At 56.2% G+C, this 72,089-nt stretch overlaps 2 protein-coding genes across 3 annotated transcripts in view; both read right to left on the bottom strand.

Annotated features, from left to right (window-relative positions):
- Pwwp2b (PWWP domain containing 2B) overlaps positions 1–16,554 on the bottom strand; it is an 18,417-nt gene extending 1,863 nt beyond the window's left edge. Inside the window, exons 1-2 of one of the 2 annotated variants that reach the window (XM_077105391.1) lie at positions 16,411–16,554; positions 8,524–10,222 (exon numbers count right to left, since the gene is read on the bottom strand). In XM_077105391.1, the coding sequence (XP_076961506.1) occupies positions 8,542–10,222; positions 16,411–16,535 (1,806 nt within the window). In that variant the 5' untranslated portion in view covers positions 16,536–16,554 and the 3' untranslated portion in view covers positions 8,524–8,541. The remainder of the gene's footprint in view (positions 1–8,523; positions 10,223–16,410) is intronic. The other variant, XM_077105392.1, reaches the window with a different exon arrangement.
- A 13,095-nt stretch (positions 16,555–29,649) lies between these two features.
- Lrrc27 (leucine rich repeat containing 27) lies at positions 29,650–70,203 on the bottom strand. The gene is made up of 11 exons (XM_077105430.1): positions 70,095–70,203; positions 68,891–69,148; positions 65,900–66,030; positions 61,631–61,689; positions 60,791–60,943; positions 56,193–56,568; positions 41,186–41,347; positions 39,174–39,270; positions 33,768–33,883; positions 32,638–32,758; positions 29,650–29,931 (listed from the first exon to the last, which is right to left on the bottom strand). Exons 2-11 carry the CDS (start codon positions 69,098–69,100, stop codon positions 29,803–29,805), a joined length of 1,554 nt encoding a protein of 517 aa, XP_076961545.1. The 5' UTR covers positions 69,101–69,148; positions 70,095–70,203; the 3' UTR covers positions 29,650–29,802.
- Between the last annotated feature and the right edge of the window lie 1,886 nt (positions 70,204–72,089).

The following is a 72,089-nucleotide window of genomic DNA, read 5'->3' as shown; positions in this document are numbered from 1 at the left end:
AGCTGCCCAGGACCCCTATTCCCCTCTCCAGACAGGCCATAGGTGGGGGACTCACCACCCAAAAGAACCCTCTGCTGAAGACAGGCCTGGCCCTAGTGGGGCACCCTGCCTCCCCAGACCTTCCCACACAAGGCTGCACTGGCCACCAGACAGCCAGGCAGGAGTGCACGGTGCCTGCCCGGGTTCTAGGGCTCAGGTCAGGCCCTGGGCAGAGGAGTGAGGAAGACCATGGGAGCACTCAAGGCTGCACAGCAATCTCCAAGTCCAAGAGCTCCAGGAGGCTAAACCTGTGCCCACCAGGTCTACACAAGTCCAGACTCCGATCCTGAAGAGGTCCACCAGGCAGGGTCACAGCAGAATGGATGGCAAGGTCGGGTTAGACCCCTGCTTGGTGACATTCCTCAGTGTCCTGGGATAGGAGGTGCCCTGGCCACACTGGGCAGTCTTTGAGGCGTGCAGGACAGACCCCATTTCCTGCCTGCGGCCTCCTGTTGCCGCGAGCTGTGGTGACCACCCTTATCCAGAACAACTCCATCCCAGGCCCCTGTCCCAGGAAGCACCCAGCCTTGGTGAAGTGGGCCAGGCACTCTGGAAAGTGACACACGCTGACCTCACACCCCCCAGGCCCCCGGCGTGGTGATTCAGGGGCTGGACGCTCACCAAACACAGCCCTGTCAAGGGACTCAGCAACCTGAGGATGGGCTGCCTTGATGGCAGAGCTACCAGGGTGAGGCGGGCAAAGTCCCTTGCAGTGACCTCCAGGCAACAGTGGGCCACCTCTGTACTGGGGGCTTGGCGGGTGGGTAGGGCACACTGCAGGAGCTCGGGCTGGGCAGGGGTCAGCAGCATGGTTTCTAGGTCACCCTGCACTGTTTGCAAAGAGTGGAACCACAGAGGCCTCGGCCTGTGTGGAGACCCACTGCTGCCAGACTAGGCCCACCAACCACCACCCAGTGCCAGCACCCAACTTCTGCAGGGCCCAGAACAGGGGTGGATGCCTGGCCCAGCTGTGCTGCTTGTGATGACTGCAGGCCCCCTCCCCACGCCACTGCTGAGCAGGGTGGGGCACAGGCTTCAACTGTAAAGGGAAGCAGCCACCCACACGCTCCAGGAATTGGGGAGGCATCCAGCTCCACAGAGAGGGTGGCAATGGCCCGAGGACAGTAGGGGGGAGGGGGACAGGATGCCTCTAGGAAAGCTGGGAAGGCCAGGATAGTCCCTTGATCTGGAACACTGCTATAGGAAGTCCCTTCTTCTGAAGCCTGACCCGGCTTGAGATCGGACCTCTCTGGACCTGGGCCCGGCTTGTGCAGGCCTGACTCACAGCACCTACTGGACAGACTGAGCATCTGGAGAGGTGCCCAAGAGGCCAGGCCTCCACTGCTGGGTCAGATGGTTATATGGCCCATTCCCCAGTCCAGGCCTGACCACCCCCATCCCTGATCTCTCTACAGGGAGGGCAGGCTGTGTCCACACCAGAGCACAGACCTGTGGGAGGGCCCAGGCCTGAGCAAGGCCCCACACCCACCCCAAGGCCACCTTGGGCAGCAGCCCTGCCCTAGCCAGCTAAGGCCCTGACTTGGGGCCTGAGAGATCATCCCTTGCAAAATAGTCCTGCACTGCTGAGCCCTGGAGAGGTCACAGCACCCCACAACAGGTCTATTCTCAGTGTGATGGTCACACCCCTGGACTGAGCTGCTGCCCACGACACAGACCAGCAGGGCCTAGCACAGCCAGCACTCCTGGCCATGGCACCTGTGCCCTGCTTGCCTGCTCTGTGGTGCTGCGGGGGCTGATGGGCACATGCCCCACTGCTCCTGGGTTAGTCTCGGCCACCAGTCCACCCCACGGCCTGCAGCCAGGGTCCGCAGTGAGTCCCAGCATGCCTCCCTGCAGCCATGCCACCTGCTCACTGTTCCCCCCTTGGTCACTAACCAGCACTGTCCCCTGGGCATAGACACATCCCTCACGGGCAAGGGTGAGCCCCAGGAATCTGCAGACTCCTCCTAAATCCGTGACTGGTCGTGAGGCGGGTACAGTGGCCCCCGATCTGTGGACACCATTCCTGGCCTACCCTGCCCCACCCAGGCTGCAGCACATCTGAGGACAGTCACCCACCCTGGGCCAGGTGTCCAGCTTACAGGGTGTCCCTTCCAAACCCCTGTGAAGGGCCAGGGCTGCTGGCAAGGTCTGACCGCTGTAGGCTCTCTGTGGGCTCTGGGTAGGGACAGTCATACCTGGAAACTGCTCCGCCCACCCCTTCTTACTGGGGACTCTAGGATTTACAAGGGCCAAATCAGGGCAGCTATGCTTCACTGCAAAGAGACTGCACCGCATGTCCCCCGACAGCCACACTGCCTCTGAAAACGCCAGGTGTCCTTCAGCCGCCGTCCTCCTTAGGAAAGTGCAGGCCTTGAGAGGATGGCCCGGGCTCTCCCCCGACAGCGGCCTTCAGAAGGACCTGCCCGCTCCTGGCAAAAGGAGCAGAGTCCATGCCCACAGGCTGGACCCCAGCTGGGGCTGCAGAGCTGAGCGCAGCTGCCCAGGGGGCAGAGGGCTCTAGGCCTCCAGGACTTCACAGAACTGCTCTGGGGTAGATGCTCAGACCCACCCCATCCCTCCACACCAGGGCCTGGGCATCAGAAGCCAGCAGCTCCCTACCCAGGGAGCAGCTGTGGGCTACAGGCCAGTGCCCCTCCGAACCTGTTCTGCTGAAAGCTGAGGGACAAACTAGGATGCAGAGCCACGGGAGGGGACTGATTGGCCCAGGGCCACAGGACTGCCCACAGAAGCACAGAACACACTACATCTCCAGAACCCAGAAATCTTAGAGATGAAAACAGGATACAACCAACAAGTATAGCTGTGAGATGGTGAGATGTCTTCACTTGGGGGACAGGAAGGTCAGGCCCCAGCACAAAGGGCCTGCTGCAACCGCTAGGCTGCTCTCACCACCTCTGGCTGGCTTTGGAGGGGTCCTCCCCGGGTGCAGTATGACAGTATAATGCCACGCTGATAGACATTACTTAAAATAATTTCACAGGTGTAAAATCAATAATTGTGGGGAGGACCCAAGAAGCAACCAAGACACTTGGCATTAGGGCATCTCACTGGAGAGAGGGGAGGGGACAGGCAGGGGACACACCAAGACAACTGGGCCCCAGAAACCCAGCTCCTAGAGGAGCACCCCAGAACTGCCTGCCCCACCTGCCCACAGGAGCCCACCCGATGCCCAGAGGCGGCAGCAGGCACAGGCTGCTAAACGCTGGGGTGGGACAGATGGAGCCCCAACAGCAGGCTCAGAATCACAGGCCTTAGCTTCCTTCTGGAACAGAATGATTACAGCCTTCGAGGAGGGCCTGAATTCCCTGGAAGCAACGTGGAAGGCGGCTGACAGCCGTCCTCAGGAGGAGGAGGACATTTTATTTGGAGCTGGAAGAAAGAGGAGCTGGCTTGCAGCACTCAGCTCGAGGCGCTGTTCTCAGGACTCGCCGCAAGGGCACCCAGGAGAACCGGCTCCCAGCGCATGTTGGTCTAGGGTCACACCTGCCCCCACCAGCAGGTGCACCACCAGCACCTGCCGTACTCAACCAGTGGGTCCTGATCTACAGCCTCATTTCCCTGGGGGGATCGACCTTGGGGGGGCGGGAGTGGGGGTGCTCCCAGGACTGGTGCCAGCAGGTTTTCCCAGCCCCCGCATATCCTTCTGGAACCACGGTGTTCTACATCCTGCACAAACCCCTGCAGAACCTCCAGCGCAGGAGCTCCACCGCAGCCCAAGGCAGGTGCGGCACCTGACCTGAGGATGACGTGGACCTCCAGCACCCACAGATATTCACGCAGCACATGGGGAATTTAACTTGGAGAGGAGGAGTGAGGGGAGGGAGCCCTGTGTCAGTCCTCCCCCTTGCAAGGGTGCCACCTCCAGTGGTGCATCTTTGCAGGTGTCCTGAGGGTCTTGAGAGGCTAGATGATCCTAATTCTGCCAGGGAGCCCTAGATGCCACTGGGGGGCCTTCACAGAAGAGAGGAGGGAGATTCAGCGCTGAGGAGGGCCAGTGGCCACAGGTGGGGGAGGGCTGGAGCCCCAGTGCTGGGAGGCAGGAAGGACCCTCCTCAGAGTCTCCGAGGCTGGGCAGCCCTGACCACACCTTGGTGTTAGACTTGGTTTCCAGGAATGTGAGGCTGAGTGTCCCCTGTGTGGCAGTTTGTTACCGTGGCCACAGGAAGCTCATGCAAAGGAGCGGCTGATGGGAGCCCGCAGCCTGATGGACCGCAGTGCAAGAGCACCTGCCCGAGGGAGAGGGAGGCGTCCTGCCAGCCAGCCAGGGAGGGAGCTGGGCCTCTGAGAGGCTGGGCCTGGGACGGCCCTCCACCCACTCAGGGAGGAGCTGTGGCTTGCAGCCCACACCCCAGCCACAGCCACAGCCTAGTGCAGGGCCCTGGCCAGCGGCCCACTCTGCAGCTCTGCCCCAGGAAGGGTCTGGGCTCCCAGGACAGCACAGAAGGGTCCCCATTGGCTCCCACAGCTCCCAGAACACATGGGCAGGTGTGCTGTCTCTGGCCAATCCTTGGGAAGACCTTGGCTTCTCTGGGCTTGCCCTAGGTGACTGCCCACCCAGCACCCCAGCCCTCTGTGGTGCTGAGTGTGCAATGAGCAAGGTTCCCGTCCAATCCAGATCAGCCCCAAGGCTGTCCCTCCAGTCCTCTACTGGCCACCTCTCCCCAGGCTGGCCAGCACTGCCTGCTCTCTGCCAGACCCTCTTCCTGCCCCCAAACTGCCACTTACCCTCCTGTCACCTCCCCACTTCTCTTGCTTCAAAGGCCCTCCCCTCAAGCAGCCCTGGGTGGCGCTCCCCCTGCCCCTTTTCAGGTCTGTCCTTGTCCAGTTACCCCGGATGTGGGCCCACACCTTGCCCCAGCCCCAAGCACCGAGCTCTGAGCTCTCGGCTCTGAGATGCCGCAGCCAGACCCTGGACACCTCCCTCGCCAGCCAACTGCACCCACTCCAGTCTGGGTTGTCCTCATGGGCAAGGGGCTGGCACCCCCAGTTCCAGCAGCAAACACGGCACGTCCGCTGCTCCTCTCCAGGCCCAGCACTGGCCTGTCACACCCTGTGCTCAAAGCAGGGTGTCAGCACAAACAGGAGCTGCTCACTGGCCCTGTGCATTTCTCCAGGCAGAGCCTAAGACTGGGCCAGCAGGCCCAAGGGCCCCTGGAGTGGGGCCAACCCTCAGAATGTACCCTGGTGTTCCTCTGCCTTGTGCACCACCCACACCCTTTAAGCTCCCAACTGGCCCTCAATTTAGGTCTCAGTTCCTGTTGCCCCTCCAGGAAGCCTTCTTGATCCCAGTCCAGGCTAAGACTCCTCCTGCTGCTCTGCCTCAAGGCCCCTGCCTCCTCCTCTGCAGGTCTGTGTGTGACGGTGACCCCAGACTCCCCTCAAGGGAAGACCTCATGACTCTGCCACTCTCTAGCCCACTTCTGGCCTTGTTTGCCCTCAGGGGTGCGGACAGACTGGGCGGAGCCGGCAGACAGGAGTGAGGCTAGTGAGGACCAGGGCCAGGGCCTTGAGCACCCAGACCAATCCCTCCAGGCACAGCGGGTCCGGGAGGTGGGGTGGAGCAGGCTTGCACGAGGTCTCTGGGAGTCCCCATTCCTGTCTCGAGGCAAAGCCGGCCGGCCAGCTCCTGCAGGACCCCAAGCAGCACCAAGGGCAGGGGCATAGTGCCTGCCCGTCTACAGGGGTGTGCACCCTGCCCCCAGGCACAGGGACCCCCGAGAGCTGGTTTCCAGACTCCCATCCCCAGCACAGCCTCTGACCTCTCTCCCTGGTGCCAAGCCAGACGGGGTGCAGTGGTCACCTCAAGGGAGCTTGCCAGTGGTCACTCACAGCCCCGGGCCTGGCCATGACTGTCCATGGAGCATTGCACAGGGGCACTGCTCCTTCAGGCCTGAGGCAGGAGCTGCTGTCACCCCCACGACACAGGGGGCTGCAGCCTCTGTGCCTCCACCCGAGGTTGTGGCCTCACGGGCCTGGGCCAGGGCTCACCAGGAGCAGCACCAGACGACCCAGCAAGGACACTGCCTTCTGGTGGTCCCCACTGAGGCCAGGAGCCTGCCCCCGGGCCCAGCCTGGCAAGGGTCTCTCAGGGATGGGTGTGGTGCTGTGCCCTGGGAGGGTGGAGACCTTGTTCTTCTGCTGTCACTCTCCTGACACGCCTGTGCCACCCCCGAACCTCTGGGAGCTTGTGCCCCAGCCACCACCATCTTCAGGCAGCTGCAGTGGACCTTCCCAGCAGGCTTCCCTGCCCTCCCTCCTCTTCCCAAGAGGTGCCAAGGTGCCCAGATGCCAGCAACCATGCCCCTCCCCGGGGTCCCATCAATCTCTGCTCAGGGAAGGGATCCCCAGGTTCCCTTCCAAAGAGCAGGACGAGGGTTGCCCCCAGCAGTACTGCTGACACTTCAAGCAAACGTCTGCCAGCGGACCACCAACCCACACCAAGCAGGAGGCCCGGGGCTGTGGGCACCAGCTCTGGTCAGGGCTGAGCATGTGAAGGGCCGGGGTGATGGGGACCTTGCTCCCAGCCTGATCCCTAGGGGACAACAGCAAAACACAGATTGGCGACCACGGCTGAGCAGCTCCACACTGGAGGGCCAAGCCCCCCACAGGCCCAGAGCACTCAGGCTGCTGGGCCACACGTCGGGCCCAGGGCGGCCTCAGGAGAAGAGCCGTGTGGCAGGCAAACCAGTCGGGTGAGATTTTTCCTTTGCTTCCGGATAAACACAGGCAGCCCTGAACCTACAGGGCTGGACTCTCTGACCCAGAGCCCCCCCTTACTGGGCTTCCCAGAGCCCACCAGTCCACTGGACGAGCCTGCGGGTGGCTGAGTCCCCTGTAACTGAGTCCCCACAGCCAGTGTGACTGGAAGCTGGAGGGCGTGTGGTGAGGGCTGAGCTGGGCTCCACCCTCCTCTGGAGCTGGCTGATGGCACCCAGAAGGGGCATGTCTGAGAGGAGCCAGCAGCCTCCATGCTGACTCCAGACTAGTTCAGAGCAAAGACCCGTGTGGAGTTAGGGGCTAGGACTGGGTAGAGGGCGAGGCAAGAACAGGTGCTGCAGGTCAGCCGCCAGGCCAGGCTTCGGCAGGGACACCAGGGAAGTGTCACCTGGCCTTCCTCTTTCCCCTCTCCACGGGCGCTCATGGCTCAGGACAAGCGCCCTAGACATGTGCAGGCGTGCAGAGGCTACCGCCCACACCCACACACCTGTGCACCCGCCAGGCTCCCACAAAGTGCCCAGAACTGACGGGAGATGGGCCTGATTTATGTCTGGACTCCTGGGAAGGAGGCAGGGGCACCCCACTGTCCAGGTGGGGAGGACAAGGCCAGGGCAGAGCCTGCACAGCCAGGCAGCCTTAGAACCAGCCCCTATGACAGGCCCTCATCACCATCTCCTGTCCCAGGACCCCGATGCATAAGGCAGAGCAGTGACAGGGCTTGAAGCCCACCGGACCCTTCTCTAGCCAATCATCAGTCAGCCCTGCTATGACCTGAAGGATGGCCACCCACAAGGCCAGGACTCCAGGCGGGTGGCAGAGGCAGATGTGGTCACTGAGGGTCACCAAGACAGGGCAGAGGCGCAGCGGGGACAGTAGATGGACAGCTCCTGTCCGGTGTTTATCTGGAAGCTCTTCCTGGCTAAGTCTCTGGGCCCATGGGGATGAGCATTAGGTGGTCCTCAGTCATGAAGACAAGCCTAGAGGGTGCCAGCAGGAGTGGGGGCAGTCAGGGACATGCCCAGAAACAAGTGCAGGGTAGGCTGCACCCTCCGTGCCTTCCAGATGCCTTATATAGGGGCACAGACTTCCACCCTGACTCCCCAACTCCGTGGGGTGATGTCCCCCACATGGTGACACCCTCTGCCCCTCCCGTGTGGTGAGCTCCCGAGTGGCACAGGCTCCCTTTAGGAACCGCTGTTGACTCTGACGTGGTCCTCCTGGGGGTGGGCAGGGAGGATGAGACCCTGACTCCAGGAACAGGCAGAGCACCTCCTAGGACCCAGAGCACCTGGCCACCACGGGTCCCCAACCAAGAGCCACTACACCTGGCTGTCCCGGGGAGGAAGACCAGACAGGAAGGGCACCTGGCCTCCTTCCTCTGTCCAGCCAGGGCGGCACAGTGTGGGGCAGCAGGAGCGCCAGGCCCTGCTCCAGGCTTTGGGAAGGGGTGCAGGCGATTCCCCAGGGTGCTTCCCGCTCAGTTCGGCAGCACCCCTGCCTCCAGTCCCTCAGAAGCATACAGAAACCCTTCACGGGGCTTCTTTTGGAAAACGGCTGCAAGACTCAACCTCGCTCTGAAGTAGCAGCTACGAAACTGGCCTACTCCAAAGCACCTCTCCAGTAAAGCTTGGCCCTCAGGTGACAGAGCCAGGGTGGCTCCCCTCAGAGCAGCAAGCCATGGGCTGGGGCGCACCTCGATGCAGATGAACATGACCTCAGGACAGCGCCAGCAGACACACTCACCTGGTCAGGGAGCCAAAGTTATGTTTCAAACTGGGTCAAGAGCTCCCTGATTTCTGGGGCCACGTGTCGCGCGGCATTCGCAGCCTCGGTTATAGCTTTCCGATACATCCCCTTCTTCTTACGGTTAAATCTCAGTTTGAAAAATTCAGAGAAAGGGGAGAGTTTTGAAATAGATAAGAATGATGTAGTTGGAGACCCAAACCATGAGACTTTTGCTTCTTGCCAAGAGGGCTCTCCATCCTCCTTCTGGCCAAGGCTGATGTCAAGGACACGTGCTGGCCACCAAGGAAAACCATGAATCTTACCCCACACGACGTCCCCTACAGCCACCGTCCTTCCGTCTTCAGTAACGCACTTGGAGACGCTCTGAGTGTGCAGCCTGACTGTGAGGGGTGGGACTGTCTGGTTAGCGTCCCTGGAGGAGGAAGGCACGGATGCACCGTCGCCGGATGAGAGGTCCCCTGTGTCTGCAGACGTGACTTCGGAGCTGGAGGACTTGGACTCGTCCAGGCTGTCGCTGCTACACACAGACTCGCTGGTGCAGTCTGCCCTTCCTTCAGGGCAGTTGACAAGAAAAGCCAACCCCTCACGTCCCTGTTTACCTTGGGGACACCTCTTGAAGTCATCATCCTCGCCAGAACTTCCAGAAGACAAGTCCTCCAGCCCATGGGCAGAGCCGTCCGCCAGGAGGGCCGGAGGGCTGGCCCGGGGACCTCGCAGGCAGCCGCTCAGCTCCTCCACCAGCTCAGCCCTGTACAGCGGCTCCTGCTCGCCATCCCCCATGCGGTGGGGCTTCAGGCGGATCTTGGGGGGCGGCAGGTCCAAGCCAGCAGGCACAGGACGGGTCAGCTTTAGCTTGGGGATGGAGGCCAAGGGCCCACTGGGCAGGCGGTCCCCAGCGTCCCTGGGCTCCATGTCCCGCGGGGCCTCGGGGTCCGGGCTGCCATTGTACAGGGCCTGCTGGGGGCAGAAGGGCTCCAGGGAGCCGTGCACGCGGGAGGGGATCTTGACCACCTCGCCCTTGCCCTGGGGAGTGCTGTAGGAGATCTTGATGACGGGGCTCCGAGGGACCTGCTCCCCGGGAGCCCGCTCCTCCTCCCGCTTCTCCCTCTTGCTCCTCCTCGCAGTGGCCGCAGCCACCGGGTCACCATCCTCGGGCTCCTCGGGCTTGCGATGCTCCCTGTCTGGGCCGCTGCCCAGCCTCCGGCGGGCCCTGGGGGCAGCAGGGGGTCCAGGGCTGGCCTCTTGGGGACTCACGGTGCTCTTGCACTTCTCACAGAGCACCTGGCGAGGCCGCAGGCGGATGGTGCTCAGGATGAGCCGGCCCGGGTCACGGTTGCGGGATAGACGCCGCCGGGTCCTCTTGATGGTCCTGGGTGGAGGCTGTGGCACCCACTGCTGGTAGGTGTTCCTGAGCCAGAGTGGGTGCGGGAAGGGGGCGCCTTCAAAGTAGGGCGGGTAGGGGGGCAGGCTCCCGGCAGGCAGCGGAGGCACCAGGGGTGGGGGCGGCTCGGGGCCGGACGTCCTGGGGAGCTGGTCCTCTGAGGGCTGGTCCCTGCAGGGAGGAGGTGGGGAGCCTGTGCCCAGCTGCATCATCTCTCCGTCCCTCTCCTCAGGGGCCTGGCCGCGGCCGCCCAGGGCTGGGGCATTGTCAGCCACGGACAGTGGAGCCAGCGGAGGCAGCCCAAAGAGGCCGGACCTGGCAGGGGAGACAGAGAGAGAGAGTGAGCAGGGAAGGACTCCAGCTGCCCCTGCCCTGCTGCCTGGACCCACTCTCAGCAGGCTGGGTGGCGGCGTCTGCCAAGTGCTGGGTGGCATCCCTGGGCTGTGACTGAGAAGCAGGCCCCTGTGAACTATCTGTGCTAGTGTGCAAGTGGACGCAGGCACATCAGGCCATGACATGTGGCCTGGAGGCTGCTTCTCTGATCAGAGCGTCTGAATCTTGGGCTGTGGCCACCAGGGGAGGAGAGCTCATAGCTGAGCACTGTCAGGAAGCCTCAGAGCAGGGTCTGTGTTCAGAGATGTGGACGACCTGACCTGACCTTGCTCACTGGCTCCCTCCCCTCCAGGGGGGCTGGGGATTCCCAGGTCATCCTCAAAGTCCCTAGGCCTGTCCCCTGGAGCAACCAAGCCCTGGGCATCCGATGTGCATGGAGTGGGGCGGGAGCTGCATGTGGCCAGGTGCAGAGCTGCAGCCCCAGCCTCCGCAGCCCAGAGAGGCAGCGGCAGCCACCAGACCAGAGCCCTCCCAGGCTCTGTGACCTCTCAAAGCCCAGAGTCCCACGGTTGGCCCCAGCTGCTTTAGTGGTCCTCAGGCTGTGTCACCCAGCCTCCCTGGCCATCATGACCTAGAAGGACCTTGCTGCCCAACTGCTGCCCCCAGCCCTCACCCTAGAACTCATCACAGGGCTGCAAATGTGGGGGGTGTTAGAGAAAGACGAAGTGAGAGTCCCTAGTTCCATGGAGCAGAGCTCTCAACAGGAGCCTAGTGGGGAGACTTAGGGAGCTCTGGGAGGTCTGGATGGCAGTGAGCCCCAGGAGCCGGGGCAGACCCCTCCCTGGGAGTGAGGAGCGTGGCACCCCAAACACACAGGGCTGACCATGCCAGGACAACAGGGTTCCTGCAGCTGCTGGGGAGGCAGGCTGCAGGACAAGGACTCAGGGCTGGCAGAGTCCTTCCCAGGGCCCCTGCCAAAGCACAGTTCCTGCCGGCTTTCACAGCCACCCAGGCTGTGAAGTGGGGGTTTCTCTGGTATCCTCCTCCCCATCTGTTCCCCCTGTCCATCGTCCACAGCCTCCCCACAGGTCCCCAACACCAGCCTATGTCCCAGGCCAGCCTTCTGAGGCAGACATCCTGCCAGTCAGGCCCAGGGATACACAGCCCGACTGCTGGGCAGCCTTGGCCAGTCATCCACCCAATCCCAGCTCATCTCTCTGCAGTGGCCTCCATCTTCTCTCCCGGAGGATTCCAAACGTGTTCTGCAGCCTCCTCACCTGCTATCTGCACAGCAGGCTGGGCAAGGTGGGGTCACCCCGCCGACAGGCCCTGCAGCTCACATGCCCATGCATGGCACAGTCCCCTCAGGTGGCATGTTTAGGATGGACACACAGCTCTTGGCCAGAGACACAGGCCCCAACCCAGGCACAGGCTTGCCTACAAGACACAGGCCAGGGGCTGGTTTCTTCCAGGCAGGTCACCCTGGGACGCCACAGCCAGGCCTCACACCATCCTCTTGAGGACCCCAAAGCGCACCACCACCTGACAGCAACAGCCCAGGACAAGAGAAGCTGGCCCTGCAGAGATGGCAGTGACCCTGGCACGGCAGGCAGCCACGCTTCCTTCCTGGAGCTGCTGCCCTGCCAGGGCCACACCCACCCCTGCCCGGCGGATAAACAGTGGGAAGGGCTGCCCCCAGGCTGGAGCAGACTGGGGCCCATCAGAGCTCACAGCACTGGCCTACAGGGACTTGGGCTCCCTCGGCCCCTCAGCAGCCCACAGATTGCCCAGTGCCTCCATTCCCAGTTGATGGATGGGACAGTGAGGTTGACCAGAGAATCTGCCCCAGCCGAGTGGTCCCGTGACTCCAGGCCCACGGCCTCCAAAGCATGGAGACAGCCTTGGCACAAGGTGGTGTCTGGGAAGAACCCCAGCCTTTCCTGGGCCCAGAAGCAAGCACTGCAGCTTTGGCTACCCACCAGGCCCAGCATGGCTGGCACTGCCCCAGTCCCAGGGACAGAGGCTCCTGGCCTGGCAGTACCCACCGATGACACTGCAGGCCTTGGAGGGTGATAGAAGTGGGCCACCCGGGAACCAGATCAAGCCTGCCAGGATCCATCCTGGAGTCACAGGGCCCACAGGTGGGTGCAGCCATGAGGACCCCGAATCGCACCACCATCTGACAGCAACAGCCCTACACTCAGATGGAAAGCAGGCACCCTGGGGAGGGGCCTAGGGACTGTGGTGAGTCACCAGGGTGGGGGCCCACACAAGGCCAGCCAGTGTCTCCATGCAGAGAACTGCAGGGACCCAGAAGCAATCTTCAAGACAGTAAAACTTGGGCAGCTCAGAGTCAGGGAGGGAAAAACATGTTTTGAGGAAGATGGGGAAACTGAGGCAGGAATAAAAAGCTCAGGAGGCTCAAGTTGGAGAAGTGGGGAGAGACCTAAAAGCAAGAAATGGGACAGAAACCCAGGGCTCTCTAGGGTCACCAAGGTTCTCTCCCTCTGCAGGGTGTCCTGCAAGGACGAGGCCAGGGGAATTGTGGCCTGGCCCAAGGTCCTCAGCAGGACTCCAGTGGCCAAGCTGTGTCCCTAGGGACCAACCTGAGGGTCTTGGCACAGCTGTCCACTCACAATAGCCCAGGCCAAGGCCAGCCTATGGCAGGAGGAGCAGAGCCCTGGCTGCCTGCCTGAACTCCAGACTGCCCCAGCCTGTGGCCGTCTCCATCTGGCTGCCCCCATCCCGCTGCCTGTCCTCAGACCCAGGACACAGGCTGCTGCACCTTAGTGGCAGCCGCTGCTGCTCTCCCCACGTCTGCCCTGGAACTTCCTCCCAGCCTCTGTGGGAAGGCCATCCTGCTGCTGCCTGCTGCCTGCAGGGGCCGGTAAACATGGGGTGTGCAAAGCCGAGGAGCCCATGGAAACCTTCACAAAGTCGTGGTGCCAGGAGCATGAGCCTCAGGATGGCCTGAATCCAACACCAAGGCCCACCTGGGCATGTCCACTGGGGTTGATTTAGAGCGCACCCACAATCTTTCTGCAGCCCTGCAGACAAAGAACTGCAGGGCCAGGGCACAACAGAGTCCAGGAGCAGAAAGGCCCTGCAGGAAGCAGGACAGGCTGCCCAGACCTGCCGGGAGTTCGAGGCCTCCCAGGCCCCCTCTGCTCTGGGAGTCGGGGCAAGCAGTTTGGCAGGACAAGCCACAACCTGGACACAAGAGCAGCTCCTTCCCCAGGGTACACACTAGGACCTGCCCCACCCTATGAACACATAAGTCCTGCAGATCCTGGGAAGCAAGTGGAGCCCCCTGCATCCTGGACTCCAAGACCTATCAGCATCCTTCCCTCGTCTTCTGGGCTCCCCAGCAGCACAAGCGAGGCTCTCCTCCACTCCTCAACCACCACGTCTCCTCACCTGCTTGCTCAGACAGCACCCCATGGAGAAGCTACCAAGACTGGCATGCCAGCAGGGCCCCTGCACACCAGTCCTGATGCTCGGTCCCTCCGGCTACCTGGGGGTAGGGGGGACATCGCCACACCACTGCATTCCATCCTGGGAGCATCCACTGGCAGCTGAGTCTCTGTCCTGAACAGCGGAGGAGTATGGGCCAGGACTCAATGCCCTTCTGATGGGGGACAGGCAATAGTTGGGGTCCTAGTCACAGGATGGCACCTTGATCTTCCCAGCACACAGGACCATGGGTCTGTGTGGCAATCCACTGTGTGCGACTCACACTAGCTTAGATATCAAGACTGGAGGCACTGGGTCACCAGGCCACGGGTAGGGACCCTTTTATCTTCTGTTCATAAGACCACACCCTGGACATCTGCTCTCCTCAGGCCACCCCTCAGCTAGGGACTCACCACCTGAGGTTCTCAGCCCACTCCAACCTCCAGACACAACTCAGTCATCAGAGCTGTGGAGGGGATCCTCCGATTTGCCAGGAAGTCGACTGCGGGAGCAGCTTGGGCTCAGTCCCCGAACACAGGTGGTGCTCAGTGAGCACACATGACTGCGTGGACAGACCCAGAGCAGCTGAGAGCTGCTGCAGACCACACTGTAGTCTGACAGCAGATTCAAAATGCAATGCACACTGTGAAGACCTGAGCCCAAGCTGCTCGGAGCCCCCTCCTGGTGAACAGGAGATGAGAACCAAAGGGGAGAACACCCCAGCTGGCCCTGCTTCAGCCCTCCCACCCGGAGCCTGGGTGAACGAGGCCTGTCCCACGTGACCATTTAACTCCAGGCCACCAGGTAAGCATCTGAGCCAGGGAAGCTGCTCTGATAGTTACCAACACCATCAGCACCCAGAAATAGTGATCTGCCCGGAAGAGAGCCTGCATGACGCCTTGCTACTCCAGGACCCTCAAGCCCCTCTGCGAAGGGTGAACATGGATCACTGGAGCACCACAGCTCAGATCAGGAAGCGGCCTTCCATAGCAGAGTGGCCAGGCACTGAGGAGACACTGGCACCCAGGGAGGGCAGGCACCTAGACCCTGTAGCCCGAGGACAGCACCCCACTGCCCATAGCATCTGGACCAGCTTATAAGCTGTGATCTGGTTCCTGCTTGACAGGCAGGATGGTAAACATTAGTGTTGCAACTCATAATATTGTGGGTAGAGAACTGGAAACAGAAACAGGGGAGGCCAAGGAAGGCAGAAGCAGGGGCAGTGTTGGGACCAAGCCTTGGAGGGCTAGAGGGGCAAGGAAAGCCAGGTTTATCCTTGGGTTCTCCACAAGGATGCAGGGGCAGCCAAAATCAGACAGAGCCCAGGCAGAGCTGAGCTGCACCCACCGAGACCCAGCTCCTGGCTCAAGGTGGCTCTGGCTATGGCACTGATGCCCCCACATTCTACAGCTGCCAGTTCCCAGGTCCTGGCCTCAGCAGCTCTGCTTCTTTCCATGATGGGGTAAGGATCTGTAAAACAGTCAGACCCAGGTCTCAGGGAGGGGCACCCACTGCTCTGCAGCCAATAAGACATCTCCACTGTGAGCTGGGGGTGCTTCAGCCTACCTCATTCCTAGTCAGGGAGCCCAGTTCATGGGGCACCTCAGCTGCAAATGCCCCTCTCCAGGTAGGAAAGACCAGTGTGCAGCAGGCCCCAGAAGGACAAGGAGCCATGGGTCGGGGGATCACAGACACCCCAACCCCTGGCTCGTAGCAGCTCTCAAGTGGTTGTTCTGCAGCCCCTGAGTGTCACTCCTTCGTCAGGCACTCCCAGTGGTAGCCAACACAGAGCAGGGCAACAGTCACACGGGAGGCCATATGTTAAGTCACATGACTTGTGCATAAATGGCTTCTGGCACATCTAATGAAGAGATAATGTCAGCGAGATCACTGTCAAAGAAGGACCATCTCTGCTCTGTTCACACCACTGGAAAGACCTGGGCTTTGGGGAACCAAAAAGTTGGCCCTTTCAGATCAGGGGCATCCACTGCTCCTAGTTCCAAAATAAAGCCCAGCAAGAGAAGAGATGATTAATGCCTAATCATTTATCTGGCAATGACAGCGCACCACCACGTGACGGGTATTCAGGAGGCTCATCTGTGCTCAGGAGTCCCTGCAGCCAGTGCACAGGTGCGTGTGCAGTCAGGCCGCCCCTCTGGCAGGGACACTGGCCCATAACTTATATCTTGTACTCCTCCGCGCGGACTCCGGGAGCCGCGGCAGTGTTTCACACCCGGCACAGCCTCAGCTGCTCCCCACCAGCCGCTCCTACAAGCCTTGGGACCCACGCAAAGATCGGGGTTCCTAAGCGACCGGGCAAGGCCATCACACAACTGATCCCTCTTGAAGGATTACAATTCTGCAAACAGCCAAATTCAACAGTGCGGCTGAACAAAGAAAAGTGTGTTAATTACCGCAGACCTGCGGAGTTCGCCCCGCTCCGCGTGCGCCCTGGCGGGCCTGGCCCCGCAGACCCCTCCGCCCGGCCGCGCGTTCTCCAGCCCCGAAAGTCGCGGCGACTTTGGGAGACAGCCACTTTTGCCCCCCGCCCCCCAGCGGCAGCCAGCTCGCGCGCCCCGAAACCCTGGCAGGGCGGAAACCGAAAGCCGGCGCCGGCCCCGCCGCCCCGCCCCAGCCGGTCTCCGGCCCCGGGTCCGGCGATAGAGTGTCCCCGGGGACTCGGGGGCGTCCCGGGCCCGCGCCCCCGCCCCGCTCACTTTTTCGTGCAGTCCAGCAGGATCCCGGCGAAGCTGCGCTCGCCGCAGCTCACGGTGACCACCAGCGCGCCGTTGACGACCTGCTCCACCCGCACCGGCAGCCGGCAGCCGGCCCGCGGCTCCATGCTCCCGCCGCGTCCCGAGGCCGCCCCCGCCCGCCGCCGCCGCCGCCGCCGCCGCCGGGTCAGCCCCGCGTGACGCCGCCTGACGTCACAAAGCTCGCTCGGCCGGCCGCCACCGCGGAGCCGGCCGGGGCGCGCGGCCGCGGGCTGGGCTCCCGGGCACGGGCCAGCTGCCCGTAGCGTGTGCCCTGCTGCCCGCGCCTCCTGGCGGAACGGGGCTGAGAACGCATTGCGGAGCCCCGCGGGGCGGGGAGGGGGCTCGACAGTCTCCCCGCACGCTGGCCAGCGGCGTCCCCGGGTCCGGGAGGCCCTGAGAGCCAGGAGCTGAGGGGCAACGAGGACACTCGCCTGGCCCTTGGCAGGGCTCAGACCCTTTCCCCGGGTCCTATTCCTGGGCCCCCCCCTTGGCCCTGCCCTGGGCCCCTCCCTTTCCTGTATCCCGGAGTTCCCCTGCCCCGGTCTGCGCCCGAGTCTCCGAGTCTCCGACAGCGCCCTGCATCGGCTCCCGAGGCCGCGGGGCACTGAAGGGAGGAAGTCCCTGGCGGCGCGCAGGAAGCCGGTCGGGCGGGACAGAGGAGACGCGGGACACAGAGAGGGCACCGCAGGCACCCGGCAACGGCTTAGTGTTGCCCTGGCCTCGTGGGAGAGGCAGGGGCACTGGGCCATCCCAGGGTACCCTTGCGCCTCCTTGGGCGGCCGGAGGTGCACGCCCGACTCAGGGCCGAACTGTGTTCTCGGCGGTGGCAGAAGGACCCTGGCCCTCCACCCCAGCCCGGTCGGCTTCCTTAAACACTTGTGCATCCTCATCCGCCTCCGGACCTCATAAGCGCCACCCAAGGGCCCAGCCTGTTGCAATGACCCTGGCCACAAAGGTCCGGGACCTTAAACCAGACTTGTAACACCTAACAGCTTGGGGAAGCCAGCTGTCCTGGCCACTCGCCTGCTGGTTCCCCACCCTCCAGCCCTGGAATGGTGTTCCCACTCCGCTGGGACTTGCATGGGGTGGTCACACTAAGCGTCATCGGGGACAGTTGGCGCCGCTTGACATCGCCCTCCGGTGGCGCAGGGAGGCATCGCAGTTTTGAAGCTCTTAGGGCCTCAGGCACTTTAGGAGCACCTGTTCTCCTCCAGAATCTGGGGTTCCCCAACCTGCACCTCTCCAGAGCTGGGTGAGGATGACTTTGGAGTCAAAATGCCAGGCAACAGGGACATTTCCCAGATTCCTCCGGTGGGTGGGGACTGGCTGGAGGCTGCAAACTGAGCATTTGTTGAAGATGCCTGGTGGGCACACCTTTTTGGGCACTGGAGACAGAACCACAGACCATAGCACCACCACGAACTCGGGGGAGGGGCTGCATAAGGAGGGGGTCTCCATCCAAGAGTGTAGAGCGTTGCTTGAGTAGGCAGGCATCCTCCCAAAGAGGCCCCAGGTGGCAAACACAAGGTGCTGAGTTTGGGGTGGACAGGGAAGATGCCTCCAAAAGATGTGAGTCTACTGGTAACTCCCAGGTGTCAGCAGGAAGAGCATTGGGGTGTGGCCAGGGACATACCTGAGCACTTGCTGCTTTTGGGAAGGGCCAGGTAGGTGGAAGCAGTGGAAGTCTGAGGGCCCTGGATGGGCATGGGGGCAAAGAGGAGAGGAATGCAGCTGGCTGCTCACAGGTTGAGAGCGGGGAGGAGCAGTGCGAAGCCAGCATCCCTGAACCTCTTCTGCCTCTGTCTGCCCAGTTTGTACTGGGCATGTTTAAGTGAACTTGAAAGACCTCCACCCCTGTTCTGCACTGGGTGGAATATCCAGAAAGACAGCAGACAGATTGCTTTACAATTTAAGTGTCGGCTTTGGAGGGTATACCCCCACCCCTTCACAGTCTCAGGTGCCCCGCCTGCTCCCTACTGGTTCCCCCCTCTTGTTTCTAGAAGGCTGTAGGAACTACCAGAGTCCCTAATTAAAATGCGTATGACCTCTGGCCTCCTCAGCCAGCTGTCGTGGGCACCTCAGCCTGTCAGTTCTCCTTTCTGACCCTGAGTTGCATTGGCCAGGCCTGCATAGTCCCTGCAGGGAGCATTCCTAAAGCCCTGCTCTGTTGGTCTGGTGCTGGGAAGAAGGCCTGGGGCAGGACACCCCTGCTTTGTGCAGTTGCCAGCTGTGCTGACCATGGGCTGCCTAGTTGGGGCTAGAAAGAAGTCTCAGGTGTGTCTACCCAGAGCCAACTGCTCCCTGGGTCTTCAGGCTTCGCCTTCAAGAGGCTTGAGTCCTTAAACACCCTAAAGCCTTCAGCAGGCACCACCTCCACCTGGGCAGAGCGTAGGAGGTTCTAGCCCTTTGCCTGGCCCACCCAGTGCCGGCCCCACAGTTCAGATGAGGCAGAGTGAGGGTAAAGAGGGTCAGGAGACTGTCTGGAGCTCTCACTGGGGCTGAACTTGGGTGAAGCGAAGTTGGCAGGAGGAATGGCAGGCTTGGTGGTGGCAGTGGAGCTGACTTCAGTCGGCAGCAGAGGAGGAGAGTGGGCTGAAGGCAGCTCCCTTGGGTCCTGGTCTCTGGGCTGCACCATGCACCCTCCACAGCGGAGGACTCCACCACCACCAGCCCTGTGCCCGCCCCTCTGTCTTGCATGGTGACTCACCCTTCCCTAGATCCTGCCTCAAATGGCCCTGCCTCTGACCTCTTAGTCAAGACCACCTAGCACCGTCCCCAGATCTCTCTGACTGCACTACATAGTCAGCCTTAGTCTTCTCCAGGAGACAGGAGTCTCACTGAGGGCTCTCCTTGAGTCTTACCACGCTGACGCAGCCACTGGCCTGTCTCAGGGCTGCCAGGCCAGGCAGCTGGTGGTCACACGCTTGGGCCTGCCTCTACCTCCTCTTTCTCACTGGCTCACTGGCCCTGGCCAGCTAGTTGGTCTCCGGTAGCATGCCCTGGCTTTGTCAGAACAGGCTCTTCTGATATGGGATCAAAGGCGCCTGCTCTGGCAGAGGCTGTGCAGGCCACATCTGTGCATCAGAGACTACAGACTCCTCTCAAGCTGGCTTCTAGAGGTCAGAGGGGGTGGGTCCTGATGCCTGGGTTAGGCCTCCTTGGGGGCAGGCGTCACACTCAGGCAGTTGTTGAAAGGGAGGGCAGAGGATGAGGCAGTTGAGAAGAGTGATGAGGGAGGGGTTCAATTTCTTGAGCAGCTATCTGATGCAGGGTAGAGTGGGGAGCATCAGCACGTGAGCCTTCCCCTCCCCACCAAGGCATCTTAGGGTGAGTCCAGCTTCCCCGAGGCTGACCTGGACAACAGCATGTGGTATCTTCCAAGGCAGGGGCTCAAAGGAGTTTTTGTAGCCAGAGAACCCAAACCTCTCTGCAGGTCACAGAACCTGGTTTTGCTCTCTCTGTTCCAGTCAGGAAGTTCTTGAAGGGGAAGTTTGGATCTGCAAGAATGGTTTGGTTCTGTCTGATCATCATTCAGGATCTGGTCTGAAGTTCTCCCCCTGCCCTGTGGAATATCACAATTATTACAGGGCTTCCCACAAGGAAACATCCCAAAGGCCCAGCTGGGAGCAGAACCTGTCTGAATTAAACTGGAGATGGTGCAGAGAGCTGGCAAAGGCAGAGACTGCATCAGACTGCAGAATCACCTGTAGGGCCTTGGGGACTACCTTCCCTGTGCTTCAGTGTACACCTCTGTAATATGGGAATAATGATTCTCCCTCCCACTTAGGTATTTAATACTGATTAAGTTGATTTTCACGATGTACCAAGCACAGCACCAAACCCCAGCAGGGATTCTACTAGAGTCAAATACCATTTCCATCATCACTGTCATTATCACTACCATCATCATTATCACTACCATCACTATTACCACCATCATCACCACTACCAAAATTTTCACCCTTATCACTATCACCATAATCACCATCACCACCATTGTTACCCCTATAATCACTGCCATCATCATCATCATCACCACCATCATCACCATTACCATCACCACCATCCTCATCTTCACCATCATCATCATCATCACCACTATCCTCATCTCCACCACCATCACCATTACTCACAGCCCCACCATCTCCACCATCACCGCCATCATTACCACCATTATACAGCCATGACCATCAAAGCCATCACCACTACCACCATCACCTTCCCCATCCCTATCCCCACCATCATCATTGTATCACCACTACCACCATCACCACCATCACTCCGACCACCATCACCTTCCCCATCCCTATCCCCACCATCATCATTGCTATCACCACTACCACCATCATCACCATCACTACGACCACCATCACCTTCCCCATCCCTATCCCCACCATCATCATTGCTATAACCACTACCACCATCACCACCATCACTCCGACCACCATCACCTTCCCCATCCCTATCCCCACCATCGTCATTGTATCACCACTACCACCATCACCACCATCACTCCGACCACCATCACCTTCCCCATCCCTATCCCCACCATCATCATTGTATCACCACTACCACCATCATCACCATCACTCCGACCACCATCACCTTCCCCATCCCTATCCCCACCATCGTCATTGTATCACCACTACCACCATCACCACCATCACTCCGACCACCATCACCTTCCCCATCCCTATCCCCACCATCATCATTGTATCACCACTACCACCATCATCACCATCACTACGACCACCATCACCTTCCCCATCCCTATCCCCACCATCATCATTGCTATCACCACTACCACCATCATCACCATCACTACGACCACCATCACCTTCCCCATCCCTATCCCCACCATCATCATTGCTATAACCACTACCACCATCATCACCATCACTACGACCACCATCACCTTCCCCATCCCTATCCCCACCATCATCATTGCTATAACCACTACCACCATCACCACCATCACTCCGACCACCATCACCTTCCCCATCCCTATCCCCACCATCGTCATTGTATCACCACTACCACCATCACCACCATCACTACGACCACCATCACCTTCCCCATCCCTATCCCCACCATCGTCATTGCTATCACCACTACCACCATCACCACCATCACTACGACCACCATCACCTTCCCCATCCCTATCCCCACCATCGTCATTGTATCACCACTACCACCATCACCACCATCACTCCGACCACCATCACCTTCCCCATCCCTATCCCCACCATCGTCATTGTATCACCACTACCACCATCACCATCACTCCGACCACCATCACCTTCCCCATCCCTATCCCCACCATCGTCATTGTATCACCACTACCACCATCACCACCATCACTCTGACCACCATCACCTTCCCCATCCCTATCCCCACCATCGTCATTGTATCACCACTACCACCATCATCACCATCACTCCGACCACCATCACCTTCCCCATCCCTATCCCCACCATCGTCATTGTATCACCACTACCACCATCACCACCATCACTCCGACCACCATCACCTTCCCCATCCCTATCCCCACCATCGTCATTGCTATCACCACTACCACCATCACCACCATCACTCCGACCACCATCACCTTCCCCATCCCTATCCCCACCATCGTCATTGTATCACCACTACCACCATCACCACCATCACTACGACCACCATCACCTTCCCCATCCCTATCCCCACCATCGTCATTGTATCACCACTACCACCATCATCACCATCACTCCGACCACCATCACCTTCCCCATCCCTATCCCCACCATCGTCATTGTATCACCACTACCACCATCACCACCATCACTCCGACCACCATCACCTTCCCCATCCCTATCCCCACCATCGTCATTGCTATCACCACTACCACCATCACCGCCATCATCACCACCATTACTACAGCCATGACCATCACCACCATCACTCCGACCTCTGCTAGCATCAACCCCACCATCTATCTCCACCCCATGATTGTTCTTCCCGGAGGCCCTGTGATGGGGCCAGGGATGGGCAGGGGAAGCCAACTGTGTTCCCACATGCTCTAGAAGTGCAGGATTTCCCCCTGCTGGTAGCTGGCCAGGGCAGTGGAGCCCAGGAGGCGAGCGCTTCCAGAGAGCTGCCCCATGACTTGTGTACTGCCGCATCCTGGGCAGCCCCATGGCCAGGGTGGCTCTCAGCAGGCACAGGAATGTTCACAGGCGGATGCCCGAGAGACCAGCAGCGGCAGACATCTGAGCAAGAGTATCTTGAGGGTGTGGATCTCTTCCCTGAATTATTGCTTTAGTTTCAAAACTAAACTTCTTTTTTGAATGAGCGGGTTGTTTCTTCCTTGAGATAATTCTATTTTCTGTGACAACATAACTCAGAGCATCCAAAACTGGCTTTGGGTCATTGAGAACTGACAGGTGGCATAAAAAATTTTCTTGACTCCAGGGGGAATTCTGAAATCTCCTCTTAAAGATGTCCCCAGGGTCAGTGCACTGCCAGATCCCTATTTCCCTGGTTGGAAGCTAACCCTTGACCTCCCAGCATTGGAGAGAGGAGGAATCCCGTGTTGACCCAGTCTGCTTGACCAGAAACTGATCTTTGCTGCAACAGCCACCAATGAAGGAAAAGGTGACATTTCTGGGGAAGGCCTCCAGGACAGTGTGGAGTGGCCTGTGGTGGGACAATAGTACAAAGCCCGCAGTTCCTCAGGAGAACGCCTGATCCAGCCACTCAGACCTGAGGCCATGGCACCTAGTGGCAGGATTGCCCATGGGCCTTGGCCAGAGCCTGAGGGGCTCCTGGTGGGACCTGCGTGTGGGGACACCAGGAGCAGGACTCCTGGGGGAGACGCCAGTCCAAGGTCCTGGCACCTGGCTCAGTGCTTGAACACAGCAAGCACTCACACTTCTCAGTACATGAAAGGAAAGTTCTGGAGAATCGCATTCTCTGACTGCTCTGGGCAGCCTGAGCACGGATGCAGGCCACCGGGGAGAGGCAACTGGACTGAGTTCCACATTCTCACGAAACTCACCCTGGGAGTGAGCTGCACCCACCCAGGTGCCAGGTTGGGGTTTCGGTTCTCAGCCCTGCTCCTGCCAGTCCTGCGGCTGGCAACCCAGACGCATGGGTCCCTGCAGCAAACAGGACACCTGGGCATGAAACCCACCTGGGCCCAGGGCCTTCTGAGGCCCTCAGTCTCCATGGTATGTCTCGGCTTCGGCGGGAGTCTTGTATGTGGGGCTTTTGTTTTGTTTTTTTACTTGATGGTATTAAAGAGCCTCATACTAAAAAGTGGGGCTTTCATTTCCTAAAACCATGGTGATCTTTCACAATTAAACTAGTTGGTGACCCACTTCTGGGAACAGCTGAGTACAGCCACGTGGAGCACGAGTGTTTCCGGCTTTGGAGGGCACTGTCACCTCCTGCTCTCGGACCGCGGCCTCCACTCCCACTTTCAGAGCAGGCGCCTGGCCAGTGTCCAGGAGCCAGGTGGGCAGTGGGCATGGTTGCTAGGAAAGACCCTGTGCTCCTTCCCCCAGGTTGAGTGGAAAGCCAGGGAATGGCAGCCCTGCCCAGACGACCCCAGAGGCTTCCTGCAGACCCTCCTTTCTGTCCACACTCAGGGTCCCCCTACCTGGGGGGGGTCCCCTAAGTCCTCCTGCCCTTGGCTGGCTCTGCACCTGTCTTATCTGTAACCCAGCAGCTGCAGGGAGGCCTTGCCAGATCCTGCTGGGTGCTGGCTGCCTTGGAGGTGGCTGCCACTATCAGAGGGATGCTCCTCTGCCTGCTCACACCAGGGGCCTTTGCACCACACCAGGCTGCTCCGCTGAAGCCAAGTCACCTCCTGCAAGACGCAGACTCAGAGCAGGAAGGGTCCTAGGGCTGGGGCCCATGGCCAGGACTGGTAGCCCTTTCGCAGGGGCGGGGGCCCTTAAATTAGAGGCTGGTGGTCTTATGCCCAGGCCAGGCCTCCTCACTCAGTGCTGCAGCCCCCGGGCCTCAGGCTGCCTGGAGTCCTGCAATGGCTCTTCTCAGTCAGAAAACATGCCTTTCTGCACTGGGGATGGCACAGGCCCCTGGCATCCAGCAGCAGCAGCCTGAGCCCAGGCTTCTGTGCAGGATGAGTGGCAAGCCCCAGGGAGACCTGCTCACACTGTGCCGACTATGTGTGCACACTCTGCCAGGGACGGCATAGCACCAGCCTCTGCCTGGCAGCTGGAGACGGAAGGACAGGAGCTCTGTGGCCCGCGGGCCTTGCCCCAGACAGACTGGGCACCCACGGGCACAGCCATATCTCACCTAGTCAGCATGAGGGCCCTGACCTCATCTGGTCCTCCCCGCAAAGAGCAAGGTGTCCTTGGCCAGGGTGTGGGAAGCTGCCTTGGGGAGAACTCCACCCTGGACTCCACCACCACCCACAGGTCCCAGGGCCACCCAGGCTCTACTCTGGGAGTCCTTCTGACACTTGGGTGGAGCAAGCTACAGAGATGCCAGAGGCCCTGCCCCGGGCTGGGCTGCCCACAGCTGGTGGTGTCTGCCCTTCCTCCTGTGCTCATGTTGAGTGCAGGACTCTGAGGAACCTGAGGACATCAGGTATGGGCCATGCTCCCTGGCCAGGTCAGGAGAATGGACACGTGAACGCTTGTCATCCTGAGGTGCTGCCCCCTTGTCATGGCCTGCTGTGGTGGTCCCCAGGGGAAGAGCAGGGCAGGGCAGCTGCTTCTCCGGGCCCTGGGCTCCTCACCCTGCAGCAGCTGCATGGGTTCACCAAGCATCCTGCCTTGAGGGGCCACCACAGGGAACAGGGTCCTGGAGTGCGGCTGTGGGCAGCAAACCCACTCGTCCCAGTCTTTTCTGCCAATTGCCCTGGATACGTTCAAGGACTGGCCACTGCTGCTTGTTGTGAGGCTGGCCCAGCTGCAGCCACCACCCCAGGTACCACCCCTGTAGCACAGCTGATAGCTGGGGTCCTGGCCTTCACCCTGGACAGGCCTCATTCACAGTGTGAGCAGGGGCAGCAAACAGAAGCCCCAGGGCACCAGAGACAGATTGGCATGGTCACTAGAGGAGACCCAGCAGCAGGTGCCACCTGCTGGGTGCCAGCAGGGAGCAAGGCTGCCAACCTGACTCGCCACCAAGGACTCAGGGACACGGGGTCAAGGTGGGGAAGCAGCTGACAGCAGGCCTCGTCAGGAGCAGGCCAGGTTGGGGGCTGAGTCACAGGGTCAGGGCTTCTAGAGTGTTCTCCCTAACCAGGCTGGGAGCACCTTTCAAGCAGCGTCGAGGGGGTCTGCCACTTGGCAATTGAAAACCCAGACAGGGCAGGGGGCCGAGGTTGGGGAGAAGAAAAGGAAGTGAAAGGTTGGGGTGGGAAGCACTGAAAACAGATGGGGGTCGACTCCAAGTGGAACAGAGAGCCAGGTGCGTGGTGCACCTCTGTAATCCCAGTGGTCTGGGAGGCGGAGGCAGGAGGATCACAAGTTCAAAGCCAGCCTCAGCAGTGACAAGGTGCTAAGCAACTCAGTGAGACCCAAATAAAATACAGTTGGGGCTGTGGATGTACCTCAGTGACAAGTGCCCTGAGTTCAATCCCCGGTACCCAAGGAGACAGTGACAGATGATCGCCACCTGGTTATGAGGGAAAGGAACGGGAACTGGGACCATTAACAGAGCAACCTGCCATGGACGAGGAGCTAACAGAAGGGGCAGCAGTGGACCACAACACACAGGGGCGGAGGGCATGGCATGAGCAGGGCAGGGGTCACACCAAGGGCGTGGCAGCCTCGTCTTCTGCCAGTGCGTGGTTTTGACACAGCCAGTGTGGGAGCTGCACTTAAAGTGATCTGTAGGCACCCTGGGAACAGAAGAGGTTTTGCGCAGGGTGAGTGGCAAGCACCTGGGAGGACCAGGCCTGTGAAGCCCAGAGGCTTCAGAGCCCCCCGGGCTGGGAGGCCTGGGAGGCCTGGGAAGGGCTGGGTGAGCTGAGTGGCACCTGGGCTCCACAGGTGGTGTGGATGTTCAGGGTGCAGGGTCCTGGGGAGAGGGCGTGACCTCTGCCACCCGCATGTGGAGGAGAGTGCCCCACAGGGGACCAGCCCAGCCAAGTGGACAGTGTGATCTTCACCCCTCACTGGCTGGGCAGTGGAGCCCGTCCTCCAGAAATGTCCTCACCCAGCTCCACATTGGCTTGTTAACAGGCAGCATGCGGCACACAAGGCAAAACCTGAGACAAGCGTGAGTTATAGAAGATGAAGGAAAAGGGAGGCCGAGGACGTCAACAGGGGACGGCGTCCAGGGCTGACTACCACAAACACCCTAGAGCTAACCTCGACATCTGAACTCCAGCAGGCCTCGGGACGCAGAGCGCAGAGTGCCCAGAGGGCCGTGGCTCTGCCAAGGGCGGCAGCACCGGCTCCTGCACCCCAGATCTGCTCTCTTCTTTTCCCTTCCCCACAGGAAAGCCTGACTTATTCCGCCCTTCATTTCTTCCTTGGGGTGAGCACTGGGAACAGAACCCATGCCGACAAGGACACTCTGCGGAGCAAACCCCAGCCTGCAGAATGTTTTCCTTTCTTTTTCCTTTCTTCCTTCCTTCCCCCTCCCTCCCTACCTCTTTCCTTCCTTCCTTCCTTCCCTCCTTTTTCTTTCTACCAGGGATAGAATCCAGGAGCCTTATCTACTGAGCCACATCCCAGCTCGTTTTAATATTTTATTTAGAGGCAGGGTCTCACTGAATTGTTGAGGGCCTCACTAAGTTGCTGAGGCTGGCTTTGAACTCACTATCCTCCTGCCTCAGCCCCCTGAGCTGCTGGGATTACAGGCCTGCACCACTGTGCCTGGGTGCCCAACCGTAGCACATTTTTCACTTTGTTCTATTTGTTCACGTGACAGTAGAATGTACGCTGACACATCATACATAAGTGGAGTACAACTTCTCATTCTACTAGTTGTACATGATGTGGAATCACACCAGTCATGTAGTCATGTATGCAGATAGGGTAATAATGTCCCATTCATTCCACTATCCTTCCTACCTCCATAACCCCCTCCCCTCCCTTTACTCCCCTCTGCCTATTCCAAAGTGTAACTTCATTCTTCCCTAGTGTGCCCCCCCCACTCTGCCCCACATCGTGGGTTAGCATCTGCACATCAGAGACAACATTTGGCCTTTGGGTTTTGGGGATTGGCTTACTTTGCTTAGCATGATATTCTCTAGCTCCATCCATTTACTGGCAAATGCCACAATCTCATTCTTCTTTAAGGCTGAATAACATTCCATTGTGTATGTATACTACATTTTCTTTATCCATTCTTCTGTTGAAGGACACCTAGGTTTGTTCCTTAGTTTAACTATTCTGAGTTGAGCTGTATTTTTGATGAAGAAAAACCTCATTGGTTTTTTGCAGGACAAAGCAGAAGACAAAATTAGTAAATCCCAAACTATATCTGCAGGAAATAGCCAAGTAATAAAGAGTGGAAAGAAGAAGAAATATGTGTAGGGCACAGGCCCATGGTAGGTTGGTATCATGGAACTGTGGTCAGAAAGGAGGGGTGAGAACAGAGAAAACAATATTGAAAAAAGAAAAAAGAAAAAAAAGCTGAGAATTTCCCAAAACTGATTAATGATATTAACCCCCAGGTTCAAGAAGTTCTGTCTTCTCTAAAGATAAGTAAAAACTGCAGCTAAGCCCAACACAGATGGCTGAAAACCAAGATAAAAAATTATTTAAGAAAATCAGAGAAAAAAGACATCATCTTCAAAGAAGCCACCATAAGGATAGAGCTGGGTTCCGACAACCCATGGGGACAGAGGACAGTGGGACGACTGCTGAAGTGCTGGGGTGACAGGACGGCCAGTCTTGAATTCTATCCTGAGCAGAAATAAAGGCAGATACATTTGTTTTCAGACAGACTCTGAGTGAGTTAATTGCTAACTCAGCTGTGTAGACGAATGGAAATCACCCTTGCCTGGAGTGAGGAGGCAAGAGGAGTGGGCAGCCCACAGGGTCAGCGTGGAGAGGACGCAGCAAGAAGACACCCCGCAGAAGACACAGGGCGTGGGGTGGAACTAGGTTCTGCAGGGCCACCTGCGAGGTCAAGGACGCTGTGGGGAGAGAAATCCGAGGAAATGCAGGACGTGAAAGATCACCTCAATAAAGAGATGGAGGTTCTGAAAAAAACACCCCAGAAGAAATTCTCAGAATGAAGGAATCAATAAACCGGATTAAAAATTCATCGGAAAGCATCACCAACAGATGGAAGACAGAGTTTCAGGCAATGAAGACAAAATATATGATCCTGAAAATAAAGTTGACCATGAAGAAAAGATGTCAAGAGACCACGAACCGAACTTCCAAGAATATGGAGGGCCATGCAGCTTCTGGAAGGTGGAGCCAACAGACTCCAGAGCCAAGCACACGAGCTGCGACCGTCACCAACCAGGAGAGCAGCACAAAAAGGTGCTACTAACTCTCTAAAGAAGAGCCAGAGAGAGCCAGAGAAATGTTGACCGATCTCTTAGAAAGCAGTACAGGGAGAATAAAGGAAGAAAAGCATACAATATACAAAAGATGGTGGACTTCACTCACTACTGCCTTAAATGTAAGTGAATCCGCTCTAATTAAAAGGGAGATTGTCAGGCCTGATCCCCCAAACCAGGCCCACCCTATGGGTTTCCACAAGATGCACTTAGATATGAAGACAGGAAGGTTGAAAGCGAACAATGAAAGATGTTTCACGCCAACAAAATAGCAGTGGGAGGCTTACATTAGCATCAGACAAGCAGACTTCAAGGTAAGGAGTAAAAAGGAGAGGTAGAGAAAAGTCCACAGTGTTTGCTCAACATAAACTATAGGCATCTAATAACACAGTTCCAAAATACATACAGCAAAACTAACCTAACTAAAAGGAGTAACGTACAGTCCACAGTCACACTGGCAATGTCTAGGCCAAAGGCGAACCTCTGCCGGGCAGGAACCTGGGTGAATGCTCGGACTGCAGGGACTCTGCCCTTCCCTACACCAGGAGACAGGTTCTTGCAAACTCTGGTCACATTTGTCACTAGGCTGCCCCCAGGGTGTCAGCTGGCTGCCAGTCAAACACTATCACGCAGACTGGCAGAAACACAGGGAAGAGATGAAAAACACGTGGTGTTCACAGTACTCTCCTTTTAATGCAATTTAAGCCTCCTACAGCCTCAGAAAAGAAACCCAGGTTTATTTAAAAACAACAGGTGCCTGTGAAATAAATCACAAGGACAATACCCAGCACCTGACATTAGTCCCCCTGCCAAAAGCCAGTTCCCCACGTCTGAAGATGCTGTCATCAGTGCTGTAACATCTCTGGCTCTTAATATTTCCTGTTAAAAAATACATTCTGAGGCTGTGATGCTGATGGGTGAGCAAGGCCCCCTGAGAGAGCCCTGCTGGAGCCTGAATCCAGTCTCAGTGTCACCGCTTCCTCCTGCAGCTTCTTGGCCTTTGGGAAGACGAAGAGGAGAGGGGAAGTGAGACGGGCGCCCGCCCCGCCAGGCAGCCCCGCAGAGGCGGGCTTTGCCTCCACACCATGGTGTAGCCTGCCCCCGGGGCTCCCGTGCTGTCCCTCTGTGCAAGGACACCAATAGCAAGGGCTACTCATCTTGGGGTCCCCAGCAGGCCCCACCCAGCGTCCTGTAGAATGAGTGGGTGAACAGAGGGCCCCTCCAAAGCTGGTACACCCAGGCCCCTTGCTGGAGAACTGCTGACTTGCACTGCCCTGGAGGCAGCCCCACAGCCACAGACCCAGAGCAGGCCAGCCTGCAACCCAGCCCGCCGTGGTCAGCGACACCCCTGCTCCCAACCCAGGCTCCCAGCTCAGCCTGCAGGCCAGAGCAAGGCCCAACAGGAGGAGGCCCCGGCTCACTGCAGCAGGGTCACCTGCAGTGCCCCACCTCCCCACCCTGAGGAAGGCAGTCCTGAGTCCTCCCTTTGGCCTCCCTGGGCATGACTGGACCTGCACCTGCAGCCCTCCCCCTGCAGCTGCGACACAGTCGTGGGTTTGATGGTCATCCAGGGGGACGTCATGGGGCCTAGGGAGGCGCTGTTGCCTGCTGGCCCTGTGAGTGCGCACTGGCCACTGTGCTCCAGCAGGCCTTCGTCTCCCTGTGGACGTGGCCATGGCCTCCTGTGGGGTCGCACCTTTTCTGCATGCCATTCAGTCTCCCAAACTGGGCAGCTCTTGACACTCCTCTCCTCCTGGCCAAATCCTGTCCCCAGAGAGACCTTGGCACATGGGCTGGCCCCCAGCATTGCGTGGTGGTCCCCAGAGAGGCTGAGCCCCAGATCTCACATCTGAGTGCAGCGAGCCCGAGAGGCCTGAGCTGGCCGTGTCCTCCCTGACCTCAGGACTCTTACTCCCTCCACCTGCTCTAGACCGGGACACGAGATTTCCCCCACTCCTCTTGCTTGTTTCAGTTCCGGGGGGGGCGGGTTCTTCAGCTCGTCCACTGATTCAAATCTTTTAAAATTTTTGCCACACCTTTGCTCCGCCTCCAAGAGGTCTCCCTGGGAGTTTGGGGGAGAGCTGCTGGGGAGCACCCTGCTGTGCTCCGTGGTGCAGTGTCTTCTGTATTGCTGGAGGGTCTGGAAAGCTGGACTGAAATCTCTATTGTCTTCCCGGCTCACTGTCCCCTGGTCTGCAAGGCCTCTCCTTCACACGGGTCACTCAGAAGGCCTGCAGCCTCATCCTGGCCAGCTGAGAGGTCAGGAGGGTGAGAAAGCTGCTGGCATGTCCCAGACCGGCTGGCACTCGTCCCGTCTCGGGATTCACAGAGGCAGCCCATGGCCTGTGACGCCAGGTTGTTCCATTCTCTAGAGCGGAACCCAGCAGCCTTCTGGAGGCCTGTGGAGCCGGTAAATGGGCTGGATCTCACTTGAGCCCAGGCCTCCAGCTTTCAGCCCCACTGTTCCTAGTTTGTGTTCCTGTGTGTTTTGGGTTCTGTGAAACAAATCATCTTGGATGCTGTTGGCATTTGTTTCTGTAGGCCCTTAACACTGCATCTGCAGGTGGCTTTTATTTTGCAAAACCACATGGCCTTGACTGTGTTAGGATTCAGGCTCAGCTGCTAGGCCCAAGGCCCAGCTCCCAGGACTGGAGAGTAGACACTCCTACAGCCTGCGACTCTGTATCCCCAATCAGGCTTTCACTGGGGCCCATGATGGCTGCCCAGCTCCTGCACTCATGCTTGCATTCTGCATAGCGGAAGGGAAGGCCAAGGCTCAGGGAGAGTGAACACAGCTGTCTCACCCTGCTGGCCAGAGGAGTGACGTGTGGGAGAAGGAGGGAATGGGCCTTTTGTGAGGTGCCTGTGCCCAGCTAAAGCTTAGGGTTCTATCAGGGCAGAGGGCAGGGCAGCCTCCTCTCCTGGCACCTGGTCTGACCTGAGGAAACCTGCAAGGGCCAACTCTGTGGGCTGCTTCCTTTCAACGTTTCCTTCTGTCACCTGAAGATGGAGACAGGGCCCACAGATGGGCTTTGGGGACGGGGAGCAGGGACTTCCTGTCTGGACAGTGCGGTGGCAGCCTAGCACTAGCCTGGCGTAGAGGGGGGCTCAGGACACTGTCAGGCTTGGGGGCCCCCGGAGACCAGGCTGGGCCCGTGGTGAGCAAGGTGGGGACAGGCGCCAGGTGCTCACTGGGAGGGCTGCAGTTTCCTTGGGCCACACAGGCAGAAAGGGGCCTCCCTGTCGCTGTGCCACGCCCGCAGGCCACTAGCTCAGCACTGGGCAGCTGCCCCGGCAGCGCTGGGTGGGACAAGGTTAAAAGTCAGAGCATCTGGAGGGGCTTGGGGGCAGGTCTGCTCAGGAGGCTGCCAAGAAGCGCCTGGACCCTGTGAGCATCAGGCTTTCTCTTACAGACGCTGGGCACATGATCACCAGCAAGCCCCCTTGGCTGCAGTGCCCCCCAAGGCCAGCCCTAGGCCAGAGCCTCACAGGCACCCCACAGGTGTGTGGAGTGGACAGTTGCCATCCAGGGCTGTGGCTGCTGCTGGCAGACGCCCCCTGCTGCACCCTCAGGTCCAGCACACCCAGGCCCACCGTGCGGTGGACGACCAATGGCGATTCTGGAACACCCCCCGTTTCTGAAAGGGCACGTCACCCCATCATGCTGGGGGCCCGTGCTCAGCAGACCCAGTGTGCGCACTCACAGAGTCCAGGTCCTGGGTGGCAGTCCTCGGCTCCGGCAGTGGCGCTATGCCTCTGGAGCTGCAGCGCGCCCGCCCTGGCCGCTCCTGATGCTTCACTAGCTCCTCCAGGCTGGCACCGCCACTGGAACACAGGCCACCGCAGAGCTTGGCCTGGGCACGGAGTCCTGGCACTCCCTCCACCCAGACAGCTTCCTTACTTCTCCTGGCCATGTGTGGTCCCTGGCTCCCTGTCCCCTCCTGCAGGGACTGTCCCTGCCTGGGCCCCCCAGCTCCAAAGCCATAGGACAGTCCTCTGTTGCACACCACCACACCACGTGAGCACACATAGGAGAGCAGCACGTCTTGTTTTGCTGGATCTTTAAACAGAGCCGTGGGAAGTCCTACCAAGCAGGGGCTTTAAAAAGACCTCTTTCTCTTAGCACCGAACGCAGAGCCTTGAGGCTCCCATTCCTGATGGTCAGTACAAGGATCTGAGATGGCAGAAGAGGCCCAGGGCCTGTTGCTGACTGTGGGCCTCCTGTCCCCTGGCCTCAGCCCCTTGCTCTGCAACACCATGCTGTCCCTAAGCTGTCCCAAGGGTGCAGCCTGAGGTTCCCACTCTCCCCTCTCCCTGGTTGGCCCCACATGTCCCCATATCTCCTCTGCTTTCCTGAGCTCCAGATGGTGGCCCAGATGACCTGGCCCCTGGAGAGAGATGCCTGGCCAACACATAGCCGGACTCAGATCCTACAATTGCTCGGTGGCCTCCCACTGTGGCCTCCTGACCCAGCTGTTCCTTCCTGGGGTCGCTGCTCCTCCGCCTGAATTAGCACCGGCCTCCCAGCCCCACGGCCATCAGTCTCCTGCAGCTGAGGCCCAAGGGTCAGCCCAAGAAGCCAGGGCTGCGGAGCGAGTTAGAGCTTAGGCCTGTACGGAGTGGGGCGAACAGGGCGACAGCGAGGCAGTAGTCTCCGCAGAGGGCCTGGAGCCTCAGTCCTGGGGTGGCTGGGCTGTGACTGCCTGCAGGAGGTCCCTGGGAGCGGCAGCACGATGGTCCGCTGCCCCCCCCCCCCCCCCCCCCGTGGGCTGAGCCACAGCCTCAGCTGAGGAGCAGGCAGCCCAGAGGGCCAAGGACAGCTGCTGTCACCAACCTGATCTCACTTGTGTGTGATGTCCTCTCTTTGCTGAGTCTCCTTCTTCCAGATGGACTGGGTGGGGCTTTCCCACTGTCCACCAGATCCATGGCGAATGGGTACTTGGGTGCCATCTAGGGAAACGCAACAAGACGCTCTCAGGCACCTGAGAAGACGCTGCTCCTGGCACCTGGCCTGCTGTCCAAAGGGGGTGTTGTTTACACGTGGCCACCATCCTGGCCTTGGGTGGGCTCACCCCACCGTGGATGTGGGTTTGGACAGCTTTTGGAGGTTTCCTGGACGGCCCAGAGAAAGGTGTGGCGTGAGGGACCCAGGGTGGCCCCTGAGCCTGCCGAGGCTGGCCCCCGTCGCCCTGAGACCCTGTCACCTGAGAGAACACGATGCCCGCTGTCCAGCCGAGCACGTGGACCAACGGGCCTGCCTGACTGGGAGGCTGTCCTCACTGCACTGGGGAGCACTGGGCTAGGCCCAAACACACCCACAGCCCCGCTGTCCAGGGGCTTTCAGGGGCAGTCCCCAGTCCAGGGCTGCTTTGCTGATCAGACCGACTTCTGATTTTACTGGACTTGGGAGATGGCAGGGAAGCAGAATGTGGAGAGGGGCACAGTGACCAGTCAGGGGTGGCCCAGCTAGGGCAGAGACCAACAGGCTGTCTGTAAACCAAGAGACCAGCTGGACTCAGGGAAACGACTCTTGTGTATGGCCACAAAGGTCCAGCACCGCCACTGGACCACGCTCCCTCTTCCTGACACACCACTCAGACTTCAGGTCACCTGGGCTTTCTCACCCTTCTCTGGTCAGTAGGAAAACGCCCGACTCCCTGTCCACTGCCCTGGCCCACCCCTCCTCCCACACGCCACCCCTGGAAGCTGGCTGGACTCCTGGCGGGTGCCGGCCGCTCCCCACTCCCACCAGCAGGCACACTGGGCCACACTGGCTTCCCGAGACTCCACACCTCCAGTCCTGCTCCGCTCCCTGCCCGCCGTCTATGCCCTCACCTCTGCTTCTCTCGGCTGCATGGCCCACCAGGGCCCAGCTTCCTCTTGGCTTCTGTGACCTGCGCTGTGCTGGTCCCTGCCCACATCCTGCACCGCAACCGCCAGCTCACTGCCAGGACCATGGGACGGTGTCTCTACACAGGGGTCCCAAGCTGCTCCTGTAGCGTCAGCACCGGAGCTGGAGGCTTGGGGGCCTCCATACTCAGGAGTGCAACCTGGACACCAGGGGTGGACACACCAAGGGCGCTGCTCACTATGGCCTCCAGTGGAGCCTGATGGGGGACCTCTGGGTCTGCGTGTGCAGGAGCGTGTGTGCCTGCAGGCACGAGTGTGTCTGCTGTGGTGTGTCTGTGCGGGTGCCAGGACTGGAGGGCTGACGGAGCAGTGGGTAGTGAGGGTGAGGATGGGAGGTGAACTTCCTGCCAGGGGCTCCCCAGCTGCAGTCTGGCAGGACCGACTGAGGTCTGTCCTCCCGTCTGAGTGGACTGCCAGAGCCAGGACCCTGTCTGTCTGCGTGGAGCCCCAGAGGAGCACGGTGTGCACACAGCAGCCTGGGCCTTGGGCTGGGGACCGCACAGGCCACTGGCTAGGAGTGTCTCACGGCTGCCTCCAACAGACAGATGTCAGAGCTCCATTCAGGAGGCTCTTTTTCCTTCCGAAGTCAGAAATCTAATTTTTTAAAATATTAAAAGCATTTGGAAGAAAGCCCACCCAGGCACATTCCACGAACATGGAAGCGTATTTACAAAGTATCCGATTCTCTGAGGAAGACCTGAGTCGGGAAGATCTGCGTGGGAGACTCGGGACCAAGGTGCGGGCCTGCCAGTGGCCGCCAAGGCCCCTTCACACGGGAGTGTGGAGGGCACTGGTGCTGAAGGCAGCCACCTTGAAAGACAGAAACGAAGGCTCTGGGCAGAGCCAGGATCCAGGAGCACCTGCCCGCTGCCGCTGCCTGTCACGCCTGCACAGGCTGACACCTAGGACGAGCACGTGGGCACTCCCGCTGACTGCCCAGGGTCCAGGGAGCAGCTGCAGGCCATGTGCAGGGTCCTGGCGCCCTCTCGCGTCCTCCGGCCGACTGCAGGCGCAGGCACAGGCGGGGAGGCTGTCTTGGCCCTGCTGCACAGACCTCCGGGTGCGGCCAGCTCCTGGTCACAGGCAGCAGGGCCGGGCTTACTCAGGCAGACTCGCCTCTGGAAACGGCTCATGACCCGACTGCTTTTACTGCGGCATGATGGACTCCTGGACATTTTCAAAAATACTTGTTCTTAACTTGAAGAGAGATTTTCTAGGCCGGGCTTTCTGGTAATCCCAGTAACTCGGGAGGCTGAGGCAAAGGGACTATAAGTTCAAGGCCAGCCTTAGTAACTTAGAACCTCTCTCAAAATTTAAAAAATTCAAAAGGACTGGGTATCAGCTCAGTGGAGAGCACGTGCCTAGGTGCAGTCCCCAGCACAACAATTAACTGTTTCACTCCCTCAAGATGTTGGCAGCTGCTGTACAGTGCTGGCAGCCCCTCCCTGAGCCCCCACCCTGTCCTGCCGCAGACCCTGGATGGCTGGCCTGAGCGGCACTCAGTCTCCTGAGCAGCTGTTTCTGTGTGCGCACGTGTGGCTGTGGGGACCTCCACCCACTCTTCTCTTGGAGTCTCTGATTGTTAAATATCTTCACATAGTAGATACCAACACCTTGCCACAAATGTTGTCATCTCTGGACTTGATTATAGTATTCGAGGCCATACAAAACATTTTTCCAGTATCTGGGTGGGCACAGGTCTGGGAGGGGCACAATGCCCACATGCTGAGGTTCAGGATTTGTGGGAAAGCCAGTAGTGACAGCCACCTGCCCCAGGCCTGCTGCTTCCCTGCACGCTATGCCCCTGACCTGCTGTGCCACCACCGTCTCACTTGTCTCTGTGCTGCTGCAGCAGGAGATGGGGACACAGCACGTGTCCTGGCTCCTGCTGTCTGAATCAGTCTATCGCTGATGAGATTCTATAGAATCCACTTTTCCCTTCTTCAAGATCAAAGCATGCAAACTCAGGCCTGGGAAGGGCCCTGGAAGTGTGGATTCCTCCTCCACTACCAGCCACACTCTAATATGATCTGTGTATGTTCTGCAATCGTGTTGGTTTAACTTATAGCCATTTTGGTGGGTTTTTTTGTGGAGGGTATACTGGGGGCTGAACCCAGGGGCACTCTACCACTAAGCTACATCCTGCTCCTTTCATTTTTTATTTTGAGACGGGGTCTTGTTAGGTTGCTCAGGATGAGCTTGAACTTGGGATCCTCCTGCCTCAGCCTCCTGAGTCATCAGGATGACAGGTATGTGCCACTACACCTGGCTCACCTTGTTTTCAAGATATCTTCAAGTCAGTAGATAATAGATCTAACTCAACGTTTTTGACACTATGCTGATAACCCATAGTTTGGATGTAACAATTTCTTTAGTCATATCTACCTACTGACATTTAAGTTATTTTCAATTTTTTTCTATAATCAAGCTCTGAAAGCATTCTTAAGGGTGTCTCATTGCGTGTGTGTTTCCTAGAAGCAATGTCGTACATATTTAAAATTTTAATATGTTAGGAAATAAAGAACATGAGAGTCTATCCACAACATTCAGTGTGTGGAAATGGGCACGAATGCTGAGCAGGACAGACAGCCACACAGTGACAGCTGCAGTGGCCTCAGCACTCTGCCACAATAAAGGGAGATGTGGGGTTTCAGGGTTGGGACACCTCTGAGCCGCCAGGAAGATAGTGCTTCACGGGCATCTTGAAGCCAAGCTGCTGATTCTGCTCCTGAGAAAGATCTCTAGGGTAGGACATGCCTCTGACGTGAAGCAACAGGTTCTGTTGGAAGGGAGGACCAAAGCATCCTGAACGGCAGGCAGTCCCACTATGTGGCCACCTCTCCACCTAGAGTGTGAGCAGGCCAGGCTTGGAGTTGGCAGAGCTGTCATGGTGTGCCAGGCCAGGTGCAGGCAGCCCATACCATCAGGCAGGACCCAGGACCCCAACCACAGCAGGGCCCCAAAGGCCCTACTGTGGTCAGTGGTGCTGACCCACTGACATTCCAGCAGGGTAAAGGGTGAGCAGAAGTCAACCACAGAGATTCCCAGGGTCATTAGCAGCAGGCCAGATGCTGCAGACAAGCTCTGCCAGCTGCAGCCACAGCCACAGGTAAGTGCAAGGCTCCAGGTCTCCTGGAGGTGAGGCTGGGTCAGCTACAGAGGGGAGGACCTTGAGACCACAGGGAGAAACAGACACCACCTTGACCAGGTCAATCACCACCAGTGCTGCACCCAGGAAGACACAGGTCACTCCTGAGGTCCTGCCCCAAATGGAAAACCTGGGGCTCCCTGTGAGAAGTGCCAGGTAAGTCCTGGCCAAGGTGCCTGCACAGTAACTGATCAGCACTACAGAGGCGACGAGGTCACAAAGGACACAGGAAGACTGACCACCGCCCTCTCCTGGAGGTCCCTGGGGATGTGAGGACAGTGAGCCACGGGACACCTGAGCAGAACAGGGCCACCCATCGGTGGAGAAGCTGGTGAGACGTGGTCTTTGTCTGGGCCCTGGCGCTGCACCTGCGTGGACATCAGTCCCCAGCCCTGCTCTGAGGTCACACGGGATGTCAACACCAGCTGGGTGAGGAGCGTGTGAGACTCTGGTGCTGCTTTGCAACCTTCCTGTGAGTCCGAAACCAGTGTGATATGAAATCAAGATGCCGGCCGCGCAGCACTGCAGCTGCTGCTGGGGTGCAGGCGAAGGCCTCGGGGACCTCCCGGGGTGGTGCTGGGCACCACAGAGGCACCTGGCTTCTCAGGATCATGCAACGAACAGCTCTTCAAGAAGTGACAAGAGACCTGGGTGGCCCTGTGGAGCAGCACACCTGCGGTCAGCTCACAGCAGAGCACCAGACGAGGCCAGGAGGAGAGGCCGGCTCCCAGCACCCTCCTGTCACCTGCACCTCAAGTGGTTTGGGGATATGGGAACGGGAGCTACACCCACAGCACCTTATGCCACCCAACCTGAGAGCTGGCAACCCCAGGGCCAAGGACAAGGTCACCGAGGCCACCGCTTCCCGGCCTCTGACCAGAGATGAGAGTAAGGGTCCCAGGAAGACACCTGAAAACACGTGGAACCTGGTGGTGTTTTATTTTCATTTTTCCCCTTTTCCTCTTAACTCCTATCTCCCTTCCCTCTGCAAGCACCTGATCCACTGGACAGATCTTACAGGGCAGCAGCTAAGAGGGGGTCCCAGAGGCCAGGCCAGAGGATGCCCAGCTCCACCCGCAGTCTCGCTCCCCAGCTGTGCAGGACCACGTGCAGCCCCACCTGCCCTGCAGGGCTGGCCCAGCGGAGGTGCCCTGCCCGCCCTGCCCACCACGCTGTGCCTACCATGCTCCTCTGCAGGGGCAGCAGCTGACTGAGTGTCTCCTGCCTCTTCCTCATCACCTGGGCCTGCTCCCTCCACTCCTGCAGGGCTCTCTTTTCTCTGGAGAAAACACGTTGTGGTATCAATGTCACAAGCCACGGGTAGCTTCAAGCAGTGTTCACAAAGAATTCTGTCTTTTTAGCTGCATACAGACAGCCTTCTCTTCCTGTCTGCCTGTCCCCAAGGGGAAGCACAGGGGCCCATGGGCCCTCCAGGAAGGGCCCAGCCAGAGCCACAGGATCTGCAAGCAGCCTTCAGGCCTTGCCTGTGAAGGTTCCAAAGACCACCCACTCACAAGCAGACTTCCCACTAGGTGGCTTTCTCTAGAACCTGAGTGCCTCCAGTCTTCCCCGCCTCGGGCAGAGTGCTTACTTCCTGGGGCAGGGCCATGCCCAGGGGCTGTGAGCTCTCAGGGAGGCCCATGCAGAGTCTGCAGCTGGGCTTTGGCTCCTTAAGGAGTGCAGAATTTCTAAGTTGTCCCCTGTGGCTGGGGACGGGATGGGGCCTCTGAAAGCCCTCTCCCAGCCGAAGGCTGATCCACCCTGAAGCCTCCTCTGTAGCCCCAAGGTGCACCTTCCTGTCTGAACCAACTCCTGGTCTGTTGGCAGTTCCTGGTTGGCTCTCCTCCACCTCATGCCCCAGACTGGCCTCTCGTCTCCTCCTGACCCTCTGCCCCACCACAGTGGCCCTGGGGCATCAAGCCAGGCCTTCTACCCTCGGGGCGCAGGTCTTCGGGTTCTTGGCACCTCCTCCTGGGTGAGGATAGGCTCTGCCGTCTGCCTAGATGGACCTTGGACCAGCCCCGTGTGCTGGCAATACCCCACCTCCTCCCATCTCCTACAAGAGACTCCAGGCAGTGTCTGTGCCTCTCAGTCACACAGTACAGGAGGGACCTGTTTGCCCCTTGGGAAACAAGGGGGTGACCTCCCTACATGGATGGCATGCTGGAGCCTGACCACACGCTGGCCTCTGGGATCTGCTCAGCAAGGAGGCCCGCAGGTCTTGGGCTCCAGGCATCAAAGACCTGACTTGCTTTCTGCCTTCAAGGTGTTTTTTTTCCTAGAAAAGCGTGAGTTGCTCCTGGAGAAGAGCCAGGTGCAGGGGTCTGGGTGCCAGGTGGGGCCTGCCGACCACCGCAGAAGCTGGGCGCCCCTTGGCTGCAGACAGAAACGCATCCCGGTGGGCAGCTTCAGCAGGCTTTGGTGGGGAGGGAGCAGGAACCCAGGGGCAGTGCAGGCACCTGGGCTTGCCTTGGCCAGGTCACCCCAAGGCCCACAGGCACACCAGGGATGGAGTAACCAGCCTGGGGAGAGGCTGGAGAGGCCAGGGAGATAGAAAGTCTGCCCTTTCTCTCCCTGTCTCCCCAAGCACCTGCTGGGTGCCCTCACTGGTGAACCTGAGCCCAAGGCAAGGAGCTCAGGGGCTGCGGACACAGTCCATGCCAGCCAGTCTCCTGGGTCCTGAAGCAGGGTGCTACTGGGTGGTCAGCAGCACTGGTAGGCAGAGCAGGGCAGAAACTGAGGACAGGGCCTGGTGGTCTGCCAACAGCAAGCCAGCCACCATGAGCCAGGGGCATGAGACGAGAGTAAACTCATCCATATGTGTCTAAATGCCCTTCCTCAGAAAAGGATGTTGGGTCAGTGATGGACAGGGGAGGAGGAAGGGACCAAGAAAGAGTAAGGAATTAGGGAGATGCCCGAAGGCAGGCAGTGTGGTGAGAAGGCAAGCAGGGGACTGTGCCAAGAAGGGCCACAGGGACCACACGTGCCCACGCCTGTGCCAGCCCGATGAGGAGGCAGCGAGGAGCTGTGAAGCCAGAGCCAGGCACTTCAGGGAGCTGCAGCCACGGGAGCGGGCGGCACAGCCTGGCCAGGGAGGAGGAAGCAGGCCAGGCCTCCTCGGCTGCCGCCCTCAGTCCTGCGCAGTCCACACACCCGGCGGCAGTCGGGGGACCTCACCCGCACCGCAGACACACCTTTTCCGCTGCTCCACCAGAGCCTGCTTCTCCCGGAGGTCCCTGAGGGCCAGGACCCGACTCTCCTCCAGCCTTCTCACTCGAGCCACTGTCTGGCACAGGGACGACTGGTACGGCAACGAGAGGTCGGGCAACATGCTCTTGAAGGAGGCAGTCTTCCTCCTGAAACACAAGGTGCACTTCACTGCACGTTCCGCACCCACAGACAGCACTGCGAGCAGGCCTCAAAGTCCAAGAGCGGGGCCTGCCAATCAGCTGCCTCGGGAGACATGATAGTACCAACCGTGGTCACCAGAGCCCCAGCAGGGACCTGTGCTCATCTTCGCAGTTACCAGGATGATGGACTGCAGTGGGACACTGTGCCCCACTGACCACCACTGAATGCCAGCTACTGAGGCAGAAGTCACGGGAAAAGACATCCCCAGATCACCCTAAGAAGTGGCTGCAGCGTCAGCATGTGACTGAGTCAAGGCACAGGCTTGGGCGGCCTCAGCCCCACACTGCCAAGAAGAGCTTGTGACTTACTTGGACATTCCTAACAGTAGGGGAAGGAGGGAGGGAGCAGCGGGCTACACTCCTGTCCCCAGGGACGGAGAACACCTTAAGAGCTTGGGCCTCCTAGGCCTTGCTGTGGCTGGAAACCCACTGCACACTGCCAAGGTCACTGTCTGTCAGAGTGCTCAGGTCCCTACACTTTACAATGTTCGACCTCCAGGATAGAGAAGGATTAGTGGCCCCATCGTTAGCCCCCTCCCACGCAGCCCACACCTCTCCACCTGTCCTCACGCCACCCAGCTCCTGCGCATGTGGCCCAGCACCCCTACAGGTGCACTGCTCATCTGCTCCTGGGGTGGCTCTGGAGGGCCACAGATATCTGTCACGTTCCCATCTCTAAGATCCAGTCATGTCCCCTTGGATGCGATGAGATGCTCTGGGGGACACGTCATCTAGGTTCAGTTGTTATTCTGACACATTTTTCCTCTATACATGTATCCAAATGTGCACACAGACATACACATGTCCACACACACCACCAGTGTCTGGTCTATCTCCTCTGTGACCTCACATATCCATACGTGCACACAGGTGCGCACACAACACCACCTGTGATTGATCTTCTCCCTGAGACCTCACATATCCATATGTGCACGCAGGTGTGTACACACACATACCACCTGTGATTTGGTGTTCTCCCTGTGACCTCACATATCCATACATGCACACAGGTGTGCACACACACACCACCTGTGTCTGGTCTATCTCCTCTCTGACCTTACATATCCATACGTGCACACAGGTGTGCATACACACACCACCTGTGATTCGTCTATCTCCTCTGTGACCTCACATATCCATACATGCACACAGGTGCACACACACACACACACACACCGCCTGTGATTGGTCTTCTCCCTGAGACCTCACATATCCATATGTGCACGCAGGTGTGTACACACACATACCACCTGTGATTTGGTGTTCTCCCTGTGACCTCACATATCCATACATGCACACAGGTGCACACACACACACACACCACCTGTGATTGGTCTATCTCCTCTGTGACCTCACATATCCATACATGCACACAGGTGTGCACACACACACCACCTGTGTCTGGTCTATCTCCTCTCTGACCTTACATATCCATACGTGCACACAGGTGTGCATACACACACCACCTGTGATTCGTCTATCTCCTCTGTGACCTCACATATCCATACATGCACACAGGTGCACACACACTCCACCTGTGATTGGTCTTCTCCCTGTGACCTCACATATCCATATGTGCACGCAGGTGTGTACACACACACACCACCTGTGATTTGGTGTTCTCCCTGTGACCTCACATATCCATACATGCACACAGGTGCACACACACCATCTGTGATTGGTCTTCTCCCTGTGACCTCACATATCCATACATGCACACAGGTGCACACACACACACACTCCACCTGTGATTCGTCTATCTCCTCTGTGACCTCACATATCCATACATGCACACAGGTGCACACACACACACACTCCACCTGTGATTCGTCTATCTCCTCTGTGACCTCACATATCCATACATGCACACAGGTGCACACACACACACACACACACCACCTGTGATTCGTCTATCTCCTCTGTGACCTCACATATCCATACATGCACACAGGTGCACACACACACACACCACCTGTGATTGGTCTTCTCCCTGTGACCTCACATATCCATACATGCACACAGGTGCACACACACACACACCACCTGTGATTGATCTATCTCCTCTGTGACCTCACATATCCATACATGCACACAGGTACACACACACACACACCACCTGTGATTCGTCTATCTCCTCTGTGAACTCACATATCCATACTTGCACACAGGTGCACACACACACACACACCACCTGTGATTGATCTTCTCCCTGTGACCTCACATATCCATATGTGCACACAGGTACACACACACACACACCACCTGTGATTGATCTTCTCCCTTGTGACCTCACATATCCATACATGCACACAGGTGCACACACACACCACCTGTGATTGGTCTTCTCCCTGTGACCTCACATATCCATACATGCACACAGGTGCACACACACACCACCTGTGATTGGTCTTCTCCCTGTGACCTCACATATCCATACATGCACACAGGTGCACACACACACACACTCCACCTGTGATTGGTCTATCTCCTCTGTGAACTCACATATCCATACATGCACACAGGTGCACACACACACACCATCTGTGATTGGTCTTCTCCCTGTGACCTCACATATCCATACATGCACACAGGTGCGCACACACTCACACCACCTGTGATTGGTCTATCTTCTCTGTGACCTCACATATCTATACATGCACACAGGTGCGCACACACACACACCACCTGTGATTGATCTATCTCCTCTGTGACCTCACATATCCATACATGCACACAGGTACACACACACACACACCACCTGTGATTCGTCTATCTCCTCTGTGACCTCACATATCTATACATGCACACAGGTGCGCACACACACACACCACCTGTGATTGGTCTTCTCCCTGTGACCTCACATATCCATACATGCACACAGGTACACACACACACACACCATCTGTGATTGGTCTTCTCCCTGTGACCTCACATATCTATACATGCACACAGGTGCGCACACACACACACCACCTGTGATTGGTCTTCTCCCTGTGACCTCACATATCCATACATGCACACAGGTGCACACACACACACACCACCTGTGATTGGTCTTCTCCCTGTGACCTCACATATCCATACATGCACACAGGTGCACACACACACACACCACCTGTGATTGATCTATCTCCTCTGTGACCTCACATATCCATACATGCACACAGGTACACACACACACACACCACCTGTGATTCGTCTATCTCCTCTGTGAACTCACATATCTATACATGCACACAGGTGCACACACACACACACACACACCGCCTGTGATTGGTCTTCTCCCTTGTGACCTCACATATCTATACATGCACACAGGTGCACACACACACACACCACCTGTGATTGATCTTCTCCCTGTGACCTCACATATCCATATGTGCACACAGGTACACACACACACCCACCACCTGTGATTCGTCTATCTCCTCTGTGAACTCACATATCTATACATGCACACAGGTGCACACACACACACACCACCTGTGATTGGTCTTCTCCCTGTGATCTCACATATCCATACATGCACACAGGTGCACACACACACACTCCACCTGTGATTGGTCTTCTCCCTGTGACCTCACATATCCATACATGCACACAGGTGCACACACACACACTCCACCTGTGATTGGTCTTCTCCCTGTGACCTCAATATCCATACATGCACACAGGTGCACACACACACACACACCACCTGTGATTGGTCTTCTCCCGGTGACCTCACATATCCATACATGCACACAGGTGCACACACACACACACCACCTGTGATTGGTCTTCTCCCTGTGACCTCACATATCCATACATGCACACAGGTACACACACACACACACTCCACCTGTGATTGGTCTATCTCCTCTGTGAACTCACATATCCATACATGCACACAGGTGCACACACACACACCATCTGTGATTGGTCTTCTCCCTGTGACCTCACATATCCATACATGCACACAGGTGCACACACACACACACACCACCTGTGATTGATCTTCTCCCTTGTGACCTCACATATCTATACATGCACACAGGTGCGCACACACACACACCACCTGTGATTGATCTTCTCCCTGTGACCTCACATATCCATACATGCACACAGGTGCACACACACACACACACCACCTGTGATTGGTCTTCTCCCTTGTGACCTCACATATCCATACATGCACACAGGTGCACACACACACACACCACCTGTGATTCGTCTATCTCCTCTGTGAACTCACATATCCATACTTGCACACAGGTGCACACACACACACACACCACCTGTGATTGATCTTCTCCCTTGTGACCTCACATATCTATACATGCACACAGGTGCACACACACACACACCACCTGTGATTGATCTTCTCCCTGTGACCTCACATATCCATACATGCACACAGGTGCACACACACACACACCACCTGTGATTGGTCTATCTCCTCTGTGACCTCACATATCCATACATGCACACAGGTGCACACACACACACACACCACCTGTGATTGGTCTTCTCCCTGTGACCTCACATATCCATACATGCACACAGGTGCACACACATACACACCACCTGTGATTGGTCTATCTCCTCTGTGACCTCACATATCCATACATGCACACAGGTGCACACACACACACACACCACCTGTGATTGATCTTCTCCCTGTGACCTCACATATCCATACATGCACACAGGTGCACACACACACACACCACCTGTGATTGGTCTATATCCTCTGTGACCTCACATATCCATACATGCACACAGGTACACACACACACACACCACCTGTGATTGGTCTTCTCCCTGTGACCTCACATATCCATACATGCACACAGGTGCACACACACACACACCACCTGTGATTAGTCTATCTCCTCTGTGATCTCACATATCCATACATGCACACAGGTGCACACACACACACACACCACCTGTGATTGGTCTTCTCCCTGTGACCTCACATATCCATACATGCACACAGGTGCACACACACACACACACCACCTGTGATTGGTCTTCTCCCTGTGACCTCACATATCCATACATGCACACAGGTGCACACACACACACACTCCACCTGTGATTGGTCTTCTCCCTGTGACCTCACATATCCATACATGCACACAGGTGCACACACACACACACCACCTGTGATTCGTCTATCTCCTCTGTGAACTCACATATCCATACATGCACACAGGTGCACACACACACACACACCACCTGTGATTGATCTTCTCCCTGTGACCTCACATATCCATACATGCACACAGGTGCACACACACACACACCACCTGTGATTGGTCTATCTCCTCTGTGACCTCACATATCCATACATGCACACAGGTACACACACACACACACCACCTGTGATTGGTCTTCTCCCTGTGACCTCACATATCCATACATGCACACAGGTGCACACACACACACACCACCTGTGATTAGTCTATCTCCTCTGTGATCTCACATATCCATACATGCACACAGGTGCACACACACACACACACCACCTGTGATTGGTCTTCTCCCTGTGACCTCACATATCCATACATGCACACAGGTGCACACACACACACACACACACCACCTGTGATTGGTCTTCTCCCTGTGACCTCACATATCCATACATGCACACAGGTGCACACACACACACACTCCACCTGTGATTGGTCTTCTCCCTGTGACCTCACATATCCATACATGCACACAGGTGCACACACATACACACCACCTGTGATTGGTCTATCTCCTCTGTGACCTCACATATCCATACATGCACACAGGTGCACACACACACACACACCACCTGTGATTGATCTTCTCCCTGTGACCTCACATATCCATACATGCACACAGGTGCACACACACACACACCACCTGTGATTGGTCTTCTCCCTGTGACCTCACATATCCATACATGCACACAGGTGCACACACACACACACCACCTGTGATTGGTCTATCTCCTCTGTGACCTCACATATCCATACATGCACACAGGTACACACACACACACACCACCTGTGATTGGTCTTCTCCCTGTGACCTCACATATCCATACATGCACACAGGTGCACACACACACACACCACCTGTGATTAGTCTATCTCCTCTGTGATCTCACATATCCATACATGCACACAGGTGCACACACACACACACACACCACCTGTGATTGGTCTTCTCCCTGTGACCTCACATATCCATACATGCACACAGGTGCACACACACACACACACCACCTGTGATTGGTCTTCTCCCTGTGACCTCACATATCCATACATGCACACAGGTGCACACACACACACACTCCACCTGTGATTGGTCTTCTCCCTGTGACCTCACATATCCATACATGCACACAGGTGCACACACACACACACTCCACCTGTGATTGGTCTTCTCCCTGTGACCTCACATATCCATACAAGCACACAGGTGCACACACACACACACCACCTGTGATTGATCTATCTCCTCTGTGACCTCACATATCCATACATGCACACAGGTGCACACACACACACCATCTGTGATTGGTCTTCTCCCTGTGACCTCACATATCCATACATGCACACAGGTACACACACACACACACTCCACCTGTGATTCGTCTATCTCCTCTGTGACCTCACATATCCATACATGCACACAGGTACACACACACACACCACCTGTGATTGATCTATCTCCTCTGTGACCTCACATATCCATACATGCACACAGGTACACACACACACACTCCACCTGTGATTGGTCTTCTCCCTGTGACCTCACATATCCATACATGCACACAGGTGCACACACACACACTCCACCTGTGATTGGTCTTCTCCCTGTGACCTCACATATCCATACATGCACACAGGTACACACACACACACCACCTGTGATTGGTCTTCTCCCTGTGACCTCACATATCCATACATGCACACAGGTGCACACACACACACTCCACCTGTGATTGGTCTTCTCCCTGTGACCTCACATATCCATACATGCACACAGGTGCACACACACACACTCCACCTGTGATTGGTCTTCTCCCTGTGACCTCACATATCCATACATGCACACAGGTACACACACACACACTCCACCTGTGATTGGTCTTCTCCCTGTGACCTCACATATCCATACATGCACACAGGTGCACACACACACACTCCACCTGTGATTGGTCTTCTCCCTGTGACCTCACATATCCATGCATGCACACAGGTGCACACACACACACTCCACCTGTGATTGGTCTTCTCCCTGTGACCTCACATATCCATACATGCACACAGGTGCACACACACACACTCCACCTGTGATTGGTCTATCTCCTCTGTGACCTCACATATCCATACATGCACACAGGTGCACACACACACACTCCACCTGTGATTGGTCTTCTCCCTGTGACCTCACATATCCATACATGCACACAGGTGCACACAAACACACTCCACCTGTGATTGGTCTTGTCCCTGTGACCTCACATATCCATACATGCACACAGGTGCACACACACACACTCCACCTGTGATTGGTCTTCTCCCTGTGACCTCACATATCCATACATGCACACAGGTGCACACACACACACCACCTGTGATTGGTCTTCTCCTCTGTGACCTCACATATCCATACATGCACACAGGTGCACACACACACACCACCTGTGATTGGTCTATCTCCTCTGTGACCTCACATATCCATACATGCACACAGGTGCACACACACTCACACCACCTGTGATTGATCTATCTCCTCTGTGACCTCACATATCCATACATGCACACAGGTACACACACACACACACCACCTGTGATTCGTCTATCTCCTCTGTGACCTCACATATCCATACATGCACACAGGTACACACACACACACACCACCTGTGATTGGTCTTCTCCCTGTGACCTCACATATCCATACATGCACACAGGTGCACACACACACACACACCACCTGTGATTGGTCTTCTCCCTGTGACCTCACATATCCATACATGCACACAGGTGCGCACACACACACACCACCTGTGATTGGTCTTCTCCCTGTGACCTCACATATCCATACATGCACACAGGTACCCACACACACACACCACCTGTGATTGGTCTTCTCCCTGTGACCTCACATATCTATACATGCACACAGGTGCGCACACACACACACCACCTGTGATTGGTCTTCTCCCTGTGACCTCACATATCCATACATGCACACAGGTGCACACACACACACACCACCTGTAATTGATCTTCTCCCTGTGACCTCACATATCCATACATGCACACAGGTGCACACACACACACACCACCTGTGATTGATCTATCTCCTCTGTGACCTCACATATCCATACATGCACACAGGTGCACACACACACACCATCTGTGATTGGTCTTCTCCCTGTGACCTCACATATCCATACATGCACACAGGTGCACACACACACACACCACCTGTGATTGGTCTTCTCCCTGTGACCTCACATATCCATACATGCACACAGGTGCACACACACACACACCACCTGTGATTCGTCTATCTCCTCTGTGACCTCACATATCCATACATGCACACAGGTGCACACACACACACACTCCACCTGTGATTGATCTTCTCCCTGTGACCTCACATATCCATACATGCACACAGGTGCACACACACACACACCACCTGTGATTCGTCTATCTCCTCTGTGACCTCACATATCCATACATGCACACAGGTGCACACACACACACACCACCTGTGATTCGTCTATCTCCTCTGTGACCTCACATATCCATACATGCACACAGGTGCACACACACACACACTCCACCTGTGATTGATCTTCTCCCTGTGACCTCACATATCCATACATGCACACAGGTGCACACACACACACACCACCTGTGATTCGTCTATCTCATCTGTGACCTCACATATCCATACATGCACACAGGTGCACACACACACACACTCCACCTGTGATTGGTCTTCTCCCTGTGACCTCACATATCCATACATGCACACAGGTACACACACACACACTCCACCTGTGATTGATCTTCTCCCTTGTGACCTCACATATCTATACATGCACACAGGTGCACACACACACACACCACCTGTGATTGGTCATCTCCCTGTGACCTCACATATCCATACATGCACACAGGTACACACACACACACACTCCACCTGTGATTGGTCTATCTCCTCTGTGAACTCACATATCCATACATGCACACAGGTGCACACACACACACCATCTGTGATTGGTCTTCTCCCTGTGACCTCACATATCCATACATGCACACAGGTGCACACACACACACACACCACCTGTGATTGATCTTCTCCCTTGTGACCTCACATATCTATACATGCACACAGGTGCGCACACACACACACCACCTGTGATTGATCTTCTCCCTGTGACCTCACATATCCATACATGCACACAGGTGCACACACACACACACACCACCTGTGATTGGTCTTCTCCCTTGTGACCTCACATATCCATACATGCACACAGGTGCACACACACACACACCACCTGTGATTCGTCTATCTCCTCTGTGAACTCACATATCCATACTTGCACACAGGTGCACACACACACACACACCACCTGTGATTGATCTTCTCCCTTGTGACCTCACATATCTATACATGCACACAGGTGCACACACACACACACCACATGTGATTGATCTTCTCCGTGTGACCTCACATATCCATACACGCACACAGGTGCACACACACACACACCACCTGTGATTGGTCTATCTCCTCTGTGACCTCACATATCCATACATGCACACAGGTGCACACACACACACACACCACCTGTGATTGGTCTTCTCCCTGTGACCTCACATATCCATACATGCACACAGGTGCACACACACACACACACCACCTGTGATTGGTCTTCTCCCTGTGACCTCACATATCCATACATGCACACAGGTGCACACACACACTCCACCTGTGATTAGTCTATCTCCTCTGTGATCTCACATATCCATACATGCACACAGGTGCACACACACACACACACCACCTGTGATTGGTCTTCTCCCTGTGACCTCACATATCCATACATGCACACAGGTGCACACACACACACACACCACCTGTGATTGGTCTTCTCCCTGTGACCTCACATATCCATACATGCACACAGGTGCACACACACACACACCACCTGTGATTCGTCTATCTCCTCTGTGACCTCACATATCCATACATGCACACAGGTGCACACACACACACACTCCACCTGTGATTGGTCTTCTCCCTGTGACCTCACATATCCATACATGCACACAGGTGCACACACACACACATACCGCCTGTGATTGGTCTTCTCCCTGTGACCTCACATATCCATACATGCACACAGGTGCACACACACACACACTCCACCTGTGATTGGTCTTCTCCCTGTGACCTCACATATCCATACATGCACACAGGTGCACACACACACACACTCCACCTGTGATTGGTCTTCTCCCTGTGACCTCACATATCCATACAAGCACACAGGTGCACACACACACACACCACCTGTGATTGGTCTATCTCCTCTGTGACCTCACATATCCATACATGCACACAGGTGCACACACACACACACACTCCACCTGTGATTGGTCTATCTCCTCTGTGACCTCACATATCCATACATGCACACAGGTGCACACACACACACACCACCTGTGATTCGTCTATCTCCTCTGTGACCTCACATATCCATACATGCACACAGGTGCACACACACACACACTCCACCTGTGATTGATCTTCTCCCTGTGACCTCACATATCCATACATGCACACAGGTGCACACACACACACACCACCTGTGATTCGTCTATCTCCTCTGTGACCTCACATATCCATACATGCACACAGGTGCACACACACACACACTCCACCTGTGATTGGTCTTCTCCCTGTGACCTCACATATCCATACATGCACACAGGTGCACACACACACACACTCCACCTGTGATTGGTCTTCTCCCTGTGACCTCACATATCCATACAAGCACACAGGTGCACACACACACACACCACCTGTGATTCGTCTATCTCCTCTGTGACCTCACATATCCATACATGCACACAGGTGCACACACACACACACACCACCTGTGATTGGTCTTCTCCCTGTGACCTCACATATCCATACATGCACACAGGTGCACACACACACACTCCACCTGTGATTGGTCTTCTCCCTGTGACCTCAATATCCATACATGCACACAGGTGCACACACACACACACACCACCTGTGATTGGTCTTCTCCCGGTGACCTCACATATCCATACATGCACACAGGTGCACACACACACACACCACCTGTGATTGGTCTTCTCCCTGTGACCTCACATATCCATACATGCACACAGGTGCACACACACACACACACCACCTGTGATTGGTCTTCTCCCTGTGACCTCACATATCCATACATGCACACAGGTACACACACACACACTCCACCTGTGATTGGTCTTCTCCCTGTGACCTCACATATCCATACATGCACACAGGTGCACACACACACACTCCACCTGTGATTGGTCTTCTCCCTGTGACCTCAATATCCATACATGCACACAGGTGCACACACACACACACTCCACCTGTGATTGGTCTATCTCCTCTGTGACCTCACATATCCATACATGCACACAGGTGCGCACACACACACACCACCTGTGATTGGTCTATCTCCTCTGTGACCTCACATATCCATACATGCACACAGGTGCACACACACACACACACTCCACCTGTGATTGATCTTCTCCCTTGTGACCTCACATATCCATTCATGAACACAGGTGTGCGCACACACTCCACCTGTGATTAGTCTATCTCCTCTGTGACCTCACATATCCATACATGCACACAGGTGCACACACACACACACCACCTGTGATTGGTCTTCTCCCTTGTGACCTCACATATCCATTCATGCACACAGGTGCACACACACACACACCACCTGTGATTTGTCTATCTCCTCTGTGAACTCACATATCCATACATGCACACAGGTGCACACACACACACCACCTGTGATTGGTCTTCTCCCTGTGACCTCACATATCCATACATGCACACAGGTATGCACACACACACACACCACCTGTGATTGGTCTTCTCCCTGTGACCTCACATATCCATACATGCACACAGGTACACACACACACACACACCACCTGTGATTGGTCTTCTCCCTGTGACCTCACATATCCATACATGCACACAGGTGCACACACACACACACACCACCTGTGATTGGTCTATCTCCTCTGTGACCTCACATATCTATACATGCACACAGGTATGCACACACACTCCACCTGTGATTGGTCTTCTCCCTGTGACCTCACATATCCATACATGCACACAGGTGCACACACACACACACACCACCTGTGATTGGTCTTCTCCCTTGTGACCTCACATATCCATACATGCACACAGGTGCACACACACACACACCACCTGTGATTGGTCTTCTCCCTGTGACCTCACATATCCATACATGCACACAGGTGCACACACACACACACCACCTGTGATTGGTCTTCTCCCTTGTGACCTCACATATCCATACATGCACACAGGTGCACACACACAACACCACCTGTGATTGGTCTTCTCCCTGTGACCTCACATATCTATACATGCACACAGGTGCGCACACACACACACACCACCTGTGATTGGTCTTCTCCCTTGTGACCTCACATATCCATACATGCACACAGGTGCACACACACACACACCACCTGTGATTGGTCTTCTCCCTGTGACCTCACATATCCATACATGCACACAGGTGCACACACACAACACCACCTGTGATTGGTCTTCTCCCTTGTGACCTCACATATCCATACATGCACACAGGTGCACACACACACACACCACCTGTGATTGGTCTTCTCCCTGTGACCTCACATATCCATACATGCACACAGGTGCGCACACACACACACACCACCTGTGATTGGTCTTCTCCCTTGTGACCTCACATATCCATACATGCACACAGGTGCACACACACAACACCACCTGTGATTGGTCTTCTCCCTGTGACCTCACATATCCATACATGCACACAGGTATGCACACACACACACACCACCTGTGATTGGTCTTCTCCCTGTGACCTCACATATCCATACATGCACACAGGTACACACACACACACACACCACCTGTGATTGGTCTTCTCCCTGTGACCTCACATATCCATACATGCACACAGGTGCACACACACACACACACCACCTGTGATTGGTCTATCTCCTCTGTGACCTCACATATCCATACATGCACACAGGTGCACACACACACATACCACCTGTGATTGGTCTTCTCCCTGTGACCTCACATATCCATACATGCACACAGGTGCACACACACACACCACCTGTGATTAGTCTATCTCCTCTGTGACCTCACATATCCATACATGCACACAGGTACACACACACACACACACCACCTGTGATTGGTCTATCTCCCTGTGACCTCACATATCCATACATGCACACAGGTGCACACACACACACACACACACTGCCTGTGATTGGTCTTCTCCCTGTGACCTCACATATCCATACATGCACACAGGTGCACACACACACACACCACCTGTGATTGGTCTATCTCCCTGTGACCTCACATATCCATACATGCACACAGGTACACACACACACACACACCACCTGTGATTGGTCTATCTCCCTGTGACCTCACATATCCATACATGCACACAGGTATGCACACACACACACACCACCTGTGATTGGTCTTCTCCCTGTGACCTCACATATCCATACATGCACACAGGTACACACACACACACACACCACCTGTGATTGGTCTTCTCCCTGTGACCTCACATATCCATACATGCACACAGGTGCACACACACACACACACCACCTGTGATTGGTCTATCTCCTCTGTGACCTCACATATCCATACATGCACACAGGTGCACACACACACACACCACCTGTGATTGGTCTTCTCCCTGTGACCTCACATATCCATACATGCACACAGGTGCACACACACACACCACCTGTGATTAGTCTATCTCCTCTGTGACCTCACATATCCATACATGCACACAGGTACACACACACACACACACCACCTGTGATTGGTCTATCTCCCTGTGACCTCACATATCCATACATGCACACAGGTGCACACACACACACACACACCGCCTGTGATTGGTCTTCTCCCTGTGACCTCACATATCCATACATGCACACAGGTGCACACACACACACACCACCTGTGATTGGTCTTCTCCCTGTGACCTCACATATCCATATATGCACACAGGTGCACACACACACACACCACCTGTGATTGGTCTTCTCCCTTGTGACCTCACATATCCATACATGCACACAGGTATGCACACACACTCCACCTGTGATTAGTCTATCTCCTCTGTGATCTCACATATCCATATATGCACACAGGTGCACATGTGCACACACACACACCACCGGTGATTGGTCTTCTTCTGTGACATCACACATCCATACGTGCACACAGGTGCACACACAACCAACCATGTCTGGTCTTAAGTGACCTCCCACTGAGCGCCTTCTCCTGGGGGCTCTTGCCCACTCTGGTCCTGACCCAGGTCCACTCGTGGCACCACACAGCAGTGTGGAGAAGCCCTGTGAGTTGTGGTCACACTCTGCGACACTTAAGTTGCTTCCAGCCTTACCTGAGTAGGCTCCGTGGCTTTAGGTGCTCTTTCCCCTTACTGCTTAATGCTGCCTTGAGATTCGGGGGCAGCTCGATGGGCAGGAGCTGGTGCTCCAGGACCTCAGCCTTCCCGTTCTCCACGATCTCCTGTCTCAGCTTCCAGAAGCGCCTGATCTCCTCCTCACTTGCCCAGTGCTCTGTGGCATCGGGGGGCCTCCGGAACTCGCTCAGGTGGAGCCCCTCCACAGGCGGGAAGAAGTCCGCCTCCTGTCCCCGCAGCGTGGCCCTCAGGTCCCAAGTGCTCCTGGTTTTCTCATTAGGCATGCAGTCCTGGGACAGATCCAGCTGGGGGTCTGGAAGCTCACTCAGGTCCAGCTTCTTAACTGGTGGAGCCTCTGACAGAAGGAAATGCCATTTTAGTAGCCTGAACATCAATGCCACCTCCAAGAGCAGTGCACGCCCAGATGCCGGAAAGGTGGGAGGCGTCCCCTCACCTCCACGCAGCAGGCTGCCTCAGAGCCCAGCAGCTGCTGCACAGACAGGAGCAGACATCTCTCCAAGAGGCCAGATCACTTTGCACAAGTGTCACTGTCCGGGGTAGGACATGTGCACATGAGGGGTCTCTCCACTTGCAGTCGGCATCTCTGCTCCCACCCTCCAGCCCTGGAGCTCTGACTTAACTTACGGCTAGCCTGCTGCTCTTGTGTGGCCATGCCTCTGCTGACTATCAGAGACTTTGGATCCACATCAGCCACGTGAGAGGAAAACTAGCCCAGGTGTGTTTCTCACTGGGTTTGGAATAGGGACCCAGACTGCATTTCTGTTGATGGAAACAGGTGCTCAGAACTGTGAGCTGGGAGGACAGAGGCTGCAGCAGGGGCCCTGCCAGGCTGGGCAGCAGCTAAGGGATGGGGGCCAAAGGGAGTGTCTCACTGTAGTCACTGCTGCATCTTCTGTTCTTAAATTTTAAACAGCTGCGACCACTCTGAGCCATTCTCTGGTAAAGCATACAACCACTGTCAGACTTTCACGCCCAGCCCATTGTCTGTCTGCCAGCCACGTGTCAGCTGCACGGCCACCCCAGCTCCAGCTGCAGCCTGCTCTGTAAACTGCAGTTGGGTGGAAAGTAGTTGAGAAAGAACACTGAATGAAACTGCACACTCAAGCACTCATTATAAAAAGCATTTTCAGAATTAGCAGGTTACAGATTGTTCTCCTTTTAGCACAGCCTTTCTCTAAACCCCTTCTCCGTGGAAGGGGCTGCAGGTGCCAAGGGCCACCACCCAGCTGTCATCATGTACATGCCCAGGGGCTTCTCTCCCTGCCTAAACCACAGTGAACGAGTGGGAACTCACACAGGTGCCACACTCGCGCTGCACAGGACAGCATGTCCCCAACCTCTGCACCTCGCGGACTGCTACATGCTGGGGGTTTGCAGTATTAAAGAAAAGGCTCACAAAATAGGCAAAGACACACTTTTAAAAGTCCCAATTAGTTGTGAAATTCCCATGGTGTATTTTTAGCCATTGGAAATATGCACATTTGGCCAGTTTGCCTGTGGATAATCCTTTTAGGGGCAGAGTGGAAACCGCAGACTCCTGAGAGCGCCCCCTGGAGGAGGAGGATGCCACACTCAGCAAGGACAAGAGGCCAGAGACCATGCACAGCACATTGGAAACCACCTGGGGCCCAGCTCTGACGTGGGACGACACAGAAGCAGCATGTATTCATTTTTGACAAACTATTTGATGTATTTTGGGCTTTTTAGTTTGAAATGGCCTCAAACTTAAAGAACAGTGCAAGAACAGTGTGGAGGGCCTGAGTTGCACCTGATGCCAGGTCCGCAGCTGTGGAGTCTCACCTGACACCAGGGCCACGGCTGTGTCCACGCTGCCCTCCCTCTCAGACTGGCTTCTACCTCAGATGGACTCTCCCGCAAGGGCCACCCGGCCTTGAGAACTGGGGTGTCATACTGAAGGCTCACTGTCTACCCGCAGACCCTCTATGCTCTTGCCAGGTGTCCCAACAGTGCCCTCTTCCATCTCTCTCCAAACAGGTCAAGCATTCATGGCTTCCTGCTCCTTGGTCTCCTCCAATCAGGAAAGACCCTGCTGGCCATTCCCTTCCCTGGTGTGCTCCTTGGTGAAGGGTGCAGACTGTCCTGTGCAGTGTCCCTCCAGGGGTCCGTGGGGTCTATCCTTGAGTAGACTGCATCTTGGGCCCCCAGGTAGGCCCAACGGCCCCGTCTTCATGCAGCCCCCCAGCTGCAGAGTCCAGGCCCTCATGCCTACCTCTCCTCAGCCATCCCAGGCTCATGCTACCTGATGCTCCAGCCAGGTGCCACTGCCCTCCACGGTGCGGTCCAGGTCAGACAGCCAGGGGTGCGGATGTGTCCAAGACCCCGACTCGCAGACTCCTCCCCACCAGGGCATGCTGTTCGTTCTCCCCACTCCCCACAACCCATCAGCATCATAAAAGCCAGGTGCTTTTGCCACACAAAAGCTCCCCAGAAGGAGCCAGGCAACTGAAGGAGACTGTTGGGGATCACCCCAAAGGACACCCATGGGCCTGTGACCTGCTGCCTGCTAAGAGGACACCACCCACATGCTCTCAGCAGCTACGCAGCCCAGACCATCCCAAGGTCAGGTGCCGTGCAGCATGGCAGTGCCAACAGAGACGAGAGCAGTTCCCAGGATAAGTTGCCGCCCACTCTTGAAGGCCAGGGTATCGGGCCAGTGAGAAACTCCTACATCACAGCCCACCCTTGACCGCCACACATGATCAAAAGCCGGCTGCTTTCTCCGCTGGAGGAGACTCCCTCCTGGAGGAGACGCCCGCTGGAGCTTGGTCGACGTGTGTGGACTCCTCCACTGGGTGCCATTGTCACTGTCCCCGACCAATCTGTCTCCAGCATCACAACAGCTATCTGCCTTTCCCAGTCCCTGTCACAAGATTCGTGGCAGCTTTTGATGCCACCGCACATGCCTCTCACCCAGGATGGCAGGCCTGGAGAGCACACACCATCTCCAGGGGACGCCCTGTGCTGAGCCAAGGGCACCAGGGTGCAGTGCTTCCTGGGCTGGCACCACCACTCTGTAGGTCTTCCTGTGCAGACATTCCTGGAGGGTCTTCTGATTGGCACCTGGTGTCCTCACCGGCTGCTCTCGGCCCTCTGGCTCATGGTACACTGCCCTCCACCAGTGTTTCCCGGGTTCACCTCCAAGCCAGCCACTGGCTCGTGCATCCAGATCTTGGAGCTGCTTCCGAGGAGTCAACCTAGACATCGCACATGTATGACCAACACTCTGAAGCGAGGCATCCGGGCCATCTGTGATGGATCGAGGACAGATGCATTAAGCACAGGCCTGGTCATCTTGGACCAGGCTTTTCTACCAGCTTCTGGATGCCACATCCCATCAGGAGAATGAAGCTCTTGCTCCTTCCTCTCCCCCCAGGCTCCCCTTGTCTCTGCCAAGTCCAAGCCCAGCTCCTCTGAGCCCATCAGCAGACACTCTGTAGCGGTGCTGTAGGCAGGGACTCACTGCAGGAGCCCCTAGAAGGCATCTGGAAAGCTCATCACAATGGCCAAAAACCCCCAAACATAAGCAAACAAGAAATGAAAACCAAAACCACAGCCCTCCGGAAGTCTCTGTTTATAAAGTGCAATGAGCACACCTAGGAGAGGGGCTTTTCTTCCTCCTCTGTTGTTTCAAAGCCCTGCAGCCTCTTCCCTGGAGAGCTCCCACCGGCTGAAGACCCCAGGAGAGTCACAGTGGCCGTGCCTGGAGGCAACTCCCAACAAGCCCAGAAGCAAGTCTCCTTGCCCAGGGCACCTCCACCAAGGAGTTCAGGAGCATGTCCCGGGCTCGGCTGTGGGCTTGGGATCACTGGAAGCTGTTACCAAGTTCATGCCACCTGGGCCACATGTGCAAGTTCACGTGTCACTGCCACAGGCCAACTGTTTACATATGCAATTTACATTATATATGTGGCTTTCTTGGCTAATCGTTAAAAAATGCACACATGTTCCCTACGTATAGAGTATATGACTTAGTCCAACTTTAAACACGGTGAAGTTAATGTTTCAGAATGTTTGCTGTTTTGGTGAGCTTCATGGTGATTCTCCTTCGTCTCTATTTCACTTCACTTTTTCTAAGTGTGAGTGACTGCAAGACCACTTGAGATCAGATGAGACCTGAAAACACCTTCTGGTCACGTGCTGACAAGGTGGAGCAGCTTAGCAAGGGCCTGCGCAGAGGTGACAAGACCAACACGCTGGCAAAGCCCCTCTGCTCCTCTCCTGTACCTGCAGGCTTCTTTTGGTCTTCTAATGGAGCACGGGCCTCCCGAGCCTCTGCTCCCCGCTGGCTTCATTAAGTCTCCACAGTGACCTCCAGACAGGCTCTGTAATGCACCCTGGGGACGTGAATCCTTGAGCACAGGCCGAGCGAGGTGGTGTGGCTGGTCCTCTTGGGACCCACAGAGGACAGCTGCTGCCCAGATCTTCAGGAGGACATCAAGAAGAGATGAACGAGCTCCACCCCGGCTTAGAAAAGCTTGACCCCCAGCTTCCATGCACCACGTCATCAGTTGTACCCCAGCCACCGTCCCACAAACCTGAAGCAGCTGACTCTCTGGGGAAGGCGTGGTCCACGGCACAGATCCGCAGGAAGGTCAGGATGGCCACCACTCCTTTCTGCACGATGAGCTGAGGAGGGAATTCCAGAGGGCAGTGTCTTAAGTTCAGTGCCTTCAGTGTGGCCACGTTCCCTGCAATGGAGGAGAGAAACATCAGTGCTCTGCAAGACGCTGCTGTGGGGACACAGAGGAGATCAAAGCAGCTGGTCTTGCATTTAGAACGACTCGAGTTGGTATTGGGGTCAGAGCAGAGGAGGACACCTGAGCTTGCTCTTTAAAAGCTGCAGGAAAGACAGACTCCACAGATTGAGAACAGGCTACATGAAACAACAGCAGCAAAAGCCACCTGCATGCACCACTCGCAACACCCATTTGCTGCATAAAAGCTGCACCAGACCCTCAGAGGTGGGGAAATGTGTCCTGCCCTCGGGGAGTGGGCAGTCACCCAGAACTGCCTTTGGGCAGTCCCAGATGCTGGGTCCAGCAGACAGACTTCCAAGCAGCCATGACAGCCGGGCATGGTGGTGCACGCCTGTAATCCTAGCCACTTGGAAGGCTGAGGAAGGAGGGTTGTGAGTTCAAAGCCATCCTCAGCAACTTAGTGAGACCTTGTCTCAAAATCAAACATAAAATGGGCTGGGGGGAGGGGGATATGACTCAATGGTTAAGCACCTGTGGGTTCAATCCCTGATACCAAAACAAAGGAAATACTGCCTTACCCACCCTCCAGCCATATCTGCTATGTACATCCACAGGCTCCAGCAACCCAAAAGAGAAGCATTTAAAAATCATCTTTTGTTTTATTGTTCTAACACTTACCCAGCTCCACAGGTAACACTTTGATAGGATTTCTTTCTAAAAGCAAAGTTTTCAAATGCCTTTAAAGCAAAAAATAAAATTAAAAATTAAAAAGCAGAAAATTAAAAATGACCACACCTAAAATATACCATCAAATCTCTTCATTTTCCTTCTCTTTCAGGAGTAAGTGCAACATAGATCCCAATCCCGATTCCAGCACTGACCTGCCACTGGCAGCCCCAGTCAGCGTAAGGCTCTGCCCCGGTACCACCTGTACCTGGGGCCAGGCCACTCTCCACCGTGGGGGCTGCCTGGGCACTGTGGGTGCTGCCCAGGCACTGTGGGCACTCAGCAGCATCCTGGGCCTCCCCCTAGAGATGCTGTGTGGTTCCCTCCAGCTGTGACAGCCCCACTGTCTCTGGACACTGCCAACAGTCTTCTGGGGCAAACCCGGCAGCCGAGAAGCCCTGCGCTGGGCTTTCCACCTCTTCCCGTGGGGACTGCACCTTGAGCCCTATCCCATGGCAGGCTGTGAGCAGTCCAGGAGTTTTGAGCGGTGTTTGGAAGACCCAGCTGTGCAGGACACACCCACGCCATCAGAGGCTGTCACACCTGGGGCTTCTGGGAAGTCTCAAGGCAGGCACGGCCAGAGGACTTCTAGATGTGTTTGACCTTGGATGCCTTCTCTCACGTAGTGCCTATTAACAGCTCGTGCATTAAGACAAAGTGTGCCATAGACAGATGGGCTATACAAAAGGTGCCCTCTAAAATTCACTGACTGAATCATGGTGGAAAAAATCAGTATTTTACATTAATCTTTACTTTGCACTTCTTCTTGTGCTTATTTTTCACATTTACTTCTGAGGACTGTATCATCTGTCCATCTGTGCAACTGTGTCCTCAAGACGTTGAGATCTTGGTCAGCTGTGATGTGGGGTGATCTTTTTCACCCCCCAAGGCAAATGAGACTCAGACAGGCCCCCCCACTGAGGCACTGCCTCACGCAGGGGAAGTGAGTGTGGCCGACTCTGCCACGTGGGGCGGTCTGAGAAGCTGTGTAGGGAAGGAGAGCGGCCACTGTGGATTGCACCGACTTGCACCCCAGCCACGCCAGGTCCACACTGTCCAGCTGGAGCCACTGGAGCCGTGCAGCCTTCTACCAGCCAGGGTCATCGGAAACAGAAGCGTGGCACAAGCTTCTTTCGGGGCACGTGCTGCCACAGTATGGGCTGGTGCTGTGTGCTGCCCGTGCTCCTGGCTCAGCACAGCCTGATCTGCTGCAGGGAGGGCCAACGGGGCCACAGGTCAGCCCAGGAGGCCAAGCAGGGCAGGGTTTGTCACCGTCTTCCCGCACTGTCTCTTGGTGAAGCCAGCGTAAGCAGGTGACAGTGGACAGTGACCAGGAGTCCTGTCTTCTCCCAGGGTGCCCTTGAGAAGGGCCTCAGACCCTCTGGCTAAAGGCACATCGGGGGAGCCAGCATGTCTGTGATCTTTTGAGGCCAGAAGACACAGGTACAAGACAGAGGCTTCCTGCCAGTATGTCATGAAAATGAATTTTCTGGTTGCACTCCAGAGGAAAATCAGATTACCGAAGGATTAGACAGTTTTCTTTTACTCTCTTGGGTTTTCCTTACTATTGGGGTTTTTAAGGAATAAACTGGTGAGGGAATCTTTCCCTCAGTGCTCAAAGTGGACCATCCCAGTGCTGCCCTTTGGGCTGCTTGGTTTTGGTCCCTTTCACTCTCCCCACACCGACACAGCTACCAGGAAGCAAGGATGGTGTCTCTCCCTGTGAGACATCTGTCTCTCCCAGCAGGGCCCCAGACACCCAGGACGGCAGAGGACAGAGGCAGCTCGCCTCCTCTTCTCCAGCGCCAAAGCTCCGGGGAGCTCGGCCCTCGCGGCAGTGCTCCATCTTGGGAGATGGGATGCTTCCCAAGAGCACAAGAGAGTCCCCGACCATGTACCATTGCCCCAGAATGTTCTCATACACAGTGTAAACGACTGACTTGTAACACAGTCCCTTACATCCCAGTAGTTCAACCTTCACTCATGGATTTCTTCATTTCAATGATTCTCAATTGAACATACAAATGTACATATAAAATTGGACTTGTTTGCCTTGGGATCTATTTTTTAAGAATTTCTCTCTGCTAGAAAACTCACATGTCCAAGTCACTGAGAAGGGGAAAGTCTAAGGTTTTTAATAGGTCTACGATCACTCAAGATTTCTAATTGGCATGTCTTAGCTCTTCAGCAAACTGATCCCATCTCAATCATATAATGGGTCATAAATCACAGAACAAGGTGTACCTTAAACAACAAGAAGCAGCAGGCTTTGGCTGGCAAAATCAAAGAATTCTAAACTCTGAGCTCCGTGTGCTTATTTTAGGAAGAAGTGTACTTGCAGGAATAGGCTTTAGTTTATTTTTACTCTTGAGTAGCAATTACTCACCCGAACTGAGTGCTGAGGCTAAGATAATTCATGAACAAAAAGCATTCACTCATCCAAACACAGAGGCTGATGGCCGTGGAGGCAGGAAGCCTTCCCAAATGCAGAAGCCACCAGCTCAGAGGCACAGGAGGCTGCTGGGCAGCCTTGCCTCAGATGCTGGCTCCTCTGGGGTCCACCCGTGACGCCCCCCGCGCTCCAGGCGTCCCACCTGCTTTAGTACCAGCCTGTCATCAGACGGGGCTAGCGACTGACGGGCACTCCTCATGGTCACATGGAGCAAGAGCACTCCTTAAACTACTTCCAAAAGCCTCACCCTGGCGCTGCACCGCAGCCTCCATGACACAGTCACTGGGGACACAATGGGTAGGAACTCGGGTCACCTCCAGACGCCCCTCTTCCTTGTGGGGGGCGATTCTGAATGATTCGCATTTTCCTTCCCTGAGCCGGAGAGGCTCTGACCCTCACCACGTCTCTTAGTGACCTGGACATTGCTCCAGTCCTGGAAGTTTGAGGACACGCCTTCAGACGTAGGCCGGTCGCCCCATGGACTGAACCACCTTCACCTGTTCCTTTGTGGTGTTACCCCTTTGCCCTGCTTGGGACAGAAGGTTCCCTGGAAATGCCCTTTGTGTGTCCCCTTCTCTTGCTCTGCCTTTGGGCATGACCTTCCTAGCTGTCAGTCAACCTGCTGACAGCAGACATCGGGAAGCAAGACTCAGCCCCCTGAAACCTGACCCCTGCCTCATTTGAATGGCTTCTCCTCAATAAAGGGTTCAGCACGTGCTCGCTCTCTCTCTTTCTGCAGACCCTTAAGGTCAGAGGAGCTGTCACACGAACTCAAAGAAAAAAGTCTGTCTCTTGTGTGGACATTTCACGCAGCCCAGTTCCCCTGGAGTGATCCTGGGTGTTTCAGTCGGGAGGACACGACACTTCCTCTCCAGCCCCACCTCCACCCCACCCGAGGCTCGGCCAGGTGCTGCCTCTGGCATGGACGGCTGCAGTGGCCTTCCAGCCATCGCCCTGCTTCCACTCTCGTCCCTGCAGCCTCCCCTCATGGTGTGACTCAGGCCAAGTCCCACTGCTCCCTCTCCACTCACCCCTCCTGGGACTTCCCAGCTCTCCCTAAATGAATCCGAGAGTTGAAGACATGAGCTCTGTTGGCTGGCTCCCCACTGTGGGATGAATACAGGAGGAGAACAACTTAAAGGAGCATTTGGGCTCACAGTTTCAAAGGCTTAGGGCCAAGTCGGCTGCCACATTGCTTTTCGGCCTGTGGTGATGGCAGGGCGTGTGGAGAAAAGGGCTCCACTCCTGGCATCCAAGAAGCAGAGAGGGAGGAAGGGGCAGGGGACCGGAGACACTCTCCCAGGGACACCCCCACTGGCCCACTTCCTGCAACGAGGTCCCACCTCCTACAGTGTCTACCACCTCCCAGTGTCCATTCAGCCATGCCCCATCAATGGGTTGGTCCACTGACGAGGTCAGCCTGCAGGGTTCAATTACCTCCCCAAAGCCCTGCCTCTGGACATTGCTGCCTGGGACCAAGCCTCAACACAGGAGCCTCTGGGGGACACTCCAGATCCCACCTTGTAGGCTCCAAGCTCAGTGATGCTCCAGACCTTACTACGCCCCCAGCTCTGATTTGCACACTGGCCTCCATGCCGTCACAGTCACAGCTAGGAGAGTGTGGCGCATTTGGACAGCACACCTCCGACTGGCTCTAAAATTATCTAACACCTCCATTCTAAAGTAACCCCATGAGCAACAGAAACCAAGCTGCAGGAGAGCAGGCACTGATGCAGCTTAAAGAGATGGCAACAGGAACTCTGACTCACTTGTGAGAGCCAATCCCAGAGGGAAGCGCCTTGATTCTGTTGTACCGGAGGTCGAGCCAAGTCAGGTTTGGCAGCAGCTGGAAGAAATCTCTAGGAATCATGCAGAGGGCATTCCTCTGAAGATGTAATTGCTTGCACAGAAAAGAACAGAAAATGTCTCATTAACCAACCCAATTTCGAAACATGGTTTATTCAAGAAAGCATTTTCAGAAAGACAGTATACTAACTACCATGTGTGGCACATTAAAAAGTAACAAGACGTTTTACCCTTATAGAATTTGAACAGCTGACCCAGAATCAGAGCAGAGTTCTTTTCAGAGCTGAGAGTGACTTCTGTGTGCCATGCCAAGTACCTTGCTTTCTCAATGAAGTACCTTTTGACACCAAACTCACCCAGGACTTCACAGACCATTTCCTCCCTCCTGTGCTCCACACTCAGCGTCATGGCTCTGGGTAGCCCCGGGAACTGTTCCCTTGACGAGCGGGTCCTGGGGATCCACCCAAGTTCACGGCTAAGGGAAAGCTGCTGGACAGAGGCAGAGGGGTCTTCCATGGCACTATTTATGATAGATGGATGGACAGAAGTCCCTTCAGAAGCCATTTCAGAACAGTGTGGCACATCAGCTCAGAAACATCCAAGTCACCATCATGGATAAGACCAGGTGGCAGCAAGACTGCTTGTATACCTACAACCTACACACAACTGTCCCCACCTATCCACAGGGAGGCTGAAACCAACGAAAAGTACTGCATATGTGCTGCGTGCATCCCCCAGTACGCACACACCTCAGGTAAGGTGGGACTCATGGAGAGGCATGTAAGAGGGCCACAACCAAGAGCAACAGCAGGGCTGGGCTGTGGCCCAGTGAGAGCGCTTGCCTGGCACGTGTGAGGCACAGGTTCGATCCTCAGCACCCATAAGAATAATCAAAACAAAGGCAATCTGTCCATCTACAACTACAAGAAAGAGAGAGAGAGAAATAACAGAACCATCTAGCCATACTGTACAGTTCATAAAAGTCATTAAAACTTATGAGTTATTTATTCCTCAAATTTTCTACTTAATATTTCTGGACAAGGGGGGAATAAGGTGTCTGTAATTGCACAATCATAGAATGACCAGATGAAAGGAATTTTTAACATCATGCAATTAGCATTATTACACCCATCCCCTCCTGTACCTAGGCGTACTGAGGAGGCAGAGACGGATGCTCAGAGCATGACCTTGAAGCCAGATGACTGGGCTCAAAGCTAGGTCGTGAAACCTACCAGCTGTGTGGCCTTGACCAGGTTCTGAAACCTCTTGTGTTCCAGTGTCCTCGCCACAGCTGCTGGGCCCCACCTCACAGGGTGTGCCCCAATCAGGGAGTGCCTGTGATCCTTGGCCTTTTACCACTACACTGCTACTCAGTGAGCAATCAGGCAATTCCTTGTATACCACAGCTCCACAAGCCCCCAAATCCAAACCATTTACAGGCCTCTGTGAGACACTGACTAGAAAAGTCACGCTCCTTATAAATGCATTGAAAATCATATGCCTATTAGAAAACCCCTGTCCCTGCCTGCTGGCAGCTGGCACGCTCTCCGGAAAGCAGTATGGCCATCAGTGCACAGTATGTGCCTCCAGATCAGCTGTGCATGTACACAGGCCTCCATGCAGGACCCTCCCAGGTCAGCTGCTGGAGCAGAGTATTAACCCTTCCAGTCTGTGCTTGCCCTGTTGGTACCAGCCAATTCTAGTGTTCAGCTTCGAAACCACAGGTCCTCCTGAAGGCCAGTAAGAGGATCCTTCCCAGCACCCCCGGAAATGCAGGCACTACCCCACGTGAAGCTGGTGGGGTGGAAGAGTGAGTGGCCTCTCCCTGCCTCAAGGTCCTGGGAGTGTGAAGGTGGAGCACTCTTTACATGTCCCCGAGTACCAGTATCTCTGGAAGTGTGACCTACAATTCCAAGGATTGCTCTATAGCTACAAAATGTGGCCTATAACCCCAAGAGCCTGCAACTGTGAGTGGTCACCTCACTTACTGATTTGTTGGCATGGCAATAAAATTCATCTATCTTACGAAAAGGAAACAGTTGTGACGCTTCTCTATTAAAGCTGAAGGACTTGGAATTTCCTCCTCTCCTGTAGGCACAGAGTCAATGGGAACCTCAGGGCTCGACATCTGCTGCATCACAAGTGACACACACAGGAGCCCATCACAGGATGAGGTGGGTCCCGGTGCTGCAAAGCCCTCAGAGGTCAGTGCTGATAAAGAACAGCAAGAGCAGCGCCGGCCCTGGCAGCAAACAGGTAAACACAAACTGGCAGGCAGGCTTCAGCAAGCGCCCCCTAGAATGCCCAGTGCAGCTTCTGAAACTGCTGGGCAAGTCAACTGACCTCACAGGTGTTCCACACACTGTCTTATGTCTTACATCATGGCTGCACTTCACCATGACCCCAGACTCCAGATGAAGTCAAATGAGTCAAGAACCCTCCGTGACTCCGACCCCAGCGGGGCTGGCGCTGCTGGAGGGCAGCAAGGTCTGCATCAAGGTGGTACTATAAGGCAGTGCTCCAGTAGCACTCCCAGGCACTGCCCTCAGGAGGCGCCCAGCACGGAGGCCATGGCTGCCACATCAGCCACAGGGAAAGCAGTGGGAGAAACCGGGTTAACTGCTGTTCCACTGCTCAGGTTTTTGGAGGAGTTTGCTTTTTAAATAAGAGACCCAAGATGTCTGATGCTTGCCTCTCCCATGGGCCTTGGTGGAGAGCGATGGCCTGCAGGATGGGCTCCCGCTTGTCAGCAGATGCACCACTGCCCTTGCCAAGGCCCATATCTCGATTTCTCTTTGTTGTGATCAGCAATATGAAAGCCCAATTAACCCTTCTCTGCCTTTTTCTAGAATATTCTCCAAAGAGCAAGATGCTTAGCAAGCAAGCGCAGGGCTGGGTGCTCCACTTATCTGCACAGCACCTGTGTGACAACATCCCAAGGAACTGCCACTTACTTGAAGGTTGGGGATTTTGAAGACTTCTCCCATGTGATGCAGACCACTTTGACTCAAGTCCAAACTTGGTGCGGGAGAAAAGATGATTCCCTCAATAATCCTATGAACATCTCTGGAAGGGGAGGCAGGCAAACCACTGACTCCATTAGCACCCTCCTCTGCATCCTCAGCAGCCCCAGCGGGAGCCCCACAGGTGCAGCTTCCCTCCATCTGTAGCCCTCCAGGGGCCACGGCTCATCCTCCTTGGTCTGGAGTCACCTGCAAACACAGGCAGGGGAGACCCAGCAACAACCAATCACACTGACACAGAATGTGAAATTAGAACCTTGGATCTTCATTGTCCAGCAATACCTTTGCTCCACACCAAGTTTAAGAACTGTTGCCCACCCAAATCTCAGCGGTGAGGCACAGCTCCACTTTGTCCAGCATTGATAATCAACTCTGTAATGCTTATGGGTCTTACATGCATATCTAATGGACGACCCAGTTACTGATACGTGTTCATTTCACCCCCATTTAGGGAAGGGGAGGGGTGAAGGAGCCGCCCCAAGAGCGCGCAGATAATGGGGAGCCAGGTCTGCATGAAGGTAAACAGGAGCTCCCCAGGACGTCCTGGCCTTTGCACAGTAGGTGGCTGGTGATTAGCAGAGAAGGGCAGGCCTCAGCCCGCTACAGACCCAACAGGGAAAACGTCCACACCCCAACTGAAATATGCAAGGATGGCCCCGTCTATTTTCCCCATTTGGCCTGATGGAGAATTGTCTCAGGTTCCCAGCCCAAGCGGTCTCTGCAGGAAAGGAGACCAGGGCCTGGCGCAGCCTTATCCGAAGCCCCTGCGGAAGGCCACGCTGCCGGCACAACCCCGCCAAGTCCGCCCAGAAGCCCCGCGCGGCCCCTCAGGCACACCACCTCCCACAGCCACGTCCTGCAGGCACACCACGCCCCGCAGCCCCGCCCCGCAGCCCCGCCCCGCAGGCACTCGGTGCTGCACAGCCCCGCCCCGCAAGCGCACCACGCCCCGCAGCCCCGCCCCGCAAGCGCACCACCCCTGCAGCTCCGCCCTTCAGGCACACCACGCCCCGCAGCCGCCCCGCGGCCGCCCCGCAGCGGACGGCCCCGCCTTCTCCCGCCTGTGTCTGGAGTCCCCTGACCTCCGCCCCGCCCCGCCCGTCCTGCAGCCCCGCCCGCCTCGCGCCCGCCCTACCTGCGGACCCTTCTGCTGCACGCCCGCAGCCCGGCCGCTGAGAGTAGGGGGCGCCGCCAACAATGGAGGCGGCTGGGGCCCGCGGTCGCCCTGGAGACGCCGCGCTACGGGGTGCCTGCGGGCGCCGAGCCGCAGAGGGCGCTATATTGCGCTTGCGCGCGCCGTGTCTTCCACAGGGCGGTGCGGGGCGATGGAGAGGGCGGGGCAGGAGTGGGCGGGGCGGGGCAGGGGTGGGCGGGGGCGGGGCTCGGGAGGAGGGGTGGGCGGGGCAGAGGTGGGCGGAACGGGGCAGGAGTGGGCGGGGCTCAGGAGGAGGGGTGGGCGGGGGCGGGGCTCGGGAGGGAAGGGTAGGGCAAGGGCGTGGGGGCAGCGCGGCGAGGGGGGGCCGGTCCAGGGCCAGCGGGTCAGCCACAGGAGCCCCAGCGAGTTGGCAGCTTTGCGGACGGTGGCCGGGCTTCTGCTGTGACGGCAGGTGAGGCCTTCCGGACGCCGCCCGTGGAAACTGGAGAGGTTGAACACACAAAAACAAAGGTAATTCCATCAGGCCGAGCATGGCTGTAGGGGTCACTTTTCCTGCATGAGCAACCACCTAACTGGCAGGGACGTCAGAAGGCTCTACTACTGAGCGAGGCTGTCAAGAGACCAGTGACCACAGCTTCAGTTGATGTTCTGAGGCCACTTGCTGATCCAGTCAGATCCCAATGGCACGGAGATGGTCCTGGACACAGGAAGAAGGGAACATCAACGGAGATCTTAAGTAAGTCCCACAGCTCTTCATATGCTCTGTGTCATACCCAGAGCAGTGTGAGCACATGGTCAGGTCCCAGGAAGGTCACCGAAAAGAGATTGACCAGTGGCCCGAATACTGAGACCAGCGCGCAAACATGCTCAGAGCAATGGTTCAGCGTGTGTAAGGTGGTGGAAGCAAAGGTGATCCTGGCCTGCCGGAAGGAAGCCGAGGGGAATTCCAGGACTGCAGGACAGTAACACAGCTTCCAAACACTCGGAACTGAAGGGACACTTGTGGAATGGAAAGCAGAGCAGGAGACAATGTCCACTGGCATGCAAGAGAGTACTAAACTGGGGACGTAGGGACCCAGTGAATGTGTGTACCAAACTGACTGATCAACTGACTGTTACCAGCACTCCTCCCCACACCCCGTGTACATTGCAGAGATACTAGCAGTTGTATACCCCTGAATATTTTGGTTACAGGTTTGCAAAGTTTGTGCCAACAGGCACTTTTCAGATATTTGGCTCCTGCAGTTAAGTGGGCAGGCTCCAGGTAGTCGACCCAGGAGCCCACGGGCATGGTACAGAATACTACTTGGCATTTTGTAATCAATGATTAGTTATAGGTGGAAATATTTTGCCATTTTCTGTCCTCACATTTTCTCCAGTTGCAATGCCACCTTTGGTCCTTCTTTTGACATGTGATGTGGGTGTTCTAAGTCTGTGAATGTACCAAGTCCTCATTTTGATCTAATTCTTAAGTGATTGTTTAGCTGGTGCAGAGTTTCTTGTTTGACAGCTACCGTCTATCATAATGTTTAAGACATTAGTCCCTGGCTGCTGCTCCCTGCACGTAATTGAATCTGCCTTCCCTTGCTGTGTCCTATTCTGGAATTTCATTACAGTGTTTCTGAGCACAAATTCATTTGATGCTGCTTAGCACTTGATATGACCCTTCTGAATCCATGCTCTCAATTCTGGTCCCTTCTCGGCCTTCCTGTCATGGCATCTATGCACCCTGACCTTGATTCTCAAGTTGGTGGACACCTCTCTGTTCTCCATGTCTCAGAGCCACCTTGCTCAAGCTTATCTGAGTGCTCTGGGTGGACTGTCCACTAAACATCCCTTCTGGTGTCCAGTCAGACTTTGTTTCATCTACTGAGGTTTTGGGGTTTTGATTTGTTTTTTTTAGTGACCTTATTTTGCAGTTCTAATTTTCTTTTTTGTTTTTATTTTGTCTCCTCCAGTTTTATTTTATAATCT

Source organism: Callospermophilus lateralis, chromosome 15, assembly GCF_048772815.1.
Source record: "Callospermophilus lateralis isolate mCalLat2 chromosome 15, mCalLat2.hap1, whole genome shotgun sequence".
In the NCBI taxonomy this organism is placed as follows: domain Eukaryota; kingdom Metazoa; phylum Chordata; class Mammalia; order Rodentia; family Sciuridae; genus Callospermophilus; species Callospermophilus lateralis.
Note: the sequence above shows the minus strand (reverse complement) of the source record. Positions and strands in the feature narration are given on the sequence as shown.

Coding starts and splice junctions, on each gene's coding strand:
- Lrrc27 (XM_077105430.1), bottom strand. CDS start 69,100: ATGGAGGGAAGCTGCACCTGTGGGGCTCCCGCTGGGGCTGCTGAGGAT. Junction 41,348..56,192: donor AAGCCACGGAGCCTACTCAG/GTAAGGCTGGAA, acceptor CTTGTGTTTCAG/GAGGAAGACTGCCTCCTTCA. Junction 39,271..41,185: donor CTGGTGGAGCAGCGGAAAAG/GTGTGTCTGCGG, acceptor TGTTTTCTCCAG/AGAAAAGAGAGCCCTGCAGG.